We start from the raw sequence: 72,089 nt of genomic DNA, 5'->3' as shown, positions 1-72,089 counted from the left end.
CTCCACTCTGGGCTTTGTGCTGGTTAGCTGGAACTCTGGAGAACCCCGCAGACTTCCTGGCCTGGGCTCTGATACGGGTTCCAGGGGAGATGTCGGTGGCCCTCGGCTGCGCCTAGGCTCCTAGAAGGCTGGAACCAAGCCTAGCACGCGCCTGGCCACCTGGCCATGGCCGCCGTATGCAAATTACCGCCTGTCAATCATACCTCTCAACCTATCAGAGGCCCCCACGGAGGAGTTTAGCCAATCAGAGGCACCCAGGGGCGGCCCAGCCACCGGCCTGGGCCCCTTCATTTGCCTCAGCGGCCAGCAGGAGGCCCCGCCAACTCGGGTTGGGCCTCCGGTATCCCCCAGTTGGACCCAGTGCCTGGCGCTTGATGTGGGCCGCCGCCCCCGCTAGGGTGCTCTTGATCCTGCAGGGCAGAGGCGGGGGTGCAGGCCCGCTGGTGGGGCACGCGCCTGCGTGTGCTGTGTGTGCAGTGCGCTTGCACGACCCGCCTCGGGGGTGTGAACCCCAAATCCAGCCATGGCCCGGCCTCCTGTGCGGTCCTGGGGTGCTGCTGCGCCTCCTGGTTCCTCCCAGAGTGCTCCAGACGCCAATCAACCAACTGAGGTAAACCTGCCACAGGAGGGAGGCGGCCCGACCCTTGACCCCAACCCCTGTCCACCTGCGCACGGAGCCACGGTGAGCGCCCAGGGTCCGGCCTGCGGGAGGTGGGGCTGGGCTGCGGGGACCCCGGGCTCGCTGTCGATCTCTGCGGGTTTTGGGGGTCGAGGGGATCCCGGGGGGCTTGTTGTGGTTCTCTGCGGGTTTCGGGGGCGGGGCCGGGGCCGGGGCTGGGCCCTGGGGATCCCCCTGGGCCCTGGGGATCTCCCGGGTCCTGCACGGGGCTGGCATGGCAGGTAGGTGAAGCCCCTGAGGACACGTGCATGCAGAAGGGGTGGGACAGTGCGCGAGGGGGATGGCGGTGGGGGCGTGCTCAGGGGACAGCGGGCAGTGCGCATACGCGGAAGGGGGGGGAAATGGCAGCAGCAGCGCGCGGGGGGCGGGGGGAGCACGGCGGGGGCCTGCGGGGCTAAGCATGTGCGAGCCAGCACAGGCCTGCGAGCGGAGCCCTGGTTGTGGCATGGGCACCTGCAGAGCTGTCTGCACAAGCCAGGTAGGAGGAGGAGGAAGGAGAGGAGGAAGAAGAGGAGGAAGGAGGTAAAGGAGGAATGAGAGGAGGAGGAGGAGGCCGAGGCCCCGCGGCCGCCTCCGCCGCCAGTGCAGCCATGGTCCGGGTGCCCCCAACCTGTCATCCCCCGAAGCCCGGCCGCATCAGCCGAAGCCAGTGTGAGTGACTGCTGGTGCTGGCCTGCACGTGCCCATGTGCCCGCCTCCCCACCCCCCCGCCCCCCGACCCCCTCGGGTCGCCCGTCCCGGCGCTGCCCTGCGCCCCCCTTACACACACACACACACACTCGGGGTGCGGGGCTCCCCCTCCACTGCCACCCACTTGGGATCTCTCCCGGAGCACGCTCCCCTCCCCTCGCCGCCCCCTCCACACTGACCCTCTTTCTCTCTCTCTTCCTCCCCCCCCCCCAGGAAGGGGCGGCTGTGCCATGCTCCACCGCCGCCTGGGGGACACAGCTGGCTCCCTGCTGCTCCACCCCAAGCCTCCACTGCTGAGCCTCTGCGAGGAAGAGGAGGGTCAGGAAGAAGAGCCAGGCGTGGAGCCCCACTGACAGTAGGAGCCCCACCCTCGGGCCACTGGAGGGGGGAACCGGGGCCACCCACCGACCGACCCACTGGACTGCCCGCCAGCCCACTGTCCCGCCACCCCGCCACCCATGCTGGGGCCGCCCCGCCGCACCCTCGGACCCCAGGGCCGGATTTCCATGCAAGCTCCCTGGCTCCCTCCCAAGTGGATATGACAGGCAGCACCCCAGGCCTGAGCCACCCACCAATGCTGGCCGCTGCCCTGACCGGCCGGGCTACAGGTTGGGCTCTTACCCATACAGGTGAGCCCAGCGCCGGCCATGCCCCCCCACTCCTCACAGGGGGCAAGGGGCTCCCCGCACCCCTGTCCCCTTCCCGGACCACACACACACACAAAAGGGGTCTATACTATTCATTCCCTTCAAGTGATTCTTTATTCATTTATTTTTGGGTCTCTCACCCCAAAAAAAGGATCTGAAAATAATGCTTTTTTTTGGGGGGGGAAGACTTCTAACAAAGAAGGCGGCCTCTTTCCCCTCCATCATCAAACAGGTTTTATTGGGGGATCCTGGCAGGGGCAGGTGGGAGGGTGGGTAGGCGTCTGGGTGAATGATGATTTTCCAGTTAAATGCCATTTTCTTTGCCCAGAGCTCCAGCTATCTATTCTTTTTTCTTTTTTGGGGGGGTCCGGTCGTGGGGCCTGAACTCTGGGCCTGGGCACTGTCCCTCAGCTTTTTAAGCTCAAGGCTAGCGCTCTACCACTTGATCCACAGTGCCACTTCTGGCTTTTTTCTTTTTGCTTATGTGGTGCTGGGGAATCGAACCCAGGGCCTCATGCATGCAAGGCAAGCGCTCTACCACTGAGCCTCCTCCCCAGCCCATGTGCTCCAGCTATCTAGATTCCAACCCCCCCACTTCTCCCCTTCTGCCTAATGTTTCCACCCCCACCCCCACCCCCCTATCTCCTGGCTCCATCTTTCCACCCCATCCTAATGATCTTCTCCACCCTTACATTAAACATCAGGAGAGAGGATTACAGCAAGGGTCACTGTGGCCATCCCAAGGGCAGACTGCTGGTCCCTTGCTGCCTCCCATCCCTGGAGGCCAGGTCACCCAGGGGCCCAGGCTGGCTGGAGAGGCAGGATTGCCAGGTTCCACCCCCCCTAGGGGGTCACTGAGGGAGACCTTAAAATCCTGAGCTGGGCAAGGAGGGACTGTGTCTGTAATCTGCTTTTTCATTTGGATTTGTGTGTGGGGGGGGAGATTTCTTTATTTCTTTATGTTTTTCAATCATCCTCCACACCATGTGTTCTCTCTCTGAGCTGTAAATTTCTCCTGTGTCTACACATCTATTTATACCCACACATTCCTACCCCCTCCCCCTTCCCTCCCAATTTTTGGGGGGCAAACTGCTGGAGCTCCTCAGTTGCAAATGGCTCTCTTCCTGAGTTCAAAATGCAGGGTGTGTGGGAAGGGAGTCCACACGTGAGAGAGCTTTTGTGCTGAACAAAGGGATGGTACTGACCCTGCACGTACGTGCGTGTGTGGTGTGTGTGTGTGTGTGTGTGTGTGTGTCTTACCAGCCCTACCAGCCCTGAAAATCGCATGGATACTTCCATTTCCCCCACCTTCCCCTTTCATCCATTTTCACAATGTCGGTTAGGCAGCATCTTAATGTGTGTGTGTGCATGTGTGTGTGGGGGGGGGAGGAGAGCTGAAGAAAGACTTAGTGAAATGATTCTTCTATGAGCCACTTGGGCAAGCCAAGGTAACTCTTGAGGGAAAAACAAGATGGGATCACGACCCAGCTGGGGGGTGGCAACAGCTGGAGCTTCTGATCTTCCAGGGCCCACCTTCCTGCCTCACTCAACAGACAGCTGCAAACTCAGGGAATAGGTACACACCAGACTGAGCTTGGAATCAAGGTCTGGAAGGAATCTAGAGCAGAATCATCAATAATGCTTTCCGGATATCTCATCCCTTTCTTTATGTGTGTTACTTATTTTTCCATCTCTGGTCTTAAAAAAGCGAATCAGCAATGCTTTGGAACCATTGAGATGGAGAGTCAACGGAAGGCACTCGTCCCTCTGCCCTCTAGTAGATGATTATTAAAAAAAAAAAGAATTGGCCAGAAAGGGTGGATGGATGTCAGCCAGATGCCCAGTCATCTCCTCTTGTTTCAGAGTGTGAGACTCCAGTCTGTGCCCGAGGTGTCTCAGAGTGAGAGGTTTGAGTCCCACCGCATCCACACATCCTCGAGGTGCTTGCTCACTTTGGAGGTCCCTCAGCTGGCTTCTCCACCTGCTTGCTCCAGGAAGGAGGTGGGCTGGGAGAACTCTTCATCTTTCTTCAGAATAGCTCAGAGGCAGGGGTGAGGCGGGCCGTGATTGCAGGTGGAGTTGGCAGGCGAGTACCTTTGGGTCTCCCAGGGCTTGGCGTGGAGTGGGTTGGGGCGATGGCGGGGTCTCAGCCCCCCTCCGTCCCCACTCACCCCATGGGACAAAGCCAGGTTTCCGGGTGTCATGCGTGGGCCCCGGGACCCACCAGCAATGGGGAGGGAGGGGTGACAGAAGGTGGGTGCAGAGGAAGAGAAGAGAAAGGGCATGAGGAGACTGTGGAGGGAAAGGACCCAAGTGGGGGTGAGGGGTTCCGACTGGCCAAGGCCTTTGGGGGAGTGGCCACAGGTGGGCCTTTGTGGGGTGGGGGGGACCCCCAAGGTGAGGGGTCGGGGTGAGGGGGGAGCCTTTGTTCTCCTCTCCTCCTGGCTGCATGAATTGCCAGTTGGGTTGGCTTTTTGTCTCCTCCTGCCCCCTCCCCCCTGTCATGCATGACGAGGTTGCTGGTGGGAGCAAAAGTAGTTTTAATAGCAACAGCAATGAGGAGCACGCGTGGTATGCAATTAAGACAAGAAATTAATAGGAAACCAAGACTTCCCAGGAAGGGTCAGTGGTGCTATGAAGCAAGGAGTCCCAGCCCCCCTGGGGGCCGTGTTTCTGGGTTGCCAGGCTGGGGTCCCTGCATGGAGATGGTGGCCCATGGGCTCCGGCCTGCCTCCTCTTCTCACTCATTGGCCTTGGCTCTAGGAAGCCTGTGTGTCTGAAAGTCTGCCTCTGCTACTGGGTGATTTTTTTTCTTAGGGCTGATGCCGCAGGCAGAGGAGTAAGTGAGGATAAATGGCAGGATAGGGAAGGGAGGAGAAAAATCCCTCTCAAAAAATCACCCCCTCTGCACACCAGTTGCTTTTTTTGGCTGTTGTGGGGCTTGAACTCTGTGCCTGGGCGCTGTCACTGCGGGCTTGAGCTCAAGGTGAGTGCTCTACCACTTGAACCACAGCACCACTACCTCCAACCTTTTCCCAGTAATTTACTGGAGACAAGAGACTCACAGACTTTCCCACCCGGTCTGGCTTTGAACCTCTATCCTCAGATCTCAGTAGCTTGGATGACAGGTGTGAGCTGCTGGTGCCTGGCTTCTTTCTCCTCCTTCTTTTATTTAGTCTGGTTGAGAAGAGCGGCTCCTACTGGAGGCGGAGGGAACTGTAGGACCTTGCATCTAGAAAGATGGCAGCAGATTCTTCCCTGTCCTCTTGGCTTTTGGCCTCATGGCCCCCATGGGTAGGGCCTGGTGCAGGGGAGGCCGGGTAGGGAACAGCACCGGGGCTGAAATCAGCAGATGGAGGAAGTGATCTTCGGCAGGGAGAAGCAGGCTGAGTGGATCTGGCTCTCAGCATGTTTTTTACATCATAAGACATCTTTCCAGATCCTTCTCATCTCTGCTGGATTTGAGAATGGGGCGGGAGAGGACAGGGAAGATGATGATGGCATTTTATGTTTCGCTGTTCAAGAATCAACTGACAATGACATCTGTGCTCCCCTCTGTGGGCTGACGTCCCTTCAGTTGTCTGAGGCAGGGTGTGAGGAAGGGGCAGGGAGAACTGGCCGTGTGACTGTGTGTGGTTGGGCATGGTGGTTCCAAGCTAGTGTGCTTCTCTTTCCTTTTTCCGTTTTGAACTTGAACTTGGTCCCTGACCCTATTGGCTGGCACTCTATCAACGGAGACACGCCTCTGTGGCTATGTGTGGTTCACGCCTCTGTGGCTATATGTGGTTGGGCATGGTGGTTCCAAGCTAGTGTGCTTTTCTTTCCTTTTTCCGTTTTGAACTTGGTCCCTGACCCTATTGGCTGGCAATCTATCAACAGAGACACGCCTCTGTGGCTGTGTGTGGTTGGGCTTGGTGGTTCCAAGCTAGTGTGCTTCTCTTTCCTTTTTCCATTTTGAACTTGAACTTGGTCCCTGACCGTATTGGCTGGCACTCTATCAACGGAGACACGCCTCCTTCCCCCCCTGCAGTTCCTCTTTTGAACTACAAAAATAAAGGTTGACCCAAGGGGGTGGGGTGTGGATGGTCTTGGCCAGGCACGGCTCTTCTGTTTTGTTTTGTTTTTCAGCCCCATCCTCCAAGCTTTCCTGACAATTCTAGAAAGTTCTTCCTCACAGTTGACTCCCATTTTCCCTTCTCTGCCATTGGGTGTGCACAGCCCCATCCTCGTGGAGTCACTCCACCTCCCTCCCCTCCCCTCTCTGTAAATAGAGATCAAAAGGGGAGTTATGGGTCTAATGAGTTGTTCACATTTTATTAGAGTGGATCTCCTCTTTCAACCACAAGGGATTCTCCAGAGACAGGAGATTAGTGGTGGGATTGATGGCCTCTTCCAGGATGCCGGGGCTGGGCCAGCAGCAGGCAGTCCAGAGAGGGGTGGGCTTCAGGGCCTGCCCAGGCCCTGGCGGTGGCACAAAACCCATTGGGTGCCTCAGCCCCGGGGGGCAGGAATGGGAGAGTGGTGGTATGAGCTGGAAGGGCATGCTCGTGGTTGGATGTCCATGCTCCTCCCAGGTTAGTGGCCTTGTGGCCTTTCTCTGGGCCTTCTCGAAGCTACTGGCACCTGCTCAGGATTTTGGGTGTACTTGATGCCCCGAAATTCTCTTCACGCACCCTGCTGGAGAATGGGAAGTATGTGAACTTCTCCAGGGCGGGGAAACAGATTTCAATTCAGCACTTGTATTTAACATTGTTGAGTGACTAGTAGCACCTAATGAAATACACACGTGTGGACTAAGTGAATGAATGAATGAGTTAATGAAGCTGGGGGCAGGGGTTGTCTGGTCTGGTGGATTAGAGGAAACCGGAAACGTCCAGCTCTGACCTGCTAGAAAGATGTCCACTGCCGGCTTCTCATTTAAGAGATGGGGGAAAGTGAGGCCCAGGGTCTCCAGGTTGATTTGCCTCAGGGCTGGCGGCTCCTCAGTACCCATGTCCAGTGGGTCTTCTTTTAATGGGTGATTTGCTTTCTTATTTTTTCTTTGGGTCCCCCCCTTTGTAATTGATCTTATCTGATATCTTGGCATCTCTTCTCTTTCACATTGTCTTCTTTTAGTTATTAGATTTTTTTTTTTGGTGCCAGTTGTGGGGCTTGAGCGCTGCCCTTGAGTGTTTTTTAATTTTTAATTAATTAATTAATTTTGATTTTGCTCAATGCTGGCGGCTCTGCCTCTTGAGTCACACCTCCACCTCTGGCTTTTTGGTCTCACAGACCTTCCTGGCCTAGGCTGGCTTTGAATATTGACCCTCAGATCTCAGCCTACTTAGTGGCTGGTATTGCAGGTGTGAGCCACTGGTGCCCAACTTCTGTCTTTTGTAAGTGTGTGTGTGTGTGTGTGTGTGTGTGATTTGTCTATTCAACTATTCAATAAATACCTGCTACAGACAGATTTGCCAAACACGGGGTGACCACTGGGGCTGGACTCTGTTCTCTGCCTTCTAGCACTGTGGGAACAGAGTGCTTGGAGTCCATCTCAGGGCCGGTGAGATATCTCAGGAAGAGTGTGTGGGGAGAGAGGGATAGTCCATATTACAATTAATTTTTTTTTTGCTGGTTGGGGCCTGAATTCTGGGCCTGGGCACTGTCCCTCAGTTCTTCAGCTCAAGGCTAGCACTCTACTACTTGAGCCACAGTGCCACTTCCAGCTTTTTTGCTTATGTGGTGCTGAGGAATTGAACCCAGGGCCTCAGGCATGCAAGGCAAGCACTCTACCACTGAGCCTCCTTCCCAGCACACAATTGATTTTTTATTGTGATGATAAAGATGACGTGCAGAAGGGTGACAGTTACATCAGTTGGGTTGTGAGCTCATTTTTCTGTGGACCATGTCTTCCCTTCCCTCGCTCTCTCCCTCAGTTTCTCCCTCCCATCCCCACCCACAAGTGGTAGAGTTCATTCTCCACGTGGTGTCCAGTGAGGACCACAGCTGCCTTTGTTCACCCTCTTTCCCCTCATTTCTGTGCCTCCCCTTCCTTTGTTGTTGTTGGTTGTTTTCTGGTGCAGATTCTGGGGCTTGAACTCAGGACCTGGATACTGTCTTTTTGCTCAAGGCTAGTGCTCTATCATTTGAGCCACAGCCTCACTTCTGGCTTTTTGCTGGTGCCTTGGAGATAAGAGTCTCACAGAGTTTTTCTATCTAGGCTGGCTTTGACACACGATCCTCCTGTTTCAGCCTTCTGAGCAGCTCAGGTGACAGGCTGGAGCCACATGTCCCCCGCCCATATTTCAGTTTCCCCCTGAAGGATGAATTGCAGGAAAGGAGGAGAGAGTGGTTTCAGGAGGAGGAGGAAGGACACAGGGAGAAAGAGCTGGTGGGGGGCCCAGCCCTCAGTGTTCTGCACCCCCACTCAGGGAGACACGTAACGAGGGGCACACGCGTGCATTCTCTGGCCAGCGGGAAGGGGGCCGGCTCCTTGATCTAGTCCACCGGAGCTGTCCAGCTGAGGGGCTAGTGAAGGACACACGAAGCAAGCTTCCTCCCTGGCTACTGGCTTTCTTGCTGGCCAGGAGGAAGAAAGGGAAGCTGCTGGTTGACTCTCGGCCAAGAAAGAGCTGGATGGGGGCCCAGGCCTGGCTGTTCACAGCGAGGGGCTGGCCCGGGCCCCTGTGTTTCTGGAGTGGTGAAGGCCGTGCCGTGCACACACTGGCCGCTTTCACTGGGGGTGCAGAGCAGGCCGGGTGAGGAGTGTTGGGGGGGACTGGGCAGAAGGGGGGCGCCCAGGACAACCTCTGGGTGTGTCCTGATCCTGTAGCACTTCCTCCCTCACTGTGGACATGGGAAGGGGCAGAGGTAGATCCCACGCACTGCATCACCCAGCCCCTGGGGTTGTGGTTTGGACAGATGTCGCCCCCAAACCACACTGTGGTTTGCATTCGGAAAGTCAATCCACAAAAACGAACCGAGGCTTGGCTGAACATGTGCTCACTTGCTCTCCCCCCTCTAGCCCCCTTCTAGCTCTCTCTCTCTTGCTCAATGGGTGGGCCCTTCCTCCCACTAGCTGGGCACCCAGCCCTTTTCGCTTTAGCTGCATTTATTCAGGTAGGGGACCTCAGATGGTGATCTTCCCATGCATACCTTTGGCATAGCTGGGATTACAGGTGCAAGCTCTCATACCTGGCCTTCAGCCTGAAGGCCAGATGTGGTACTCTGGGGCTGGAACTGTTGGGGATGAATTTCTAGGGGCCTCTGAAGGGCAGCGCCTGGAGGCAGAGGCACAAGGCTCTGCCTTTGAGGCCAGAGCAGGAGGGGAACTGAGGAGAGGCCAAGGTGGATCTGTAGATATGAGGCCTGGCTGGGGGTGGGAGGCGGACATGGTGGGCAGAATCTTTCACTGGACTTCCAGGTGTTGTAGGGGGGTGGGAGAGAGTTGTAGGTGAGAGCTTCCTTGGCCTTGAACTAGAGCCACAGCTCTACTTCCGACCTCTCTGCTGGCTCATTGAAGATAAAAGCACTTCCCTCCTCCCATCTTCTGGGGCCCCATCAGGTCATGCGGATGTCAAAATAGAAGTTGGTGGAAGAGTAAAGAGGGGAAAGAGGAAGAATAAGGAGGAAGAATAAGGAGGAGGAGAAAAAGAAAAAGAGAAGGAGAAATGAGGAGGAGGAAGAGCAAGGAGGAGGAGGAGGAAGCCTTAAGAGACACCTTTGCTCACCTGACTGTGACTTTAATCACTGATGGTTAGCCTGGCTGGCTTCGTCGTTTTTGCACAACCACCTTTTTTGCCTTCCTCCTTTCTCTGTTTTAAAATAAATGGGAACCCAGATGTACAGAGGTAGGAAAAAGAAAAAAAAGCCAATCAAGATCAAGATTTATGGATCTGTGTTCCTGAACAAAGCCCGGTGCGTTGATTTATTTACCTATTTCTTTTCTGTTGTTTTTCTTCTGGATGCCTGTTGGTGGAGGTGGGTTGGGAAGGAGCGCTAGGTGTAATCTGGGTTTTCGGGTGTGTGTGGTAGGTTCTACAATATTCAGGGAAATCAAGTCACACCCATGGATCTGTTTTCAGCCCTCGGCTGGTGGGCTCCACCTAGGCGGAGACAGTGATCACAGACAGACTGAGTGACCATGGCTGGGAGTTCCTACCAGGCAGGCCAGGTATGCCTCTGGAGTGTCAGAATGGGAGCCTTGGTTGTGTGTGTGTGTGTGTGTGTGTGAGTGTGTGTGTGTTTCTCCTTGTTAGAAACTCCAGGAATTGTGGATGAAACTCAGGGGTCATTATTTGTTTGATTTGCACCCATCTCTGCTGGAAATGACTTGAGAACAATTCCACTTTGGCCTACCTAGGGTTCTGGGCTGCAGGTGCCCTATCATAAGGAGGGGCACGTAGAATCTACTGGAGTGAGATGGAGACTAGACTTGAAGGGAGGGAAGGCCTTGCCAGACTAGCTGTAGTCATGTAGGAGGAGGGCTGAACCAATTGCACCTGTGTTGGTCATTCGGTCTTCATCTAGCTTCATCCTTCTGTGGGGATGCTGTTTCCCCAAATTCCTCCAACTCCATTTCAAAGCTCTTCTCTCCTCCAGTTGCATCCCAAAGGGGCTGTCTGCTGCAATTCTTGATTGTTCTCCTCAGCTAGAAATAAGCTCTGAGCATGTCTGTCCTCGAACTCCTGTCCTCATCTGTGTTCCTAGCATTTTTCCTAAGTGGTTTTGGGGTCAGGTCTTATGAGGGTTTTTCACCCCTTCGTCATCCCAGGTCCTCTCTCTACTTCCATTTTCTGGAACAAACACGATCTTACTTCCTTAATCTTCCCGACCTCTTATTTATTTAGTTGGTCATGGGGCTTGAACTCAGGGCCTGGGCGCTGTCCCTGAGCCTCCTTGTGCTCGAGGCTAGCACTCTACTACTTGAGCCACTTTGCCACTTCTGGTTTTCCAGTGGTTCATTGGGAAAAGTGTCTCACAGGGACTTTCTTGCTCAGGATGGCTTCGAACGATGATCCTCTGACCTCAGCCTTCTGAGTAGCTAGGATCACAGGCATGAGCCATTGGCGCCCAGCTGTTTTCTTTTAAAATTTATTCTGTGCCTATTTACAAAGGTGCTTTGGTTTCATGAAAAAAACCCAAGAAGGTTACTTCTGAAACACACCCAATCCTTTCAAGAACCTTCTCCTGGAGTCTGTTTTGCCGGTGAATCTACATTTATTTACAGAAAGCGAGATGAGAGCAGTTAGGGGAAAACAAAAGTAGGTTTCTAGAAATAGGGAGCTTGTGATCATTAGTGTTTTTGAAAAAATAAAAAAATAAAGGGTGGGGTGAAAACTCTACAGGGCTTTGGTGTGAATCTGACTAGGATAGTCTCCCATTGGTACTTGTGACTGGTCTCTGCTGGTGGCGACTTCCGGCAGCTACGGTGCTGATGGGATAGATGTCCTTGGAGGCTCGTGGCTGGCCCTTGGCATTCTGTGTCAGGTTCACATGTGGAGGCCTCAGGAGACTGGCCTTGTGTGATTCTCGCTGCCCTTCAGAGGCACAGAGACAGGGGCTGCAGAAATTGGGGTGGCACTGATACCACCCAGGTTTCCGAGTAGGTCTCCTGAGAGTTGAGCTCCTGGTGTGTGGCCCGCTGGGGGTTGAAGGCATGGTTCACATTGTAAGTGAAGGAACTCCTTATCCGCACTGGCTTTGGGACGTCCCCCAAAGTGCCCTTTTAGAGGCTTGTCTCTTCGCACATCACACAGGCTGATTTGGTTCGAATGAATGACTAGAATTCCTGCAAAATAGCCCATTTCCGGGTCTTGATGTACTTTGTGGAGGACAAGAGGGCGGGAAATTGCCTCGCACGTGGTGATCCCGTTTCCCACAAGGCTGAGTTCTGGCCGCTGTCCTCTCCACCTTCCCCTTTCCTGCTGTACATACGTCCCCAACCCCCCCCCCCCGTGCATCTGGGAGACAGTCTACTCTCCTGCGCCTGTCTCTGCCTGCCTTCTGTGTACTCAGACTCTGTGTGTAGACCGACCGTGATTCTCCCTACTCAAGAATGGCCGGCGGGAGTGCTGCTTCAGTGATGGTTTTTTTAAATCATTGTTGTTTTCAAAGGAACTTTCCAGAAAGGATGTGAAGCCAGGTGTGGTCACTTTCTCCTATCATTCTAGCTACTCCTGAGGCAGACATTGGGAGGATGGAGGTTCTAGATCAGCTAGGGTAAAAAATTCAGGAGAATCCAGGTGCCAATTGCTCATGCCTGGAACCCCAGTTTCTCTGAAATTTGAGGATTGAGGTTCAAAACCAGCACAGGCATAAAAATCCACAAGACTCTTATTTCCAATGAACCACTAGAAAATCAGAAATGGAGCTGGGCTCAAGTGGTACAGCACTAGGCCTCTAGCAAAAGAGCTAAGGGACAGGTTTATGATCATTGTCTGCAAATCCATGGGATGGAATGGCTTCCTTGCTCACCCGTGATCATGATAGGCTGAGGTCTCCCAAGTGTGTACGTGGCAGTACAGAATTGTGTGGTGAGTTCAAGGCTGGTGCTGTACCACTTGAGCCACAGCACCACTTCTGGTTTTCTAGTGGTTCATTGGAGATCAGAGTCGCACAGACTTTCCTTCCCAGGCTGGCTTTGAGCCATGATCCTCAGATTTCAGCCTCCTGAGTCACTGGGATGACAGGTGTGAGCCACTGGTACCTGATGTATTATTATCTGGTGTATATAATACACCTGCTGTATTATGACTGTATTTTGTTTTGAGATTTCTCCGATGCAGCCAGCAGCTTTGGTGGCATCTTGGATACATTTCTTGTCTTGTCTCTCCCGATGTCTCTTAGCAGCACGTGGGTTCTTTGGCCAGTGGATGAGCTCAATACTTCCTGAGAACCTGTGGGACCCCTGGGTGTCTGTTTATTTAGAAGATGTGGCCCCTCCGTCCGCAGCCTCTCCTGCCAGCCGAGTTGGGGTGTCAGTGTCTGGCATCCAAAGAGAGCAGGATCTACTGGGTCATGCGTGTGGGGCGGTGCTATTTGGGTGTGGTGGGGGACTGGGACTGCCCTGCAAATGCAGAGCACAATCAGCCTGGGCGCCGTGTAGCACCCCCTCCCCCCCAGCCTGCCCCCATCCAGGCTGAACAAGACTCTGTTCTTTTGCTGGGAACATTTTTGAATTTCAACCTAGAGGAAAGGGCAGATGGGTCCCTGATAGTATGTCATCATCCCCTCCCCTTCCCTTCCTTTTCCTTCCTTTTCCTCTCCCCTCTTCCCCTTCCCTTCCTTTCCCTCCTTTTCCCTCCCCTTCCAGTCCCCTTCTCCCTCTCTCCTCTCTTCCCTCCCCTTCTTCTTTTCCTTCCTTGGAGACAGTGTGCCTGTATTTGCCCCAGAATATCATTCTTTATTCCTTTGCATTCATTTTGCATGATTGTCTGGGTACTAGTATTAGATGTCTATCCTTCTCTATAATTTTAACAACCAAAAGTCAATTGGTGTGTGCATGCATGTGTGTGTGTGTGTGTGTGTGTGTGTGTGTGTGTGTGTGTGAGTGTGTGTGTATGTGATAGTACTGGGGCTTGAACTCAGGACCTCCTTTGCTCATGCTCAGATTTTTCTCTCCTGGCTGACAGTCTACCACTTGAGCTATGCTTCCTGTCTCTAAAAAGTCAGTTTATTAAAGTGATACTTTAATAAATTAGTAATTAATTAAGTGGAGTAAAGGTACTCTACCATTTGAGCCATGTATCAAGTTCATTGTCGCTTTTTAAAATTTATTGTGCTGGTCCTGGGCTTTGAACTCAGGGTCTGGGCGCTTTCCCTGTGCTATTTTTGCTCAAGGCTGGCGCTCTACCACTTGAGCCACAATTCTACTGCTGGCCTTTGGTGGTTAACTGGAGATCAGAGTCTCATGGACTTTCCTGCCCAGGCTGCTTCAAACCTCGATCCTCAGCTCTCAGCTTCCTGAGTAGCTGGAATGACAGGTGTGAGCTACCAGGTGCCTCCATTTTAATGGGGGGGGAATCTATGCTGAGATCTTGGCAGAACATGTAAGTCAGGGAGACACAGATGCTCATCTGGAACGTTCTCCATGTCCTCAGACTTCCTTCCAGGAAGTTTCTCTGCTGGTTCTCCATGGTGGTGACCTTTGGGCTGGCTCTTGGTTGGAGCTCTCTCCCTAGTGTCTGACTGGTTCAGCAGTGCCACCCTCCCTTCAGGGAGGTCAGCCATGAGTCATACGCAGACGAGACCCCAGGGCCCCTCTGACTAGTGTCAGCATGTCCATAGGGAGCTGAAGTAGAGTTGGCTTTCTCGTGCCTAAATAAATGCCATACTTCCTGGGGGTATACTTCCTGGGGGTAAAACTCATGTTTTCTTGCGTCAAGTCCTGAACAGAGGATTTGGCCTGGGCTGAGTGTGTGTGTGTGTGTGTGTGTCTGTGTGTGCTGGTCCTGGGGCTTGAACTCAGAGCCTAGGTGCTTTTCTGAGCTTTTTTTATCAAGACTAGCACTCTACCACTTGAACGACAGCTCCACTTCTGACTTTTTGCTGGTTCATTGGAACTAAAGACTCTCATCAGACTTTCCTGCCCAGGCTGGCTTTGAACCACGGTCCTCAGATCTCAATCTTCTGAGTGGCTAGGATTGATAGGTGTGAGCCACTGGAGCCTGCCTCAGAACCCCACCTTTTATTTCAGTGTTCTCTCTGCTTCTCTGCCAACGTGTACATTCTCCACAGGCATGGTCTAATGCCGTGTCGTTGTTCGTAGGGATTTTGTTTAACATCACTTATGCGTTTATGTGTTTCAAGCTAGCTGGCATTAAAAGGACATTTAATGTCCACCCCTGCCTGCTTAGTGTTGGGAGAGCAGCAGGAGAAGGGGATGGAGCAGAGGTCACAGCTGGGACTTTGGATGAGAGCAAAATGTGGGTTGTGTTGGACTTTATCCCATGAGAAGATAGAAGCTGGGGTGGGGGTCCTCAAATTGGGTAAAAATCTCTGACTGGCAAAGACTCTCGTGATTTTTCAATTTTTTTTCCAATTTTTATTTTTAAGTAGGTCATGGAGCCGGGCGCTGGTGTCTCATGCCTGTAATCCTAGCTGAGGATCGCAGTTCAAAGCCAGCCCGGGCAGGAGAGACCGTGAGACTCCTATCTCCAATAAACCACCAGAAAACCGGAAGTGGTGCTGTAGCTCAAGTGGTAGAGCCCTTGCCTTGAGCTGAAGAGCTGAGGGACAGCACCCAGGCCCAGAGTTCAAGCCCCATGACTGAAAAAAATATATATTTAAGTAGGTCATGGGGCTTGAACTCAGGGCCTGGGTGCTGCCCTTGAGCTCTGATTTGCTCAAGAGTAATGCTCTACCATTTGAGCCACAGCTGTACTTCTAGCTTTTTGTGGTTCATTGGGGATAAGAGTCTCATGGACTTCCCTGCCTCGGCTGGTTTCGAGCCACAATCCTCAGATCTCAGCCTGCTGAGTAGGTAGGAATACAGGTGTGAGCTACCAGTGTGGAAAAGGAGAGTATGGGAGAGACCGTTGGGAAGACAAGGTAGGGCAGGGCCATGGGGATGGTGCCATCTGCCCAGGCCATGGACAGCTTTGCCCTGGCTATGGTGGGGGAAATATCGGCCTGTGTCTGCTCTCTCAGGTCCCCAGTCCTCAGGGAGGGGAAGGCCTGCTTGTCTAGTGGAGCCTGGCTCACAGGTTTTCTGCTGGCTGGGCCAAGCTGTCAGCTCCCTCCTACTGGGAGATAAAGAGGAGAAAAAAATAGTGCGGCCCACATTGGCATCACCCCAGGGCGAGGTTTGCATAGGGCACCGCAGCCTCTGCTTGCTCAGGTAACTGCAAAGAGCCGGCCTGCAGCCACTGCCGCCGCCTCCAGTGTAGAGAGCAGAGGACATGCAGGGACCCCCAGCTCTGCAAGGAGTGTGAAGGTGCGGGCGATCGGAAGGTTCTAGTTTCCAGATCTTTCCTTCCCGCCTGTCTTCCCTTGCCAGAGACAGTGCCAGCACTCCCCTCTCCCCTTTGTGGCTTTTTCTTACGTGTCAAAAGAAGAAGGTGTCTCTCATTTACCTAGAATTTCACTACCTAGCTAGTCCCAAGGTGTTAATGCTCCTAAGGTCATAGAAAATGATAATAAGAAATACTGGTGTTAGAGGAAGCATGGTGTGTGTGGTGTGTGTGTTTGTATGTGTGTGTGTGTGTCTGTGCGCGCACGCACGCACGCGTGTGCACACACATATGCACCAGTCTTGGGGCTTGAACTCAGGGCCTGGGCACTGTCCCTGAGCTTTTGTGCTGGTACTCTACCCCTTTGAGCAACAGGCCCCTTGACTGGATCCAAAAAACAAATAAACAAAAACCAAAGATTATCAGTGTATATTCTGGCTGTAAACAAGTGTCACATAATCCAATATTGGGCAAAATTAGATTTCTTTTATTTGGGGGGGGTTCCAATTGTGAGGCCTGAACTCTTGGCCTGGGTGCTGTCCCTCAGCTCTTCAGCTCAAGGCTAGCACTCTACCACTTGAGCCACAGTGCCACTTCTGGCTCTTTTTTCTTTTTTGCTTATGTGGTGCTGAGGAATCGAACCCAGGGCCTCAGGCATGCAAGGCAAGCATTCTACCACCGAGCCACCTTCCCAGCCCCATCCTTTGCAATTTTTTTTAATGGTTTAACATTTTTCATAGCTCGAATTCTATCTGTTGGAGATACGTCTTTGGAAAAATGTGGCTTCTTGGCAAAGATAAGTGCAGTAAACTCTAACTTTGTTCTTTCTATACTCCTGTCCTCTACCCTTTGGTCAAGCACCAGCTGCCGTTTGCCAGTCTAATCAGTGCCATCATGGCCTTTTACCCAGAAAATATTTCAGCGGTAATTGTACAGGCTCGGAAGCATTCTTATGAATATGTATGAATAAGTGTGAATATGATATGCATAATTTAAATAAGTAGGTCACACATGAGGACCCCCTGCTTTGACTCCAGTTCTTTCATTTCTGTGTGGTCTTTTGCCTCTTGCTACCTCTTCTATCGTGGCTGGTAGGGCTATGATGACTGAACTTCTCTGCCAGGTGTTTCACAGAGACAGTCCTTTTTTGAGCTGTGGTACACATACAGTCAGCTCTGTAAACTACTAAATCCTAGTGTCAACTTTGTCTGCATCATTAGTACTCTAAGAAAAAAGCGAAATTCTTTTTTTAAGTGAATATATATTCTTCATTGCTTAATTATTTCTAGGTAAATGTAAGGACTTAAAATTCTTTGACGGGCTGGGAAGGTGGCTCAGTGGTAGAGCACTTGCCTTGCAAGCATGAGGCCCTGGGTTCGATTCCTCAGCACCACATAAGCAAAAAGAAAAAAGCCGGAAGTGGTGCTGTGGCTCAAGTGGTAGAGTGCTAGCCTTGAGCTGAAGAGCGAAGGGACAGCGCCCAGGCCTAGAGTTCAGGCCCCACTACTGGACCCAAAATAAATAAACAAACAAATAAATAATATTCTTTGAAAGCTTATCACTTAAAGGTAGCAACTACTTTTATTTTGGTGAACAGTTTTCCACGTTGCTTGATATGTACCAATAGAGATCTATGTGTGCACTTTTATTAAGTCAGTGAGCTGTAAATCCTCTGTACATCACCTTTATAATAAAAATACAATTTTTTAAAGTTAATGATGCTTCCTATTTTCGTACATAATTTTTTTCTTTTTGGCTCAATAGAGATAGATTTATCATATTAATGTTAAATGACTGCATAGCAATTCACTATTTTCATATATTATAATTTACTAAATATGACTCCTATGGTGGTTTTAGATAATTGTCAGTTTTGGGTTTTTATAAACAATGTTGTATAAACATTCTGAGTACTTGGAATAACTCTGTGTAATTACTCCTTAGATTAATTACTAGAAGTAAAATTTCGAAAAATGCTTTCAAAATAGTATAGACAAGTAAAGCTTACAGTAAAGGTAGACTGAGGGGCTAGTGAATCTGGGTGATGTTGAATTTGGGGAAGGGAGGATTAAAAAATTTACTTTTCCGCAGGAAGCCTGTGGCTCACGCCTGTAATCCTAGATATTCAAGAGGCTAAGATCTGAGCATCACCGCTCAAAGCCAGCCTGAGCAGGAAAGTCCATGAGACTCTTATCTCCAATTCACTACCACAAAACCAGAATTGGTGCTGTGGCTCAAGTGGTAGAGCACTTGCCTTGAGATGAAGAGCTGAGGGACAACACCCAGGCTAGAGTTCAAGGCCCAGAGTTCAAGCCCCACTACCAACCAACCCCCCTAAAAAAATACTTTTTTTTCCCTCACCTCCTCCTTACTGATTAAATTTTACTAACTTGATATCAAATAAATTTGTAAATCCTGAATGTTAACTGACAACTTGATGAAGGGCCTGAAAGAAATAGATAACAAGGTGGTAGCCTGGCATTTGAAATATACATGAATCCACAGTGATTAATCCATTATCAGGTAATCAGTGAATCTTCTAGAAAGTGAGAGAAGCAGACCATATTTGTACTTCCTATCCCAGCCCACTTACTTACTAACTGTGTTCTCAATACTTGCTACTCATGGTTTAGAATTGTTTCCTGTTAAGTCTAGAAACTCAGGATAGCTACTTTGTGTAAAAGTGTGAAAAATACTTCTAAGTTCCCATTCTTTCATTTGCTAGCTTATCTGTTTCCAGTCTTATTTGAGAATGACAAGGGGAAATAAAGCTATTTATAAGCCAAGTGCAGTAGTACATGCCTATAAACCCACATGCTGTTATCCCAGCTACTGAGACTGTTGAAAAGTTTATGATATAGTCTCTTGTACCTGCTGTCTTGTCAGATGGCAAATGTATGTAAGCCATAGAACCAGTAATTAAATGATATATTAATTGCACTGTTCTCTAAAGTTACTTTTAGTAGCAAAATTTCTTAGATTTGAGTTAAAAAATCATATATTTTCAGTATCCCAATACTGAGTATATATGAAAGGTGGATTTTTTTGTGTGTGTTTTTGTTTTTGTTTTTATCTGTCATAAGAGCTTGAACTCAGGGCCTAAGTGCTGTTCCTAAGCTTTCATGCTGAAGGCTAGCGCTCTGTTACTTTGAGGCACAGCTCCACTTCCTGTTTTCTGGTGGTTAATGGGAGATAAGAGTCCCACAGACTTTCCTGCCCAGGCTGGCTTTGAACCATGGTCCTCAGATCTCAGCCTCTTGAGCAGCTAGGATTATAGGCACCTGGCCGAAGGTATTTTATGCTAAGAAAGTTGTTTTTGTTTTTGTTTTTGCTTTGGGTCCGATTGTGGGGCCTGAACTCTGGGTCTGGGCACTGTCCCTCAGCTCTTCAGCTCAAGGCAAGTGCTCGACCACACGAGCCACTGCACCACTTCTGACCGTTTTTTTTTTTCTGCTTATGTGGTGCTGAGGAAGCGAACCCAGGGCCTCATGTATGCAAGGCAAGCGCTCTACCACTGAGCCACCTTCCCAGCCCAAGAAAACTGTTGAATAACAGTAGGTCCATTTGATTTTACAAACAAAAGAAATTTCTGTTTTTATCATTTCTTATTTGTGATTATTAGACAGGTAAACTATTTGTGCCATATCTTTACTTTTTGTTGTTGTTGTTGGTTGTGGGGCTTCAACTCTGGGCCTGGGCTCTGTTCCTGAGCTCTTTAGCTCAAGGATAGCCCTCTACCACTTGAGCCACAGCACCACTTCTCGTTTTCTGGTGGTTTATTGGAGATAAGAGTCTCACTGAGTTTCTTGCCTCGGCTGGCTGGCTTTGAACGGTGACACTCATGTTTCAGCCTCCTGAGTAGCTAGGATTATAGGCATGAGCCATGAACCAGGGTGACTGGGATATGTTTACTTCTTAATGTTATGGAATGAGTCTTTAAAAAATATTTTTAATAGAAAGAGAAGTAACTTATTACTGTTTGTGTAATGCCTGGTTCCCCTTCCTTTTAGTGTTCTAATATCCTTCTATAATGCTGAAGATGAGTCAAACATTCTCTTACGTAAGCTGCCCACATTACCAAAAAAGTAAGTATCAGAGTGGTATTTCTTTGGACTTAATCTTGAAGGTTAATCTGCCTTAAATATTGGTACATACTTCTCTCATGAGCATCATTTTACCTTTGTCTCTCTTTTCTCTCGTTATAGCAACACCTCAAAAATATTTAGGTAAGATATACTTTCTTGTTGTTTTCAAATAAAATAATGTTTTTTTTAGTTGAAAGAACATGGTTGAAAGATGACTCAATTTATTTTTATATTGTAGTGAGGAGAATTCTGATGAAATTATTAAACGCTTGGGAGATGTTAGGTAAATCTAATTTAAATAAGTCTGATTTCTTTAAGTCACTTTTCATATTGGAGGAACATTTCCAAATTTTCAGGAGCAAATCTTTTGTTATGTTATCTCATTGTAGACACTCCGTGTCTTCAAATAATAGATGTCACCATCCTGCTGTTTTTACTGTGTGCTCGTTCTTTGTTTTATGTGTTAGCAGTAATGCAGTATACTTGTTTTTAATAAGTAAAAGGGGATAGTACTAGAATTTTTAAAATTTCAATTTTAATTATCCAAGTTCTTCATTGTGTCATATCCATAATAAAACTGTTTTGTTATTGGCTGTATGTGAATACAATTATTAGTATGTTATGTTACTATAAATGCTTAATGTTAGCTATAAGAAATATATATTGTTCTTTGGAAACAAAAGAAATGTCCTGCTGTGATTGAATATTGAGAGTTGCTGTGTTTGCTTAGTGTATCAGTTTTCCCCAAAGAGAAATTTTAGCACTCAGATTAGATGAAAGCAGTAACAATTGATATTTTGGCTAGAAAAACCACAGTCATCTAAAAGAGAGAAGAGGAACCAGCAGGAGGGAGAAAGGAAAAAGAGATGGTGAGGGAAGGTGAATATATATGTATGACAATACCATCATGAAGCCCTCCAGAAACTTAGGAAGGAATAGATAGGGAGGAAGGATAGTTAAGAAAGAGTAATATAGATTAGGAGTAAATTTGATCAAAGTATATTATATTCATGTTGTAAATATCACAGTGTAACACTTTTGTACTATAAGTTCATGCTAATTATTTTTTAAAGATAGTGTAGAAATAAAATCAACAAATATAAAAAACACCCACAATCATCTGTGTTGTTCACTGGTTCTCTGCTTGTTACATTTTTTTTATTAGAATAAATATTCTTGTCCTTGGAGGAAGCTCTGGATTTATTGAGCTTTATGCTTTTGGGATGTTCAAAATTGCTCGAGTCACAGGGTGAGTTTTTCTTTTAGGTTTCCTGTATTATTTCTCTTAAAATATAGTGGCTAGTTTACTTATGGAATAAGAGTAACATAGTAAGTTTTTTTTATTTTTTCAGTTTCAATTTGTTTTTAAATAATTAGAGGATTTTTTAAGCTAAAATAATGATATTACTATAGAGATGAGAAACTTTTGGTGGAATTACTCATGCTTTTTCCTTTAATGAAAAGATTGATCTGATCCACTTGACTGTGATTTAACTGGAGCCTAATGAATGCTATCGGAAGCCACTCTTTGTTGAGTACTGAGTCTCCTACTACTGCTAAATCAGTCTTCTCCAGAGCCTTTTTCATCTCGCTCTCACAATTCCCCAAGGTGTAGAAAATATCATAGCCTTCAGGGAATTTGTTTGTTCATCAACCTTTGATGTGCAACTGTTGATGGGATTGGGATCAGAAGTTTTAATGTTTATAGGTCTTTGTGACTAGGAGGAGCCCTTTACCTGCTTTATCTACCTTTACCTGCTTCATGAGTATAGCTGAAACCAGAAGTGTGTGTCACAGCTTTCTAAAGTTGTGTATAAATTGTTGCTTCCAGTATTACAAAGTGCACCCTAGCAGTGATACCACATGTATGAGGGTGTGTGATTATTTTGCAGATTGCTGGCACTTGTCTTGCATTGTGTCTATTAAGTGATTTGAAATCATTATCAGTGGTCGCAGAGGTTTCCACTGGTGATGCTTCAGAGGTTTCATACTTTCAGCTTCATAATTGTAGAGATTAAGAATATGTTTCAGAATATGTTTCAGTTTTTCAGTTGTTTTTTAGGGGTGGTTGGACAGGACGTACTAGCATGCTGTCCACCACTGAGCTGGGTCCCCACCTCTGTGGGTTTGTATCTATATCTCACTGTATTCTAATGGGCAGCAAAATAAAACATCTACGTGGAGTTTCTAAATTGTACATATTGAATGCAGTACTATTATTTTCCACATAAAAACAATGTTTTGATGATCTACAAATTGGTTCCTATAACAGAATTACTTGGTTTTGAGCATTTTCTTGGGACTCAGTTATTAGTAATAATAAGATTCATCATTTATTATATGCCAAGCCCTTAGTGCCTTAAACACAACATATGGATAGGCACTGTTATTATACCTGAAGAAAGTATTGGGCACATACAAAAGCTCATAATTGGAAAGTGATACTAGGCAGTCTGCCTTCAGGTTCTGTGCCTTTTTTCTCCTTCTAATGAGAGGAAGGCTTGCTCAGTAATCCAGACTGGCCTAGAACTTCAGGTTCTCCTGCTTTAGCCTCTCAAGTGTTGGGATTACAGGTGTGCACCATTAGGCTCTAAACATGCTTTTTGTGTAAAACATTTAAGTATTGGTGAGGGCTCTTTTATTGTGTGTAGCATACATAATAAGATTAGGAAACTGTTTGGGCTCCTGTTATTTAGATTGTACCTTTGCTTTGCCAAGAAAACTTCCCCAGTGTTTCCTCTGAAAATCCTATATGTTTATCCTAAGTATGTGTGAATTTTCAAACAAAGTAGAACAAAAGGATAGAAGATGTGAGGACTGCTTAGTGTCTTCAATAGCACGCTGTTCAGTGTTCCAGAGCACCCTAGACATAGAATTCACAAAAATGGTAGTACACATTTGTGTCTTAAGGCTGAGCAACTGTGATCACCAGGCTGTATTTGTGCTATAATAGAGCAGCTCTTTTTTTTCTGTGAAATTTGTAAAAGTTTTTTTTTTGTCCTGGGGCTTGAACTCAGGGCTTGGGCACTGTCCCTGAGCTTCTTTTGCTCAAGGCTGATATTCTACTACTTAAGCTACAGTGCCATTTTTGGCTTTTTCTGTTTATGTGGTACTGAGGAGTCAAATCTAGGGCTTCATGCATGCTAAGCAAGCACTCTACAACTAAGCAACATTCCCAGCTAGTAATAGATTTTTTTTTAATGACAACTTCTGTGCGATACAAGTTTTTACCAGTAGTATTTTAATGCCTTTTGATGCCTTCCCTTGGTTCTGATGTCTCCAACTTGGTTATGTTTCAAAGGGGACAGAATTATGATTTGGTCTTCCTGATACTTAGTTACATCTTTGCTCCTCTACATCTTTGCTCCTCTTTAAGTTAGAGGATGCACACGTGTGTGCATGCACATGTGTGTGTATGTGTGTGTGTGTGTGTGTGTCTTTAAAAAAGTAAATACATCTGATTATGACTCAATTTATTCTTGTTTTTCAGCTTGAAACCAATCTGCTTTACTCCTTCTTACCTGAAGTAATTCGGATGGCCAGGAAGTTTATTCACATTTCAGCTCTGTTGCAGGTATTTATTCATCACTTGCTTTCTAGTAGTATCTACTGTAACCTTTGTAATTTTATTTTTTAAAACTGACGTCAGTTGGATGTCTATTCTGCTAATCTTACAATATTTATTAAAGCCAGAAAAAGTAATTTAATTAATCTACTCATCCAATCCTATCACCTCCAAACGAAAGGGAAAAAATAGTCAATCTTTTAAATGTTCCTGTTAATGTTACTTATACTTTATTGCAAATAAAATAGTCTTTTTATGATTTTAGGTTTTGATCATAAGAAAGATACCCCAAATTAGTAGATAATTTTGTAGGTTAGCAGTTTGGACTAAACTCAGCCAGAAAGTTGTGGTGATCTGTACCTGGTATGGCTCATATCACCCAGCCTGATCATGCAAGCTGATATGTGTCCCTGGCTGAAATGGCTTTGCCTCTGCCCTGCATCCCTCATCTTCTAGCCAGATAGTCCTGGGCTGTTTCTAGGGTAGTGGCAGCAAAGGTTTCAAGAGTACACATTGAGGGCTGGGAATGTGTCTCAGTGGTAGAATGCTTGCCTCACATGCATGAAACCCTGGGTTCGATTCCTCAGTACCATGTACACAAAAAAGGCTAGAACTGGAGCAGTGGCTTAAGTGGCAGAGTGATAGCCTTGAACAAAAGAAGCTCAGGGACAGTGCCCAGGCCAAGTTCAAGCTCAGGACTGGCAAAAAATTAAATAAATAAGAGTATAAGTTGAACTGTGGTTGGTGGCACACTTCTATAATCCAGCAATTGGGAGGCTCAGGCAAGAGTATTATAATATCAACTTGAGTTATATAGCAAGCTTGGGCTATATAACAAGATCCTGTCTCCCTCTCCCTCCCCTCAAAAAAAAGTACAAGTCAAGATGTATAAACAACTTGAAGGCCTTGGCCTCAGCAGTGTTTTTTTCTGCTATGTTCAGTTAGAGAAAGTTATAGGGCAGCCAGGTGCAAGGTGAGGAGAATAAGTCAGGATAGAAGAACTGTAAAGAATTCAGGCCAGTTTTTTCATTATTGTTCTACCACAGCCATTAATTTACTTGATGGCAAACGTAACTAGGGGTCCTCTGACAGTTTAATAGTTGAACAAATTAACATTTTGACAGTGTAATAAAACACAGCTTAAATAATAAAATGTACCCCCACTTTCACTATATTTGATGTCAGTATAACATGTGGAGGATATGGGGACAAACAAGTCGTTTAAGGATTCAGGTGGACCTGTTGCAACAATGAGAAGTATAAAATGTCATGTCAAAACCAGCTTTACAATGTCGGTGTTGCGAGGGAGGGGGGTATGATTGGGTGGGGGGAGGGGGGAGGCTGGGAAGGGAGGTGAAGGGTAAACAACGGAGGAGGCTGCAATGCTTGGTAAGAAATATATGCATTATCCTGCCCATGTAATTGTAACCCCTCTGTACAGTATGTTCTCAAATAAAATAAAATTAAATTAAATTAAAAAAATAATAAAATGTAAAAGATGTTTGTTTTACTAGGTACAGAAATGTTCTTTTGAAATGAAGGAAGGGGTAACACTGTGCAAAAAAGAAATGTACTCATTACCTTTCTTATGTAACTGTAACCCCTCTGTATATTACCTTTACAATAAAATTTAAGTATAAAAAACGTTCCTTTTTAAAGTTCTAAGAATCATTGATTCTGTGGTAAAAATAGTTGTTACCAAACAGTTAGACCCTGGTGGCTTACACCTGTAATCCTAGCTACTTAAGAGGCTCAGATCTTAGGATCATGGTTCAAGGCCAGCCCAGGCAGTAAAGTCTATGAGACTTTTAGCTACATTTAACCACCAGAAAATAGGAGGTAGCACTGTGGTTCAAGGTGGTAAGGAGCTAGCCTTGAGCAAAAGAGCTCAGGGACAGTCCCCAGACCACAAGTTCAAGCCCCACAATTGGAAAAAAAAAGAAGTTACCAAAGGTTAGCTATGGTCTTCTCTTTTCCTTTGGCTTAACTAAGTTAATTAGGGTGGTTGAAAGTAAGTTCTGGATTTTTTGTGACCTTAAATAGCACATATTAGGTAGAATGTGGGTTTAAAATATTTTCTTCTTTTTTGCTAATAGTATATAAATTTGTCACTGACATGTATGTGTGAAGTATGGGAAGAAATACTGATGCAGATGGATTCTTGTCTCACTAAGTTTGTGCAGGTAATGTAACTGACATTTCCTGTGGAAAGAGTTTAAAAGTCTATTTGCTTCATATGCTATATGAGAAAGGTCAGTTTAATGTATGAAATGTTAAGACCATAATTTCTTCAGACAGCTTGGCCTAACGACTATTTTCACAGAAAATATTTGCAAAAAGGAGTCTATATTAGGTTTTGTTACTATAACAAAGTACCTGAACTTGGGTAATGTATACAGAAAAGAGGTTTATGTAACTTCCAGTTTTGTAGACTAGAAGTCCCAGATTGTGTGGCTCTGTTATTTTCTTCCTCTGGGAGATGGCATCTTAGCAGAGGGATCACTTTGTGACCCAGGAACCAGAAAGTGGAGAAGGGTGGTCTTGCTCTTTTAGAATAACTCACTCTGCAGGATCTAACCAGGTTCCTATGAGAACTACATTTTCTTCACATAGCAGCACCCTCAGTGACCTAACCACCTCCCAGTATGCCTTACCTCTTAAAGATTCCACTACCTCAGCAACATCATAATACATGAACCGTTGGGGACAAACCATATCAGATCCATAGCTGACTCTTCCACCATTGGAACAACTTAATGCAGTGGGTGGGCTTTGGGAATGAGGAAGCTATTGAAACAGCTGACTGGTTGTCTCCAGTCACTGAACCTCAGATATTTCCTGTATATAAGGGCTTGAGAGAAGACAGAGGAAAGAACAGTGAGTAGATGTACTTTATAAGCTGCAAAACATGTATCACATATTTCTTTTTATTTTATCTAGGAAAAGAACACAACCACATCAGTACAGGATGAATTTATGCACTTGCTGTTGTGGGGGAAGGCAAGGTAATAAACTCTTCCTTTTCCTCCCTTCTCCCCCGATTGGTTGTAGGGCTTGAACTCAGGGCCTATGTGCTGTCCTTAAGATCTTTTCGCTCTACCACCTTGAGCCACATCCCTGCTTCCAGTTTTTTGAGTGGTTAACTGGAAATAATACTCTCACAGGGACTTATCTGTTTGGGCTGTCTTTTTTTCTGTCCTGGAGCCTGAACTCTGGGCCTAGGCTCCGTCCCTGAGCTCTTCAGCTCAAGGCTAGCACTCTACCACTTGAGCCACAGCGACACTTCAGGCCTTTTCTGCTTATGTAATGCTGAGGAATCCAACCCAGGGCCTCATGCATGCAAGGCAAGCACTCTACCACTGAGCCCAGCCCTGTCTGGGCTGTCTTTGAATCACAATCCTTAGATATCAACCTCCTGAGTAGCTAGGATTATAGGCATGGGCCACTGATGCCCTGTTTCACCTCTCTTTCCCCTTTTTAAATAAATTTATTTTAAAAGGAAATAAATTTATTTTAAAAGGGAATAAAAATGAATAATTCATTTGTCCAAATGAAATAGAAAATTCTGGTATAAAAAGAGTGATAAATATATTTCTTTCCTTTTGCTTAGTGTTAACTGTTCCCTCTTTCCCTCTCATCCCTTCCTCCCTTGAGTTCTTTAGTTCATTTTCATCAATGTCCAGTGTAGCTGATGGGTTCCTCTGTTGTATTTTTTCACCTGTTTCCCTCTGATTCCATGCCCTCCTCCTAGCTTCCCTTAGATGTGTGCACATATATACCCTATATGAGGTCAAGAACATGGAGTCATTTAGAAATTATATGGCAGATTAAGTAGATGTCCTTTGTTTCTTGAGTCCTGTTTACTTTGTCGTATTTCCTTGGGTCTTGGCACACTCAAGTGTAAAGATTATTTCTGCTTCATGAAATAATTTTTCACTATATTTTCACCAAGCAAGTCTCCCATCTGGATCCCCCCACTATACTATAAGGTATATTTTGAAATAGGGCATATATTCCTTTTTTTGTTCACAGAGAAAATTGAGTATGTTGTATATTTTATTTTGTAAAACATAGTGTATTTTTCATTCAACACCCTAGAATTTTGTTCTGAGTCTCATTTTACCAGGATGAAACTGAATTAGTTATATGGATGGCCAAAAGATAGTACATGGCAGAGCCACAATTCCTTTTAGTGTTCCAGGTCTCATGTTGTTCCTATCCATAGCTGCTTGAGTGACAGTTTTACAAGCGGATGCTGAATGTTCAGTTTAAATTTGTATACAGCCCGTTATGTAATGCCTTCTGCACTGGTCTTTCTATTCTTTGTTCCACAAATGTCTGGTCTTTTTACTCTTCTTTTTCCTTTTCTTGCAATGCTCTGGGTCAAAACCAGGGTCTTGTATATGCTGGGCAAGCATTCTACTTGTGAGCTATATCCCCATCCCTGTAGAATGTGTATTCCTCAGTAAATCCAATAGAATACCTCTCACAGATACTCCTGGTCCCTTCTTTTTGATCAGTCCCCATATTTTTTCACCAGTCCCCATATTAACTCATATTACACTTATACCCTTGTCCTATGCATTCCCCTCAAGGCATTTATGGCCATTGGGAAGATTACACTGTATGATTGTGTGGTTGAGACCTGTCTCCCCTGTTATGCTGTAATTTCTGTGGTCACAAGGACCTGATTCTTGTCAGCTTTCTGTCCCTAGCATCTAGCACAATGTCTGACACAAAGTTGGATCTCAAAAACTATTTGTTTAGTATTGGGTAGATATGGGTGAACAAGATTGCCTACTGGCTGTCTTTAAAGTACCAAGATTGGGGCTAAGGGGTAGCTTAGTGGTTGAGCACTTGCTAGCTTATGCAAGGCCCTAGCTTCATCCCTAGCATTGCCCCTCCCCCCAGATAGTGCCAGGACTGTGAAACACAATTTGTTCATATAAAATTTAATCGTATTGTCATGTATATTCATTTCAGTAGGTGATAGCCAGATGATTGTGCTTATGTTTACAGAACTAGAGATACAATTTTTTTAATGGCAAGAAAATTAAATAGTTACCTTAAATTTTTATTTCTGAAAACTTGGAACTGTCTACCACTGCCTACCACCCTGACTAAGTAATGATACTATGTCTCCTGTGACTAAGTAATGATACTATGTCTCCTGTTGTGCTAGTGGCTCAGAGTCTTTATTGTATCATTTGAGTGAACTGAAAGGAATGGCTTCATGGAAGCAAAAATACAAACCCCTTGGACTGGATGCTATGGGAATTGAAGGTAGTGATTTAATTTCTCAACAGAATATATTAGATATAGTTTACTTATTTAACAAGGACTATTTCTTTATATTTTTATTTCCTTTTAGATGCTATTGATTGTGAATATTTACATTTGAAATTAATAAGAACCTTACACACATACCTGTAATCCCAGTGCTTGGTATGCTAAGGCAAAATGATTGTAAGTTTATTTAATCATACAAAGAGTTTCAAGTCTATGAAATTTAACTTTGATTCAGTTTTTAATCTATTTATATTTGGCTAGTATGTCCAGTACAGCAAGATACAGATTAGGAATACATTTTACTTTCTCTTTCTGTTGAGCTGTTTTTCTTTTCTTTTCTTTTCTTTCTTTTTTTTTTTTTGGTGCCAGTCTCAGAACTTAAACTCAAGTCCTGAGTGCTGTCCCTGAGCTTTTTTCTCAAGGCTAGCATTCTACCATTTGCTCCATTTCTGGCTTTTGGTGATTAGTTGGCGTTTATGAATCTCCTGGATTTTCCTGTCTGGGCTGTCTTTGAACTGCAGGGCTCAGATCTCAGCCACCTGAGTATCTAGGATGAGGCGTGAACCGCCAGCACCAAGCTTCTCAGACTCTCTTGTCATTCCTGGCTGTTGGCTCTTTGAGCTTTCTGCACTTGGCTTCTCCTGGAGAACTTTGTCACTCACCAGTATTCAGTACTTCTGAAACTAGTTTTAAGTTGTTCTTTACTCTTTATTTTTCTAAGTTTATAATATATATGTTTCCTCCTGTTCACTGTCATTATAATTGGGCTCTAGAAAGTGAAAGCTCCAGCACTTGCTCAGAAGACAAAGTGAGAGGAGAAATGACATTGCTTTTCCTGTGTTTTGGAATATTTTTGGAATTTACATTTGCTGAGAGCAAATATTATATACTAAGTTTTCTAGGATTACCTCTCACGATGAATAGAAAGTATTTAACTTCTTGATCCTCTTAAGTAGAAAAAATGTCACTACGAAGGGTTACAGATGGAGGAACAGAGCAGTGGGGGAGGGCTTTAGTGTGGTCTGGTTGTGTTAGGTAGGGGTGAAGGTATTAGTTAGGTAGAACACAGAAAACTTTGTTTTTCACTGGTGCTGCAAGAGAATGTTAGTTACCTTACTTGATAACATAGGAGTGCTGCAATCTTTGATTTCCTAGTAGGGTGATGGATACTGATCCACCTCTCAGTGATATTATGAAACATAAAAAAAATACTTGTACTGCTGCGAATATAGCTCACTGGCACACTGTTGTCTAGTATGCACAGGCTCCTGGTTCAGGTCTTAGGACCTCAAGGAAAATAAGTACAGGTATTATTTGCTTACTGTAATTATCACATAGAAGTAAACTTAAAGAGTTTATAAAAATTGAACTCAACTCTGTATTCAGAAAGTTCACCAAATTGAAAATGAGTTTGATTTATAATACTTAACGTTTTTTCATTTGTGTCAAATCCAAGAGAATTCAATTTTTGAGACCTCATTTATTTGTTGGACTAAAAAATCAGTTTCATAAAATGATGTCCAGTGGTATCAGACATTGTGACATAACATAAGTTTATAGTAGTAACTTCCTCTTGGAGTCAGTTTTTTTTTTTACTGATTAGTAATTTTTTAACAAAAAATGTGGGAAAATTTTTTCCTCACTTACTTGCAGAGTTAGGAAAAGAATTCATATGTCACAGAATGCTGGGAAAGATTCAGTTTTTTGGAAACACAGTTACAACCAGATAGTATCATTTATTTGCTTAATTTTTTGAAATAATCGAGATGTGTTTTGTTTTTGATTGCCTTAATTTTAGGAATGTAATAATGTTTGGCTTGTAAAATCTGCTCTTCTAAGGGCTTAAATCCTGACAAGACAAAGAAGAACAGTAAGGTTTATTTTACTCTGTGACAGTTGAACAGTACTACATGAACTGCACATGACTTTTTTTTCTGATTTGTTTATCTTTTTAGAGTTATAGACATTATTATAATGAATTTCAAGGCATTTTTCCAGTGGCTTTATGTGGGTAAGTTAACTTTAACATTGTTGTTTTAACACTTTTGAAAACTGTGGAAATACATCTTAGATTTGAATTAGTCTGTTAAAATTTCAAATACTTATAAAATAGTATAATGAGCCTCCTTGTTTCCTTCTTTCACCCAGCTTCAACTGTTGTCCATCTATGGCAGTCCTATTTCACCTACTCCATGCTTACCCCCATAGAAGTATTAAAGCTAATTTGTAACACCTGTGCCCCTTACACTCACTAGTACAGTGATCCCTTACCATTCTTGGGAGTTAAGTTCCAGACAACCCCGTGATAGGTGAAAATCCCATGCTCTATTGTGGTTCATTTATTGCTCTGGAAAGTAACTACCTGATAGGTGAGGGATCACTATTTCTGGTTTGTTTCGTTTTGGTTTTTAAACCTGGGATGCAATGAAGCTACAATACAGCGAGGGACAACTGTATTTCCTTGGGTTAAAATTCAGTGTTTGAGCCCTTGCTATATATTGGGCACGGGTATAAGATTTTCAAAAAGCCCTTCAGTAGCTTGTGTTACATTTTACACTCTGTTCTTCAGTCTCTGGAGCTATGTGGTCCATGGTGGTAACCACTAACTAGCCTGTGGCTGTTGAATTGATTGAAATCATCTAAAATTACACATTTAGTTATGTAGTCAGGCTAGCCTCTTTGAATTTCCTAGGACTCACAGATGATCACTGACAGCACAGAACTGGGACCTTGCTCTTACGTTTTCATGGGCAGTGGTGCCCTTCCTAAGTGGTACACAGACTACTTTAGGACTTTCTTTGTAATGCCACTACGTCTTTGCCATTGGGTAGGCAGTTTAATTAACAAATACCTGTTGACTTCACATGAGATGGTTTGATCACCACTCTGAGGTACTTGCATTTTTTTAGGCCCATTTATACTGCTATTTTTGTCAAGTGTATTCTTTAAATAATGAAACAAACATTTCTCTCCAACATATGCAACATTTAGTTTTATGTCTCATATTTGTTAAAATTTAGAGTGAAACACAAGATAAATTCCTTTTGATATGCTAATACCACAAAGTGTCCAGATGTTCAGTTCTAATATTACAAAAGCAGACTTTATGCATATCACTCTACTATAGTTACTTTTGTTTAAAACCTGAATGTGATCTTAAGTTACTTGAATTCTTGGTTGGATATTTTTGTTTGTTTCCTTTTTTCAACTGTATGATTGATAGTTGGAATAGGGAACTGGAGTTTTTTCAGGCTAGCTTGTTGCAGATCTGAGTTTTAATTAGAATAAATTGCAATATTAAAAGTAGCACTTTAGAAATCCTTTCTCTGATGGGATTAGTGGTTTAGTTTTACTTATAATTATTGCGTGCTCTAACTAAGCATCAGCAGTAGAAGAGCAGTGAGTAACTGTTCAGTTCTTATCTCCAGAATGTGACACTGTTGTCACCCTGGCTTTGTCACTGACACAAGGTTATAACTTTGTTGTCTTTTTTTTTGTAAAATGTAATTTCCATGAAGGCATTTTTACTGCTCTGTCCCCAGCAGCATAATCAATAAGGTTTTGTTTGGGGTGAGGACCAACAATCCTGAATATATTTCAGATCCTGATTAAGTCAGATTTTAGTTCATCTTTAATTGTTCAAAGAGAAAGTTTTTTGTAGTAAAAAGAAACTGTTCAAATGGAAAATTTAGTTCAGTAAACCTCATTTGGTCTTTGAGGTATATCTGTAATAAAAATTACATTTCAAGATAATTTTTAACTTTGTATTTCCAGCCATGTTGAGAATGACCAAAGACCATGTGCTTCCTGAGCTGAATAAGGTATGCACAGAAGTACGTATGGCCAGCCCTGTGTGTCAGCAGGTTCCATCTCAGTAGATTCAACCAACCACCAAGGAAAAATATTCTGAAAATAATGCATCTCTTCCAAACATATGTACTTGTTTTTCTCTTTACTATTCCTTACACAATACAACAATAGTTATTTACATCGTATTAGGTGTTGCAAGCACTCTAAATGGGATTTAAAGTGTACAGGAGGATGTGTTTTCTTATATAAAGATCTTGAGCACCTGTGGATTGTGTTATCTGTGGGGGTCTTAGAACCAATCTCTCAGATAACAGGGGACACCTGTGTAATTTCCTTACCTATTGTCCTGATTGAGCTCAGCCTTGCTCATGGTTTTGGTACTCTTATAGAGTTAGATAACAGGACGTTGGGCTTGTTATCTAAAGAAATTTGAGTGTTTGCATAATATTTTCATCTCATGGAATACCGTTACGGATATTTGAATTTACAATTTTCATGTTTGAATGAGGTTTTATAATTCTTACAACATAGCATCCTTATACTCTTTAACTGCCTTAAGTCTTTTTATTATTGTGAAAATATTGTACAGAGGGGGTTACAATTACATGGGCAAGATAATGAGTACACTTCTTATCAAGCATTGTAGCCTCCTCCTTTGTTTCCCCTTCCCATCCCATCCTCCCCCTTCCCCCATCCCCGCTCCCCCACTTAACCCTCCTCCCCCCCCACCAAAGTTGTAAAGTTCGTTTTCGACATATGACTTGTACATCTCATTTTTTTTAGTCCAGTCGTGGGGCCTGAACTCTGGGCCTGGGCGCTGTCCCTCAGCTCTTCAGCTCACGGCTAGCGCTCTACCATTTGAGCCACAGTGCCACTTCCAGCTTTTTTTTGCTTATGTGGTGCTGAGGAATCGAACCCAGGGCCTCATGCATGCAAGGCAAGCGCTCTACCACTGAGCCACCTTCCCAGCCCTTGTACATCTCATTGTTACAATGGGTCCACCTGTATCCCTACTTAAATGATTTGTTTTTTTCCCTTCCCCTCCACAAATTATAACAACATCAAATACAGTGATAGCAGGGGTTATTCCGTGGGGGGGCATACAAATGAACAAAAAATAATCTTATAAATGTGATAGGAACAATCGCATGAAAGAAAAAAAAACATTTGAATACATATCTTAGGGTTCATTTCCCTAACATCAACTTATCTGACCTTTTTGGCTTGACTCAGACATATACTAAGTATTGAAAACAAGGGAAACCATGGGACCTATGTTTCTTTGGGCCTGGCTTACTTCACTTAATATAATTTTTTCCAAGACTTTCCATTTCCTAACAAATGGGGCAATGCCATTCTTTCTAATTGAGGCATAGAATTCCATTGTGTATATATACCACATTTTCTTGATCCACTCCATCTACTAAGGGGCATCTGGGTTGGTTCTATATCTTATGTCTTAAGTCTTAAACACATTTTTATTTTCCTTGAAATATAAGTACTTAAATGTTGTACCAAAGTTGAAGCCTGGAAATGAGCAGTTTCTTTCTGTGAGGATGTGGAAAGAAGCATTCCCTGAAAGCAAGCTTAGAGAACAGCCAGCCTCCTCCTTGCTCCCCACAGCCCACTCACCTGCACCCAGGCCCAAACTGTGGATTCAGGCAAATTATTGGAAAGCTTACTTTTTACCTTGATTTGTTTTCTTTTTGCCCCTTTTTGTTAATAGATGACTCAGAAAGATATCACATTTGTTACTGAATTTCTTACTGAAAATTTCAATGAGGAAAGAAATAGCTATTTTTACAATTAAGTCACTTTGAAAATAATCAGAGCAAAGATGGTTCATGGTTAAAAAGTAATTAGCAATTACTTTTATAAAAAGACTAATTTTAAAAAGACTAAACATAAAGTCTATAAGTAGACTTCTGTCTGTATGTATCTTACAATCTGCAAAAAACTAAATGCAATGGATAGCTGTTTTATAAAATACATATTGAGTTTGTTAATTTTAAGATTATTTTCTTATTATTTTGAGCTTTTAGAAATAAACTATGTTCGTTCTTTCTAGGCTCCAGACTTTTAAAATCGAAAAAGAAAATACTTTAATGTTGAAAAAGTTGGTCAGGTATGGGCTTTCTATTGAACTTGGTTTGATTTTTAAGAATGAATTTTAAGACTTTGTACTGTTAATTCATATTATTTAAAGTTTATGGAAAATAATATAATGCCAGTATAACTGGCATTGTTGTGTATTTTCTCAGCTGTCTTTGATGTCCAGCTTAATAGAAGACAGCTAATTTTAATGTCTACCTATGTGTTTATTCTGTTTTAATATGCTAATTTGCTTAATGTATATAAGGAAAATCTAACTTCAAGCAGGTGTGTGTCCTTGGAAAGGAGAAAGTACTGAACTAGTTTTGTCCTTTAACTTAGGATATTCTTTCATATTATACAAAATCATTCCAAGTGTTGGTCTCTTGGAAGTTTTTAATGTGGAATCTAAAATTGGGTTAGTAGACACTTCATACTCAGTTTCATTAAAAATCTCTCCATCTTCCTTGCACTTTGAAAGGCACTTTTACTCATGCTTGTTTTCATAGCATCATAACTTGGTCTTTTTAGAAATATTGGTTCTGTGGCTTTTACGGATCTTTTTAAGTACTGACGCCTTCCATTATACATTATAAATATGTGACTTCAGTCTAATCAGTCTTTAGTTACTGTGAAGCTGTCAGGCACTCAGTAATAGATGCAGGTGCCAACATTTTGCGTTTTGCTTAAAAGTTGCTTTTTTTTTGAGACAGGGTTTTGTTCTATAGGTCTTAAACTTGTGATATTCCTGCCTCATCCTCTTCTTTTTTTTTAATTTAATTTTATTTTATTTGTGAACAAACTGTACAGAGGGGTTACAATTGCATGGGCAGGATAATGCGTACATTTCTTACCAAGCATTGCAGCCTCCTCCTTTGTTTACCCTTCCCATCCCTTCCAAGCCTCCCCCCCCCCCATCCCAATCCTTCTCCTTCCCCCCTCCCCCCCCTTCCCCCCCTCCCGCACCGACGTTGTAAAGCTCGTTTTGGACATGACAACTTGTACTTCTCATTGTTGCATCAGATTCACCTGTATCCTTAAACAACTGGTTTTTCCCCATCTCCTCCACAAGTTATACTGACATCAAATATAGTTAAAGCAGGGGTTATACAGTGGGGGAGGGACATACCAAGCAACAAAGAGATAATCTTATAAATGCATTAGAAACACATGTATGGAAGAAAAAACATTAAAGTACATATCTAAGGGTTCATTTTCCTGACATCACATTATCTGACCTTTTCCGCTTGACTCGTACATATACTAGATATTGCAAATAAGGGAAACCATGGGACCTATGTTTCTTTGGGCCTGGCTTACTTCACTTAATATAATTTTTTCCAAGTTTTTCCATTTCCTAACAAATGGGGCAATGTCATTCTTTCTGATGGAGGCATAGAATTCCATTGTGTATATATACCACATTTTCTTGATCCATTCATCTACTGAGGGGCATCTGGGTTGGTTCCATATCTTAGCTATGGTAAATAATGCTGCAATAAACATAGTTGTGGTGGTAGCTTTAGTGTGGTCTTGTTTGTAAGCATTTGGGTAAATGCCCAAAAGTGGGATTGTTGGGTCATAGGGGAGTTCTATGTGAAGTCTTTTGAGGAACCTCCATACTGCTTTCCAAAGTGGTTGGACAAGTTTACATTCCCACCAACAATGAAGTAAGGTTCCAATCTTGACAATCAGGGGTCAGAACAGATAATGAATAATCCAGAGGAGAGTTCACAAATAGCTCTATAAACACTGGTGGCAACCATGATAAATGAGAAGTTTGACAACTTCCAAAGGACTCTGTATGAGCGTGAAAGGGAGAAAGAGGAGGCATCCCAAAAGCTTATACAGGAATATCATAAGCGTGAGGAAGCTTCTCAAAAACTGATACAGGATTTGCGTGAACAACTTGAGAATACTCAAAGAGAAAGGGAAGAATGGCGTGAGCAGGCTGAGAACACTCAAAGAAAACTGCAGGAATCCCACGAAGAGAAGGCAGCTAATCAAAGAGAAATACAGGAATTGAGAGACCAGGTAGAGAATACACAAAGATCGCTAAAGGCATTCATGGAATCCATTAATAAAGAGCTGAAGGAAGCCAGGGAGACCACAAAGGGAATGCTGAATGAAACCCAACAGAAAGAATGGGAATCCAAAGAAACCATAACCAATCAACTAAGTGATTTGAGAACAAATACGGAACACCAAATAAAGGAAGTAAAGAAATTCATACAAGACCTAAAACATAGCTTCAACAAAGAACTTGAAGCCATCAAAGCTGACCAACTAGAAGGAAAAGAGATAAAAAACAAAGTAGAGAGTCTTGACAGCAGGTTAGATCATGCAGAAGATCGAATCTCAGGGATTGAAGACAGCCTAGATATTATAGACAAAGAACATACAACCATCCAAGACAAGTCCAAGAAATATGATAGATCTATCCAACACCTGGAAGACACCATCAGAAGGGCTAATCTAAGGATAATGGGTGTAGAGGAGCACCTAGAAACAGAAGTTAATGGTCTAGGAAATTTGTTTAACAGGATCCTAGCAGAGAACTTCCCAAACATACAAAAAGATAGGCCTATTCAGATACAAGAAGCTTTTAGAACCCCAAATAGACCAGACCAGAATAGGACCTCCCACCGACACAGTATAATCCACACAGGATCAACACAGACCAAGGAAAAGATGCTTAAAGCTGTCAAGGAGAAAAGGGTAATCACCTATAAAGGGAAACCAATCAGAATCACCTCAGATTTCTCAGCAGAGACAATCAAACAAGAAGAGCCTGGAATGAAGTATGGCATGCCCTAAAAACAAACAACTATCAACCAAGAATACTGTACCCAGCTAAACTCTCCTTCATAACTGAAGGCCAAATAAAAACCTTCCATAGCAAAGAAAAATTGAAACAATACATCTCCACCAAACCAGCCCTACAAAAGATTCTTAAAGATGTCCTACACATAGAAAACCAACAAGACCGCAATAAAGGCCAAGAAACTGCACCCAAACTAAGAATCCAAGAACCATAGGAAGAACCCAGTTTTTGCAGCCCCCAAGAAGGTGGATAACATGGCAGGAACTCCCAAATACCTCTCAGTCCTATCTCTTAACGTTAATGGACTGAACTCTCCAATTAAGCGACATAGACTGTCTAGTTGGATTAAAAAACAAGACCCTTCTATCTGCTGCCTGCAGGAGTCACATCTTGCCCGTAAAAACAAACACATTTTCAAAGTTAAAGGCTGGAACAAAATCTTCCAAGCAAATGGCCCCCATAAACAGGCGGGAGTTGCAATCCTAATATCAGATAAAATAGACTTCAAATTAAAATTGGTGAGAAGAGATAAAGAAGGTCGCTACATACTAATTAAAGGATCTCTCTTTCAGGAGGATATTACAATTCTAAATATCTATTCGCCAAACAATGGAGCACCCAAATTTATCAAAGAAACACTACTTTCCCTCAAATCCCATATAGATCCAAAGACATTAATTGTTGGGGATTTTAACACACCACTCTCCCCACGAGATAGATCAACTCGGCAAAAACTCAACAGAGAAACCGCAGATCTAAACAGCTACATAGATCAACTAGACTTAACAGACATCTACCGAACATTTCACCCAGTAGCATCAGAATACACGTTTTTCTCAGCAGCACATGGAACATTTTCTAAAATAGACCACATTTTAGGCCACAAAGCAAACTTGTCTAAATTCAGAAACATTGAAGTTATACCTTGCATCCTCTCTGACCACAAGGGAATAAAATTAGAACTCAACACCAAAAGCCACCAAAGAAAGTCCGGCATCACATGGAGGCTGAACAACACACTGCTGAATCATGAGTGGGTCATGGAAGAGATTAGAAAGGAAATCCAAATGTTCATGCTATTCAACAAAAATGAACACACAAATTACCAGCTCCTCTGGGACACAGCAAAGGCAGTACTCAGAGGCAAGTTTATAGCTCTGAGCTCCTACATCAACAAATTGGAGAGATCTGAAACTAACAATTTAATGACACATCTAAATTCCTTGAAAAAGAACAGCAAAATAAACCCCAATCCAATAGATGGAAAGAAATAATCAAAATTAAATCAGAATTAAATGAATTAGAATCCAAAAAACTATAGAAAGAATCAACAAAACAAAGAGTTGGTTTTTCGAAAAACTTAACAAAATTGACAGACCCTTAGCAAATCTTATCAGAAAAAGAAGAGAACACACCCAAATTAATAAACTCAGAGATGAGAATGGAAACATCACCACGGAAACAACCAAGATTCAGAACATTATAAGGGAATACTTCTCAAAACTTTATGCTAATAAGTTTGAGAACTTGACAGAAATGGACCTTTTTCTAGCAAATATTGACATGCCAAAACTAAACCAAGATGAGTTAAACTATCTTAACAGGCCCATATCAAGCATTGAAATAGAAACAGCAATAAGAGACCTCCCAGCTAAGAAAAGTCCAGGACCAGATGGTTTCACAGCGGAATTTTACAAGGCCATCCTGCCTCTTCCTCTTCTAAGTGCTGGAATTACAGGCCTTTAGAACCAAGTTTAGCTGAAATGTTATTTGCAATAAATATTTTAGGTTGTTTTGTTCAAAGTCACTTTATTTTCAAGAAAATACCTGCCAAAAGTAAGAGTTTGAGGGGGTAGAGGGATGGATGAGTATGCATGTTCAAAGGGGTAACATTGACCAAGACATATTTGTCCATAAGCTGAACCATGGCAACTCCTTGTGCATCTATTCAATAAAATAAATAAAAATTTTAAAATAAAAAAATACCTCGCAAACATCTAAGCATGAAGAATCAGTTTGTCCCCTAGTCTTTTGTTTCCAAGTAAAAATGGAATGTCATTTTTAAAAAATTTATTTATTTATTATTGTGAAAATACTGTACAGAGGGGCTACAATTACATGGGTGAGATAATGAGTACATTTCTTATCAAGCATTGTAGCCTCCTCCTTAGTTTCCCCTTCCGATCCCTTCCCATCCTCCCCCCTGGAATGTCATTTTTTACAAAATGTCTGCCTTTACAACTGAAACAAGAAAATTTCAGTCTTTCTTCAAGACAACTTTGCATGCTTTGATGTGTTGTAAAATCACCCCCGTGTGCCTCCCAACTCTGACTCAAAAAACGTTAAAAGATATGCCATCAAGACTTGAGAATTAACAATTTAATAGTTCTATCAGGATAAATGAAACTGAATATGTGACAAAGAACACAAGAATTTGGTCCACTAGTTGAGGGGTGCAGGTACTGGCTGTTCTTTCTTCCACACCTTCAGTGCAAATGTTGACACCGTGAAAGAGCAAGTGACACCTTGGCACTAAAGCTGGCATTAACCTTGTAGTCAATGGAAGCATGCTTAACACTCTCAGGAATGGGGCTACACTGTGAGAACTGCCGTTGTGGAGCATACCGTCAGATGGTACTTGTAAAACTAAAATATAGCCCTGATAGGTAAGGTTAAAATATATCTTGAAAACAAACCACAAAATGTAAACTCTGGTTTCTACATTTACTGTACTCTGACCATTTAAGTCATTTTCATGTTGTCTAGAATTTGTCACCTCATTTAGAAAAATAATGTACCTTCAGAGAACCTGGCAGTACAACAAGATAACTTACTAACTAGAATAATGTTAAATACAGATTAGAGCCTGAATCATTGCTTAACTGAAAAAAATTTAACTATTTTTAGTATTTGAAAGATGAAGATGATGGCCTTGTGTCACCCCCTAACACAGAAGGAAACCAGTGGTATGACTTCCTCCAAAACAGCAGCCATCTTAAAGGTACTTTATGAACCAAGCAGATGTTGGCCATGTTTATACATATTTGAGATTAAAGAGTAACCTCAACATTTGTCTAATTTCTTCAGGCTTACTTGGCATGTCCATTTTATTTGATTAGAGAACAGCATTTTAACAAGTAGAGTATGATAGATAGAAAACACCCTGAAATTAACTGTGCTGTGGTACATTAACTATGCTGACACGAAAATTATTTTTTCCCTCCTGACACCAGCCAGTTATGATACCAGCTGAAGGTCCTGCAATGCAATTCATTGCAGTTATGACACTGAGCACCCACAATGAGCATAGCCTCCAGGGGGAGGAAGGCTCAGTCCGCTAGACTCCTCACATCACATCAGTCCCAAGAGCTAGGTTCCCTTACCCACACCTCTGTGGGACTTGACTATGGGACATATGTCCCAACTTTCTCCCTTAAGTTGGCATAGCTTCCAGAATGGTGTACAATGCTCCGGAACACATTCAGCTTTCCTTTCCAGACTGTTAGTAATAAAAATTTAACTAGGGCATAGCCCAGTGGAAAACATCATTCAGGGTTTGATATGGAGGAAGAGGCCACAGCTTTTAGATCCTCCCAGCAGTCAACATGTTCACCAACCAGGGAGCCATCCAAACCTCCCCAGTGTCTTTTTTTAATTATTAAGAAGGTTTGTAAAGAAGGGTTATGGTGGGCTGGGAAGTTGGCTCAGTGGTAGAGGGCTTGCCTTGCATGCATCAAGCCCTGGGTTTCATTCCTCAGGCCCACATAAACAGAAAAAGCTGGAAGTGGCTCTGTGGCTCAAGTGGTAGGGTGCTAGCCTTGTGCTGAAGAGCTGAGGGACAGCTCCCAGGCACAGAGTTCAGGCCCCAGGACCAGAAAAAAAGAAAAAGAAAAGAAAGGTTATGGTTACGTAAGGCAGGTAAAGATTACATTTCTTTTTTTGACAATGTCACCCTTTCCCTTACTCTCTCCCAGTTTGTCTTAGGTTTTTGATGGAGGCTTCATTATAATGATTAAGTCACTGGGGTAGAATTCAACCCCAAGCCCCTATTCCTTTCCTGCAGTCTGGCAGATGGAGCTGAAAGTTATAAGCTTCTGGTTAAGGCATAGTCTTTCCACCCCACCCAACCCCTGAGGCTTTGCAGGAACCTGCCAGAGTGACCACATTAAAATTGGCCATCACATTTGCTACTCAGGAAATCTGGGTTTCAGGAGCTGAGTTTTGGGAACTGGGGACAAAGGCAACATGTTTTTCTGTAATTACCTAGTATGTCACCTCTTGAACCTTAAAGTGCTGAAATGATGATTTTTTTACCTAACACAGCTGGGAAGGGAAGTGCTGAGTATGGGAGAGACAGTCTCAGAGCCATTTGAGCTGGTGGGCCTGAGTCACAGCTTGATTCACAGCTCTTTTCATCCCAGGCAGTTCCAGAGGCCCAGTAGGCCTCTTTTTTTTTCCTTTTAAGTTGGAGAATACGATGAGTTCTTATGGATATTGTAATACTGTATAAAAAACCATTTTAAAATAAAAAGCATACTGAATACAACAGCAAAAAAAGAAACAAAGCTAGCAGTGGCAGAGTAGTCTGGACTGCTGCTGCTATCACATTGTGGCAGAGTTGAGAAGAAAGAACAGGTTTCAATACATAGCTTATGGTTTCCAATGCCTTCTATTTTTCTAATAGCCAATAGCGTTTTACTGTTGGGCTTTGGTGTAGGACTAAGCATGAGAAGACCAAACGAATGTAGTTGTATTAAGTGGAATGGATTGAAGGGAGATTCTGGTCATTTTTTTTAACAAGGTATGTTGAAAGTGTAATGAGAATTCCACCATGAAAAACTATGGACTGCCTCTGACACTGGATTATTTTCTCCTAATCATTGGTTTGCTATAGTTTTGGTTTGTTTCTGTTTTTGTCTGAAACCAGAAAGCCCTTTGCTGTTTCCTTATTATGCTCGAAAATCATTGCATTTTGTGAAAAGGCAAATGGAAACCATTATTGATCAGTGTTTGCAAATGACAGCAGTATGTTGGGAAGAAATGCATGTCTTTGTGTGGGAACAAGAGTATAGTATGTCTCATCTATGTAAATGAACATATATGTTAGGATAAATTGTAAAAATGCTGATATTCAACTGGTTTTGATTGTCAAAATTGGCAGTTTCTTATGGCTTGGTTATATCCATAGTTAATTCCTTATATAAATTTATTTTACTTTATGTATTTTTAAAATTATTATAAGGTAGGCACTTATGGCTCATGCCTGTAATCCTAGCTTCTCAGGAGACTGAGATCTGAGGATCGAGTTCAAAGCCAGCTAGGGCAGGAAAGGCCATGAGACTTATCTCCAATAAACCACTTAGAAAACCAGAAGTGGCACTGTGGCTCAAGTGGTAGAGCGCTAGTCTTGAGCTGAAGAGTTGAGGGACAGAGTGCCCAGTCTTGAGCTGAAGAGCTGAGGGACAGAGTGCCCCGGCCCAGAGGTCAAGCCCCACCACCGACAAAAAAAATTATTGTAAAGGTGGTGTACAGAGAGGTTACAGTTACATAGGTCAGGTACTGAATACTGTACATTTCTTTTTTAACAATGTAACCCCCTCCCTCATTTTCTGCTCACATAAATTTAAAAATTATCGTCTTAGTACAGTATCTTTAGTGTTTTATTTGTCCCCCCAGATCAATCTCATTACAGTCTTAGTCCCAGAGCTGGTGTGTCTTGACAGTGACTGATGTCATGAGACCAGAGGGAAGGAGTGGTCCTTTAGCACAGGCCAAGCAGGCTCCTCACCACTAGCTGCTCCCCTTCTCTCTAATGATGTTTTCAAATCTTGCTTTACTGTAGGATGAAATTGGAAATCAATGAATCAAGCCATCTGTATTCCGTTATATAGAGATGCTAGAAGGTAATCTTCTTTACCTGTTAGGTAGTATAATTTAGCAGCCAGTTTGAATTTTCTCATTTTTTTTTTTGCTTTTGTTTTAGTGAGGACTCTGCGTGCAGATTGTTCAAATTTCCTTTTCTGTAAGTGTGTGCCTCCTCGTCTTGTGTAAACAGTAGTTTTTGTTCTAAACTTAAATAGCTAAATACATTACTTTTATTTCCTTAGGTGGAATAATAAAAGTTCAAATCTACAGTACCTTCTTTTTACTATTTTAGAAGATTCACTGTATAAAATGTGTATCTTAAGATTGAGACATACTATTTCCTAGTGAGTATTCCTTTGAAGTTTGAACCGAAGAGATGAGAGCTTAATATTTGTAATAATAATAAGCCATTCAGCTTCCCTCCAGCATTTCGGATTTCAGCTAAGCTGCCTCATGACTTTAGGTTTGCATTCAGTATTCTCAGTTCTCACATCTGGGAGATGGTAATGCTGAGTTGAGAAGCTATTTGATCCCTTATTGTTCTAGAGTTTTAACTTTTATATTAGTATATAGCCTCGTATATATGTTTTTTTAAAATAGGTTTAGGAAAATGACAGCAGACCTGGGTTATATCTAAGAACACTTAGCGATTCAAAACTGTGTAAGTAAGTACTTTATAGAAAGCCTTTTTTAAATTTTAGGTTAATTAGCTTTCATCAAATAAGAGATCTTGCCCACAGAGAATTTTTGAGATTCCAAAGTAAACATTCTGAAAATCAAATGATATTCAGGGTTCCATTAGCATTTTAAATCGTTTTAAGTCTCACTATGAAGGTACTATTTTATTTGTGTGTGCCAGTCTGGGGCATGGATTTAGGCTCTGGGCATTGTCCCTCAGCTTTTGTGCTCAAGGCTATTGTTTTCCCACTTGAACCACAATTCCACTTTTGACTTTTTGGTGGTTAATTGAAGATAGGAGTCTCCTGGATCCCTGCCCAGGCTAGCTTCAAATGATGATCCTCAGATCTCAGCGCTGAGTAGCTGGGATTACTGGCATGAGCCACCAGCACATGGCTAAATGGATTTTTTTCATTGTCAAGAGGGGTTACAGTTAATAAGTAAGATAATAGGTACATTTCTTGTCTAACTTGTTATCCCCTGCCTCATTTTTCTCCTTTCCCTCCCCTCCCTAATCCTCCCACTTGCCAAATTGTACAGATCATTTCCAACATATTGACTTGTGAATATGGCTATTGTATTGGATCCCCCTTGTCCTTTGTCTCACGATTCTGTTCTCCTTTCCCTTCCCTAATTCAGATAAATGTATGTACAATACCGGGGTACCATAATCAAATACAGTGACAATAGGGGATAAACCACAGGGGAAGAACACACCAAAGAAACAAAAAGTACATAGTACATTAAAAACAACAGGGCTGGGAAGGTGGCTCAGTGGTAGAGTGCTTGCCTTTCATGCCTGAGGCCCTGGGTTCGATTCCTCAGCACCACATAAGCAAAAAGAAAAAATCCAGAAGTGGTGTTGTGGCTCAAGTGGTAGAGCACTAGCCTTGAGCTGAAGAGGTGAGGGGCAGCGCCCAAGCCCAGCGTTCAGGCCCCACGAACGGACTCAAAAAACAAAACAAAACAAAAACAACAATAACAAAGAAAAACCTCATGTTTCCATGTCTTGGAGTTCATTTTGCTTAGCATCATCTTATATGGTCATATGTACAGAGCTCTTGAGCTATTTTTCTCATCTGTTAAAATTATCCTAGATGTATACTAATTATTGAAAATAAGGGAAACAATGGGACCTATTTTGGGGGGGTGTCTGGCTTCACTTGATAGGATTTTTCCCAGTCTTTCCATTTCCTTACAAATGGGGCACTGTCATTCTTTCTGATGGAAGAATAGAATTCCATATATGTATATATATATATATATATGTGTGTGTGTGTGTGTGTGTGTGTGTGTGTGTGTATGTATGTATATATATGTTTATCACATTGTCTTTTTTGTTGGTCATGGGACTTGAACTCTGTGCCTGGGCACTGTCCCTCAGCTCTTCAGCTCCAGGCAAGTACTCTACCACTTGAGCCACAGTGCCACTTCCAGTTTTCTGGTGGTTTATTGAGGATAAGAGTCTCACAGACTTTCCTGTCTGGACTGGCTTTGAACTGCATTCCTCAGATCTCAACCTCCTGAGTAGCTTGGGTTACACGCGTGAGCCACTGGCACCCAGCTTTACCACATTTTCTTGATCCATTGAGCTACTGAAGGGCATCTGGGTTGGTTCCATATGTTAGCTATGGTGAATAATGCGGCAATAAACCTAGTTGTGCTGGTAGCTTTAGTATGGCCTTGTTTGTGGTCATTTGAGTAAATGCCAAGCATGTGATTTCTGGGTCATAGGGGAGCTCTATGTGCCTTTTGAGAACCTCCACTAAAGGGAATTTTTGAATTCAAGATGTTAGTTGTCCTTAGTTATGGCCTTTAGCTGCTTAGTGATTAAGATTTTAAACCAAGCTGGTTTGCCTGACTAAGTGTTTATATTATTGTATTCTGGAGTGTTTATATTATAGTATTCTGGAGTGGAAGTGGTAGTGTTGGTCTGGGATTTGGGAAGTAGATATGTGTGCTAACATTGCCAATCATGTTTGTTCAGGCATTTAGATTTATTGGCTATGTAGTTGTTCCATAGGCTCTCATTCCCCTCTCTCCTTTCTTTCTTCAAGATCTGTAAGTAATGGACTAATTGCTGTGAAATTTGTGAGCTTCACCTATGCTACAACTGAAAAAGTCAGAAGAAGATAATGCCCAAGCCTGATTTGGGACAGAAGCATATGGGATGTATGTGTAGTCAGTGCTATGTCAGATGTGCTGTCAACAAAGGGGCTCTGTCATTTATAGGGGGGCAGATTTTCTTTTACTTTGATTATTGTTGGCTCTGTTCACTCAGTTATATATAAGGTATAACTCATGAAATTTTAACAGGCTTAAGGCCTAGCCATTTATGTCCAGAGTTTTCTAGAATAGTGATAAAATGTCACAGATCATTTTGTTTGATCTCATGATTACTTATTTTTTTATAAAAAGTTATATTTGTGAAAATTGATATAAAAGTATAAACTGATAAGATGTTTTGTCATTGCAGGGAATATCACCTACGGTTTTAAATTATTTTGTTTTTGCTTAGTGTCAGCATAATGTTATGTGTTTGTGATCATTTCTGATATAACAAAACACATCTCACTTCCAGCAACTACAGCTCTTTAGATGCCCAGTTTTATGATGATGAAACTGTAACAGTCATTCTTAAAGACACCATGGGATGTGAAGGAAGAGACAGACTCTTGGTCCAGTTGCCATTGTTGTTTGTGTATAACAGTGAAGATGCTGCAAAGTACCAATTCACTAGAACTTATGCCACAAGGTAACTAACTACCTTAGTGGTAGAGGGTCTGCGTGGTAAAAGTTAGCTTTATATTTTTAAAGGTAGGATCTCAAAAAGAGCTGGAAGTGTGGCTCAAGTGATAGAGTACCAGGTGCTGAATTCAAAACCCAGAACCACCAAAAATTTAAAAAAGAAGTGTCCCATTGTGTATCTCAGGTTGCCTCGCCTTGAAATAACCAGGCTTGTCTCAAATTCATGAAGTTCTTGCCTTGGTCTCCAAGGTGTTGAGTTGTCAGTCATATGCTACCAGGCTTAGCTTATATTTAGCTATATTTACCATATGCCAAGAATTCCAGTTTCTTAGATATGCTAGGCAATGGCTTTTTAGTTACTGGTCTACCCATACAGACAGCTGAGCAGAAAACCTCCTGTTTTGTTTTTTTCTTTGTCCATCATGGGATTTGAACTCTGGGCCTGAGTGCTGTCCCTCAGTTCTTCAGCTCAAGCCTAGCACACTGTCACTTGAGCCACAGTGCCACTTTGGGTTTTGTGGTGGTTTATTGGAGAGAAGAGTTTCACAGTCTTTCCTGCATGGACTGGCTTTGAACCATGATCCTCCTGAGTAGCTAGGATTACAGGAATGAGCCACCAGTGCCTGCCTGGCTTGCTACTTTGTATTTTTAAAATCCTAACTTCATACAACACACTGAAACCCACCAAACACTGTTAGGAAAAGTGAGGAGGAGACTAATTGCTATTAAATTTAGGAGGATCATCTACCCCAGAACTGAAAAAAATCAGAAGGTAAGTCTTCCTTCATGCTACAAAGTCTTCCCAAATGTTACAAATTTCCTAATGTTAAAATTGTATGTTACCTCAAAAATTTAAAAACGGAAAAAAATGTGCCGACTTTAATCATTGTCTTGTCCCTTTCTTAAATATTAAACTAGGATTTTTTGCTAGAATAAGATGAGGAATTATTTGGAATGGAGAAGAGGACTTCATTTGAGTTATGTTTTAAAGGATAGCATTAACTTTAGTTTTTTGTCACTAATAATTGTAAACTTGCCTTTAGTGTTTTCCAGAATTGGGATCCCAGTTCCACTGCAGAGTCTAAAGTCAGTTCTAGGAGATAGTTTTAGTTGCTTGAGGATTTAAAGTAATGAGATTCCTTCTCTAATTTAAAAACATGAGCATCTGATCTCCTTGAAAGGGAATTGAGGACTGGGTGCATAGCTCAGTTTTGCAAGGCTTGAATTTAATCTCTAGTACTGTATCCTCCCTCCCCATCACCCAAAAAACAAAGGGCACCAAGACCTTACTACCTGGTTGATTTGATGAAGGGTCTCAAATCAACCAGGTACCATTGGCTGTATCTTAGCTACTTGGGAGGCTGAGATCTAAGGATGGTGGTTCAAAGCCAGCCCAGGGGAAAAGTCCATGAGATAAAAATATTTCCAATGAACCACCAGAAAACCAGAAGTGGAGCTGTGGCTCAAGCAGTAGAGTGCTAGCTGTGAGCTGAAGAGCTGATGGACAGCACCTAGTCCCAGAGTTCAAGCCCCATGACCGACAAAATAAACAAACAACAACAACAAAAGTATACTCTTTCCCTAAAAAAACAGTAAAAAATGAGTAAGCCCCCAAATATAAAATCGTCAATAGCAATCACAGTGTGGACAAATCTCAGAAATGGCTGCTAAAACAAATTTTTAAAATACTGTGTACAATTTTCAAAGCCATGGTCAACAGTAGATCCAATAAGATTTTTTTTTTTGGTCCGGTCATGGTGCCTGCACTCTGGGCCTGTGCGCTGTCCCTCAGCTCTTCAGCTCAAGGCTAATGGTCTACCACTTGAGCCACAGTGCCACTTCCGGCTTTTTTCTTTTTGCTTATGTGGTGCTGAGGAATCAAACCCAGGGCGTCAGGCATGCAAGGGAAGTGCTCTACCACTGAGCCACCTTCCCAGCCCCCAATAGGATTTTAAATTTCAAAAATTGCTAACACCCTAGAGAAAGAACACCTAAATGCAATATGGAAATGTCTTTAAGTACATAAACAACCAACTTTGGTGCACACACACACACACACACACAGAGAGAGAACTTAAAAAACACATGATCTGCTTACCCATTAAAGAAATTAAGAGGATTACAAAATCCTTTGTTCTCATCAGCAAAGAAAGGCCAGGGCAGGCAACAGAATTGTTCTAACAATATCCCAAAAAGAAGGAATAAATAACAATAAAGGAATGATATCCAGCTAATTTTTATTGTGAGAATTAGACAAACTCTGTTTAGAGAAAATCTGAGTAAATTAAGGCAATAAAATATGTATTCACTCAAATATATGTGTATGTATGTGTGCGTACACACTATGTGTATATATATATATGTATATGGTCACATATACATTTATATGTATAGGATTAATGGTTAATTTCTAGTTCATGAGATATGGAGTCTGTTGGGTTTGTCTGTCTAGGCTGGCTTTGAACCATGATCCTCAGATCTGACCCTTCTAAGTAGCTAGGATTACAGGCATGAGCTACCAGTCCCCGGCTCAAGCATTGGCTGGGATCAGGTATTATTTATCCCAAAGAAAAGTATGGCTTAGCAATAGAAAAATCATAAGATCTCCACAAACCCCTTATGAAGTTATATTTTCATCTCTTAAGTAAAGAAACAACACCCTTAGATGACCACCAGGATGGCAAGTTCCCCCAACCCAGTCCCCTGTCTTTTTCAAAGTGAACAAGTTGGCCCAGTGCTAGTGGCTCACACCTGTCATCCTAGCTACTTGGGAGGCTGAGACCTGAGGACCATGGTTCAAGTCCAGCCCCTGGGGAAGGAAAGTCCCTGAGACTCTTATCTCCAATGAATCACCAGGAAACCAGAAGTGAAGCTGTGGCTCAAAGTGGTAGAGTGCTAGCCTTGAGTGGAAAAAGCTCAGGGATCAGCACCCAGGCTCTGAGTTCAAGCCCCATGATAGACAAAAAAAAATTGATTGAGGGCCTACCCCTATGGAAGAGACACCTAGAGGCCACGCCAAGGATGGTAAGATGCATATTTCACAGGCTCCATTCTATGGCTGGAGCAAAAGCATTCTCTGTGTTTCCAGCATCTCAGCTTAGAGTGGCTGTGGGCAAACATTGTCAGATGCCGTCTGTGCTCAGCTCAGAAGTGAGGAGCCTGCACCGCTTAGGTCTTCACTCCGGACATTGCTGCTGCTGCTGCGTTGGGTCAGCCTTCTTTCTAGATTTCTCCTTTTCAATGTGGGCTGGTACTACCTAGGACTTTATCTCAGGGTTTCACACTCTCATGTTGACTTGGAGCCACAGAACCAATTCCAGTTTTTCTGGTGGTTCGTTAGAGATGAGCCTCACAGACCTTCCTGTCCCAGGCTGGCCTTGAATGGCAGTACTCTGATCTCAGTCTCCTTACAAGCCTGAGCCACCAGCACCCTGGCTCTACAATTCTTTTTTCTAGAAACTGTCTTTTCCCTGACCCTTGCCCAAGAAATCCTGGTGATGTTGTCCCCCAAAATGCCCTTTTCTCTGCTCTTACTACCTATGCAGATAACTCAAGGTGGGAGAGATATTCATCCTTACAGATGAAGCCCCTATAGCAGAATAACTCAAAGAGATGCAGTGGTAAGCCCTATTGACATCATCCTGACTCCTGGATCCAGCCATGCCTGAAACTAACTTTGTGATCCCTAAGTAGGAAAGCCGTTAACTTCTGTCTTGGTTTTGTTTCTGTTGGCTTTAGTTAGCTTTCATCCATTTGCATGAGAAAAATCTTTGATGATTCAGTTTGCTGTTTCACAAATTCTGAGAAGGGATTTGCTTGTGTAAGCTCCAAGGATCAGAAACCCAAGGCCCACTGAAGTTGAAGAATGAATCTACAGCTTCATCAGGATTTAAATAATAGGAACAATAGATGGTCATCTGACCCCTATGAGCTCTTGTTTCTTGGACTCATGCCATTTTCTCCCTCTCCTGTTCTTTCAGCAACTTCAGCACGACTATGTTCACCTCAGAACATTTGAATATGCTTATCCACTTCTTTAACATAGCTAGCACAGTCTAGCTTCTAGGTTCCAGGTTCATATTTGCAGAATCCTTTCCTGACCATACCATATCAATTCCTATTTAACTTTTTCCTGTCAGTTTCCTGATTGGAATACAGGCTCCAGAGAGCAGAGATTAAATTTGTCCTGATTGCCATTGTCTCCACCCTCCCCCCCCACTCTCTCCATGCATGGCACCAAGCCTGTTATCCATTTGGATACTTGGCCCACTCATGACCAAGCAGGCATTCCTCTGCAATTTCTCCCTGAGAAAAGCAAGAGAAATCAGTGTCTACTCATTACCTCCCTTGGCACAGTCGAACTACCCATCACTTGAGCCACAGCCCCACTTCTGTCTTTTTGCTGGTTCATTGGAGATATGAGTCTCACAGGCTTTACTACCAAGGCTGACTTTGAACTGTGACCCTCAGATCTCAACCTCCTGAGTAGCTGTGATTACAGGTGTGAGCTACCAGTACCCAACTTGTTCAGATTTTTGTTTTTCTTTTTTACATGATGGAACCACACCCACCATCCTGATCTTGGCCCATTCACGAGTTTTGCCTTTGCAGAGTGAAAACAAGAATGCTATCCATAACATGTCACAAAGAACTCTGCTCCTGACTCAACGCGTCACCACTGGGAAACAAGTGATGATATTTTTGTTGGAAATGATGGCATACACGCCTGAAATCAAAGGTTTTCTCACTCACACACTGCAACCAAAGAAAATCTGCCAGAGGAAGTAAAATAGATGAATGAGCTATTCATGCTCATATCTCATCGTGCCTGAGATCTGACTCTCTCCCCCTCCCCCTTTCTCTCTCTCTGTTTCTCTCCTTTTCAATTTTTTTGTCAGTCACTTTTCCTTTTCTTTTGGCTCTCAGTCACTTGCAGTTGCATTTCCTGTATGAGTAATCCAAAAATGTGTTGATTAATGCTGATCTGTTTCTTCTAACTTAGTTCCGTGGACATAAGCAGAAGTAATCTTTGATGGCACCCATGATTCCTCTTCCTTGTTTCTCTCAAGGAATTGACACTTTGGGAATTTAAGGTTTCTTTACAGAAGCAAGATGGTTTGATATCTGATCGAGGCAGCCATTCAATCCACTCCATTGACTCCCATCTCTTCCATGTCTGTCCTTCACAGTCCCTGGATTATCTCACTTGGTCACCCATACTCCCTGCAGGGACTCATGCTTTGTCCTAGCCAAGCTCCAGGTTAAGAAAGAAAAGACTCTTTTCTAAGACCACACAACTAATGTGTTGCCCAAGCCAGACATCAAGGAGATAGCCTTAATCTTCTTTCCTTTGCCCTCTCCATCTTTATCTTGTGTTGTTTGTTTGTCTGTGCTGGACCTAGACACTGTCCATGTGCTTTTTTGCTCTAGGCAAGCACTGTGCCACTTTGAGCCACAGTGTCAGTACAGGGTTTGTTTTGGTGGCTAAATGAACGTTAAGAATCTCACAGATTTTTCTGGCCAGGCTGGCTTCGAATCACCATCCTCAGCTCTCAATCTCCTGTCTAGCTAGGATTACAGGCATAAGCCACCAGTGCCCAGCTTTCTGGGTCCCCATTTCCATCTCATCATTCTAGGTGGGCCACCATCATTTGTTCATTAGGCCACAATGACAGCTTTAAACTGCTGAACTCTCTATGAACTCTGATCACCTTCAAGCAAATTACCCTGTAGAACAATCTCCCTGTGCCATAACAAAAGAAAGGAAGGAAGAAATTATGGCATTTGAAGGAAAATAGAATGGGAGATCATCACGTGGAGAGAAATAAGGAAAGATTTCAAAAAAGAAAAAATACAAATACTATGTGTACTTGTTCATTTGTAAAGCCTAGATCTAATATGATGATTGAACATGAATGTAAAATGGATGAACAAGAGGGAAAGAGGGAAAGGGAAAGATACTGAAGGATAAAGATTGAATTAGCTTTTCATATACATATACATAAATATATACATATATGTGTATATATGCATAAGCATACACACATACACATACACAAACACCTGAAGACAGCATAATAAAGCTCATCAAACACTTTGGGGAAAACAGTAATATGAAGACAGGGGAGAAAAGGCAATCAAGCAGTGACCTTGTTAAAATGGAATCAAGTATGGAATTACTGTAATGAATTCCTCTTGTATTATTCTTGTAAAATAAGGTTAATATTTTTAATCCTTCACTGGCTTCCCACCTATATCTGCAATAAAGTCTACCCTTTCTGGCTTGGCCCTAAAGGCCTCTGACAAGAAGACCCTGCTTCCTTATTCCACCACTCTTTCTACCTCTGCTCTGTGAACCCCATGTAGTTGAGTTTTCCTCCTGTTTTCAAACATGACGAGCCAAATCCTGCCTCAGAGCCACTCCATACACTGTGAAACTCTCTCCCTGGTCCTCATTAGAATGGTCACTTTTTGGATTGGGGACTAAACTGCCACTCCTAAAAAAGAAATGACCTGTACCTCAACCCAAGCTCATCTCATTCCATAATCCTAACTGTTTTTGCTCTCATTATCCTCATCTCAGCTTTCAGACGTTTTCATTACTTACTGGCTTTTAGTAGCTAACCATATTAGAATATAATTTCCCTGAAAGCTGAAACACGGGTTGTTCTATTCCCCCAAGAGAGATGCTCATCAAGTGGCAGGGAGCCAAGATTCTGGAAGAATCTGTGGGTGAATAAGTGAGTGGATGGATGAATAATGGATGGATGAGTGCATGGGTAAGAAGGTGGATAAATGGATGCATGATTAGATGAGTGGATGGATGGATAGAGGATGGAAAGATGATGGATGAGTGAATGGATGGATAGGTAGGTGGATAGATGGATGGTGAATAGATAAATGATAGATGAGTGGATGGACGTAAAAATGGATGGATCGAGAATGGATGGATACCTGATTAAATGAATAGATGAATGGATGAATGGACAAGTGGATAGATGAGTGGATGGTGGGAATGGATGGATAGATGAATGATGATGGATGAGTGGATAAAAGTAAGTATGATGGATGGATAGAAGGATGGATAGATAGATGAGAGATGAATGGATGATTAGATAGGTGAATGAATGAAAGAGTTGGTGGGTGTGTGGATGGATAGATGATGAAGTTAGTAGATGCATGATTGGATGGCTATGAGATTGTGTGCTTCTAATTTAGACTATATAGAACTTCAGAATAAATAGCCCCAAAGAGAAGATTGTGTCCCTTCACCTTGCCTGTTTTGCTCTGTAAAACTGAGATTACAGTGGTGTACTATGGAGCTGACTTGGAAAATTAGTGTGGAAACATCCAGAGAAAAAAAATACTCCCTAACACATGTCAAATATTACAATATGTTACATGTACGTCCAGGGACCCCTCATCCTGGTGCAATCCTCTACAAACTCTGACTGAAATACAAACAAGAAGGAATTTCTAACCTTTAGTTTTTAATAACAAAAAACCCACTGAGAAAAGATGATGACTATTACAGCAATCCCAATAGAAGATATTTTACCTTCCATTGCTCACTTGTAGCTATTTCAATAAAAGAGGCCTGGTTGCACGGTAATTTTCATTTGTTTGGGATGAGGAACAATGTGACCTTTTTGACAATGTACTGTAAAATATGCCACATTTTTTAAACAAACAGATATAATCAAAATGAAATATAAGATTTCAGGGGAAAGCTAGGATTATAAAAGGGCCTGTGGTCCTTTTCACACTGCCCAGAACCCTTCAGACCCTGGCGTGTAAATATTAATGAAGTAATGACAAAGCATAATCAAATAATTGTTCTGTGGTTCTTTTAACATCTATCCTACACTAGAATAGAAGCTGTGTGGGGGCAGGAAGTATGTCTGTTTAAATGACTTCAGTGCCTAGAAGACAGAGCAAGTACCCAAATATTTGCTGAGTGAACACAATAATCATGTATAATAGCTGAGGGCCAGGGCTCATACCTGTTAGTATCTATTCTCGTAGCTACTCAGGAGGCTGAGATCTGAGGATTGCGGTTCAAAGCCAGCTCGGGCAGGAACATTAATGAGTTTCCTCTCTCCAATGAACCACTAAAAAGCCAGAAGTGGAAGTATGGCATAAATGTTGGTAGCACCAAACTTGATAGGGAAAAGCTAAGCAAAAATGTAAAGGGTTTGAGTTTAAGCCCCAGTACTGATGTGTTCATTCAAGCACATGAATGTGCACACACACAGACACACACACACACACACACACACACACACACACACCACCACCACCACCACCACCACCACACAAATTATGTATAATATGTCTTTCTGGTTATTTATAGAAAGAAAAAATGTTTTGTAAATAATTGTAACAATAATAATAAATTCAAAATTAATATTGAAATCATCTCTGTAGTAGAACATCTAACTCCATCCACAGACTAAAGCTTCTAGAAGTGAACGTAAGGACTTTACACTCTAGTTCACCCAGCACCTAACAATGAAGGCTAGGTACTTCCATTAGAGAAAAGGCTCAAGAAGTACAGCACTAGCTTTGAGCAAAAAGAGATCAGGACAGTGCCCAGGTCCTGAGTTCAAACCACAAAAAAATAACCCAAAGAAGCTGGTCGCCAGTGGCTCATACCTATAATCTGAGCTACCCACGAGGCTGAGATCTGAGGATCCTAGTTCAAAGCCAGCCCAGGCAGGAAAGTCTTATCTCCAATAAACTGCCAGAAGTGTCTGGAAGTGGAGCTGTGACTTAAGTGGTAGAGTACTAGCTTTGAGCACAAAAGCTCAGGGACAGTGCCCAAAAACTGAGTTCAAGCCAGGACTGGCACAAAAAAAATTAAAAATTACAATGCTCTTAATAAAAATCAGCACATATACATATTCAGGTATATGTGAATACATATATATCATACATATGCATACACATGAGAAGATCTAAGACACTTTTAAATTCAATCTTTAGAATGGATTAAATCATAACTCTTGGTGGCATTGGTAGTGGTTTATTTCTTTGTTGGGAAACTATTAATACACAATTGAGAAAATGCTGATCTATTCCTCATGTAAATGGCTCATATATTTCATCCTAACTACAAAGAAAAATACATGAGATTAGTATCTCCAATGAAGTGGAGGTGTTAAGAGTGTCAGCCTTGAGCAGAAACAAGCAGTCTGGCAGCATATATATATATATATATATATATATATATATATATATATATATATATATAGAGAGAGATATAGAGAGAGAGAGAGAGAGAGAGAGAGAGAGAGAGAGAGAGATACATAGATTGATGGATGAATGGATTGGTACATGGATGGATGGATGGACAGGCAGGCAGACAGATATATATATATATATATATATATATATATATATAAAATACATATATAATATATACTATATATCATTATTTTAAATGCCATGCAAGACAATGTGTATTCTTGTTCCGCATTACCTGCCTCTTACAAGAACTACACTGTGCTGGATTACAGGCGTGAGACACCAGCACCATACTTCCTGAGTTCTCATAAGGCAGATTATTATGATGTGTCCCTCCATCACAGATGAGAAACTGAAGTGGGGCAGCTGAGAAACATGCTCACTGTCACACATGTGGCAAAATGGCAGCAGGGGACTTGAACAAGGTTGCTCAACTCAAGGTCAGACTGTAAACTCCCTTGCCTCATGGTGAGGAGCGAGCCTTTCTGAGTCCCATTCATAACCTGAAGCTCAGCGCTAATGCATGGCTCTGAGCATTCCTTACCTCACTAAAGCTTCCAGCCAAACCTGAAAATAGGCAGGTAGCAGAAAGGAAATGGAAATAGAGCTGAGGCTCAAGTGGTAGAGCTTTAGACTTGAGCTAAAAGGCTTAGGGACAGCACTGAAGACCTGAATTCAAGACCCAGGACAGGCACAAAAGAAAAGAGTAGAGAGGAGGAGAAGTTAAGTGGGGAGTGAAGGGGAGAGAAGAGGATGGGAGAGGAAAGTAAACTTCTCCAAACCTAACTTGGAACCAGTAACTGTTGTTCCTCAAAGTTAAGAGGTGAGTTGCTGAGTGATAAGAGTGCTTGCCTTGAATGCAAGGTACCCTGATTTGGTCCCCGGTAATAGAGGAGAGGAGGGATTATGAAAGATCAAAGATTCAAAGAATGTGGAAGAAAAATTGGGGGGACACATATCTCAAATGAAGATTTGCTATACTAAAGCATAGTAGTCAAAACAGTGCAATATTACAGCAGAAGAAACAGAATAAGGACACAGGGTAGAGAACTGAGAAAAAAGCCTATGTAGACTCCTGAGATATGTCATTAGATTAGAGAATAAACAACCACTGGGCTACCAAGCTATCTATATGAATAAGATACAAAATAGACCTTGACTTAAAGGGTTTGCAAAGAGGCAAAGGTAGAAAGCAACATTTGGAAGCTTTAGAATAGTGTATTTTAAAAAGGAAGAGTTCCCCAAGGAAATAAATATATATGTAAGAAAATACCAATAAATGTATCTATATTACACCAACACCTTTTGTTCAGTACGTGACATCAAGAAAAAATAAAAATGTGTTTCTTAATGTTGAAAAGTTTGTATGTTTAAAAGTATGTATTCAACAGAAGAGTATTTCAGTCAAGAAGATGATTGATAGGATACATGAAATTGAATAAAATATCTGAGCATGCAATACACAAAAAAGGCAGATGTGACAGGGCAAGAAACAAAGGAGGAGGCTACAATGCTTGATAAGAAATGTACTCATTATCTTGCTGTGTAATTGCAACCCCTCTGTACAGTATTTTCACAAGAAAAAAGAAAAAAAAGAAATATGAAAATTACTCAATCAGAAACAATAAAGAGATACCACATTTGTCAGACTAGGGCAAAGTTAAAAATATACTGGACAATACCAAATGACTGGAGAAGGGATTATAAGAATATATATGGACATGGAAGCAAACTGTATCCATATGCCAACTTCATATGGAAGAGTGAAAGTTATCAACACCATTAACTCGAGTTTATGAAGATTTCATATATAATATGCAGTATATCGCATATTTCATATGTATTGTCATCATTATTTCTGATGATTTTTAATACATTAGAAATTTTTGCTAGGAAGAAATAAGGTGTAAGAAGCCTTAAGGACTCTCATTTGTGAAATAACCTCAAGTTCACTACTTCCTAATGTTTTCTCTTTTTGTTTGAGGAAGGTAACCCAGGTTGACTTCAAGCTTACAATCTTCCTACCTCAGGCTCAAGTGTTGGGATTGTCGGCATGACCTGTCTCTTACTTTGTTTTCATTCGAGGACTGAAGTCACTGAAGTGAAAAAAAAACCAGCTCTCCAAAGAAGTCCTCACCACTGAGCCTGAGCAAGGCAGGGGTGTATCTTATGAAATCAGTGCATCTGGGAAGGCACGGGCACCCAGGCAGATATGAACCAGGAAACTGAAGGTCGAAATGGTGGTAAATTGGATAGCACTGGCCACTGGGCCAACACAAATCAAGAAGACAAAGTTCCTCCACATGAACAAGAGGAGGCCCTCAGGCACAAACTCACTATAGCAGATGAAAGGCTAGTTAGGGAGGATGGCAGCATCCCCAGCTCCAGAACAATAATCCTGCGCTACACAGGCATTAGAAGGATATGGACATGGGACAGTCTCCAAGCCCTGGCATTCCTTCTCCTGGGTCCAATATAGCCCATGACCAGTACTATCTGGCACCACGTAAGAGCCCTCTTGTGAACATGTGTATAGAAACACAAAACTCTTGTCTTGAACTAGCACCTGGTCCTATTTAGACAAGGAAGCAGGGAGCTTCCAAAATGGAGAAAAACAGTCCATTGGCACTATAGCAGATGACGCACTGGCTGAGAATGGTGGAAGCATGCCCAGCTTTGGGCCCATAGCCCCAGGCAACACAAGACACAGTCTGGAAGGAAGATTTGAAAGACTCTGTCTCTGGCCTTTCTTCTCTCGTGGCTATGCAATACAACATGAAAAGATGAGACTGTGTACCTCAAACTTGTGCACATGCAAACAAAACCACATACCCACACAACCCACCCAGCAATCGGTTCTCACGAAGGGGCAAGTGGATGCACTTACCTTGAAAATTGGTCATCTCGGATGGCACTGGCACATTGGGCCTACCAAAGGCCCAGAATAGCAAGATGATAGACCATGGGGTGAAGAACAGGCCACTGGGTGTGACTCCCTGTGAAAGGTGAAGAACTGGATGAAGAGGGTGGCATCATCCTCAATTCAGGGTTCATAATTCCAGTCTACATGCCATAGTTGAAAATTGTGGTAGACACACTACAATCTTCATTGTGACATATCTTGTGAACTCTAAAGCCCTCCTTTAGTCTAATGTGGCACCATATCCATGCACTTCTGTGTATACATGCCCACATCAGTTCACCCACAATTCGGTTCCCATGGTGTGGTGGGAGGGAAAATATTACATTGAAATTGTGGTATCTTGAATGACACCGGCCTCTGGGCCCAGAGACCAGAAAGACAGAGTTTCTGAGGTGAATGAAGGAGGCCCTCAGGCATGAGCTCACTGTAGCAGGTAAAGAACTAGTTAGGGAGAGTGGTAGCATACCCAGCTCCAGGCCAATAATCCTGGGCTACACAGGCATTACCCAAGTATGGATGTGGGGCAGTCTCCAAGCCCTGGCCTTCCTTCTCCTGTTCCAATATAGCCTACAACCAGGCCTATCTGGCACCGCATACTTAACCTTCCTATGAACATGTGCACACACAGGCATAGCCAGGCTATTTGGAACCACACAGGTGCCTTCATGGGAATTTGTGTATATATAACCCTTGCCTTGCAAGTCAGTTCCAACAGGGCCAGGCAGGAGGGAATAGCTTCCCTTGAATTGGTAACATCTGTGAATGGTACCTGCACCATACCATCACAGATCACAAAGGTGGAAGTTTTGCAAGATGAAGAAAAATAGTATACCGGGCATGACCTCCCTGTGGAAGGTGAAGCACTGCATGGGGCAGGCAATAGTATCCTCAGCTCAGGGCCCATAATCCCAGTATATAGGCCATAGTTGAAAAGGGCGGTGAATATACTCCAAGCTCCAACATGCCATCTCTTGTGCCCTCTAGAGCCCACCATTAGTCCAACTGGTACCACATAGGTGCAATCATGTATACATATGCCAGCAATACCACACCCATGTATGGGATTCCACAGGATGGCTGAAAGGGGGGCAATCTTTACCTGAAAATGGGTGTATCTCAGATGACACCAGCCCCTGGGATGACACACGTCATGAATGAAGAGTTACTTTAAGAGAAGAACAGGTCCTGGACATGAAGTCACTGTAGCAGGTGAAGGACAAATTAGGAAAGTGACAACATCCCCAGCTCCAGGCACACAACCCCAGGCTACATAGGCTTTAGAGAGGTATAGACACAGGGCAGTCTCCATGCCCTGGTATTCCTTGTCCTGGCACAATATGCCCATAACCAGGCCTATCCGGCATCATGTATGTGACCCCTGTGAAAGTGTGTACTGGTACATGGGCCTACCAGCAAGGCAGTAGTCCACAAGGTGAAGAACAGGTCAGCTGGCATGACTTCCCTTTAGCAGAAGCAGCACTATTTAGAAAGGGCAGCAACATCCCAAGTTCCAGGCCTATAACCAGACTCCACAGGGCTGTGAAGGGATGTCTTACAGTCTCCAACCCTCATCTTTCTTCTCTTGGGTCCAATAAAACACATAATCAATCTAATTTAGAAACACATTAAGTGTTTTTGTGGGAATATGTGTATACACATGCACAATCCCTGATCCACAATTCAGTTTCTACAGGGCAATGGAGGGAGGGGAACCACTTATCTTGAAGTGGAAGCTTCCCAGGGCTACACTGATATTAGCTAGCTAAGCTGTGGCCTCCCTTCTTCTGGGTTCAATATAGTGCACAACCTGGCCACTCTGGCACCACATTTGTACCCTCCTGTGAGTGTGTGTACACACATACACAACCCATCTCACAACTGGTTTCCCACAGTTCCAACAGGGAGTGGAACTACTTATTGAGAAACAAGGACATATGTAGATGTACCTGCACCTGGGCTAACTTGGACCAGGAAGCAAGAGGTCCCAAAGTGAAGAAAAGCAGGCTGCCTTGTGTGACCTCTCTGCAACAGGTTGAGCACTGGTTAGGGAGTACAGCTGCATGCTGAGTTCCAGCCCCTTAACCCCAAGCAACACAGGCCATATGCTGCAAGGGAGACTCCCTAAGCCTTCCTTCTCTTGGGCCGGCATCAGCACCTGTGTGGGGCCACAGGTTCATGTGTTCCTCAAAGATGTGTACACATATACAGTTACCATAAAGGAGGAGTGGTCCTACTTGTCTGGAAACTAGGGCATCTGGAATGTCATTATCACTTGGGCCTACAGGTTAGTTCATGAGGCAAAGAACAAGGCACAGGGCATGTTCTCCCTATAGCAGGAGGAGTACTGGTTGGCAGAATCCCCACTTTCAATCCCACACCCTGGGTTATACAGGGCACAGCTAAATATTGATGCAAGGCAGCCCCTATGTCAAGGAAGCCCCAAACCTTCCTTCTATTGGGTCCTATAATATCGCACACAACCAGTCCAATCTGACACCATGTACATACTGTGAATGTATGTACACACATACACAACCCTTCACTGGTGATTTGGTTTCCACAGAGTAGCAGAAGAGGTCTAACTTATCATGAAATGGGGTGGGGGCATGTGGGATGGCACCCGCTGTGGCCTGACACAGACCAGGAATTCAGAGTTCCTTAAGATTAGCAAGAAGCCTTCAGGCATGAACTCCCTGTAGCAGGTGAAGCACTGGTTAGGGAAGGTGGTGGCAGCACCTCCTGCTCCAGACCAATAATCCCGGGATACACAGGCATTAGCTGGGCAGATATGTGGGCCGACTGAGGCACCATGTATGTACATTACTTTGAATGTCTGCAAAACCTCTCACACATGATTCTTTTTTCAAAGGGGATGGGTGGGAGTCAACTTACCTCAAATTACAGATATCCAGAATGGCACCTGCCACTGGACCCACAACACCACGAAGAGGTTATAGAGCTGAAGTTGAAGCAGCCCTTCGGTATTACTGCCTTGTTAAGAGATGAAACACTGATTGAGGAGGGTGGCAGCATCTGCAGTCCAGGCCCATAACCCTGGGCTACACAAGTCATAGCCTGGGAGGCATGAAAAACCATCCCTAACCTTCCTTCTTTGGCTCACAAAAGCACATGAAGAGGCAAACCTGACCACACGTAATGCATGCCGCACACTAATGTTACATTCAACCACACTGCAATCAGTCCCCACAATGTGAGGAACAGGTCACTTGATACTTGGGCATCTGGGATGTACTAGAACCTTTGTCTATAGGATGGAACCCGCAAAACAATAGTCTGCAAGGTGAAGAACTGGCCACCTGGCATGACCTCCCATTAGCAGGAAAGGCACTGGTTGGGGAAGGCAGCAGCACTCAAAGCCCACAACCCCGAACTACATAGGCCATAGCTGGGACAGTCTCGAAGCTCTGGCCTTCCTTCTAGTGGGTCCAATATAGCCCATTGCCAGGCTAATCAGGTACCACTTATGTGCATTCTGTGATCACCTATACATATGCATGCATACAACCCCTCACCTATGATTTGGTTTCCTCAGGGTTAAGATAGAAGGACACCCACTTACCTCAAAATGGGGGCATCCATGGATGGTACCCACAGTTGGGCCCACCCAGACCAGGAAGATGGATGACTGTGAGGTGAGGAAATACAGGCCACCATGCACGACATCCCTGTAGCAGGTGAAACACTAGATGTGAATGGCAGCAGCATCCTCAGCAAGCCCACAATCCAAGGCTACACAGAACATACCTTGGGAGGCATGAAAGACTCCATCCCCAGCCTTCATTTCCTTGGGCCCTCAATAGCACAAGAAGAGGCAAATTCAGCCATACATAGGTGCCTTCCTCAACCTTGTATATGCACACACACAATGCCACATCTGTGATTGATTCCCTTGAATGGTTAAAAAGGCCCATTTACCTGGAATCTTGGGCATTTGGGATGGCAGTGTCACCCTGGCCCTACATGGAGATACCAAACAAAGGTAATTCACAAGGGGAAGAACAGGCCACCAGGCAACTCTCTCTAACAGGAGAAGCATTGGTTGGGGGAGGGCAGAGGCATCCCCAGTTCCAGGCTCATAACCCCAAGCTCCATAGGTTATAGCTGGGAGAAAAGATGAGCAGAGAGAGGAGGCAGACTCCAAGAACAGGCCTGCCTCTTCTACAGTGCACCTCCAGCCCAATATGCCATCATGTTTGTGCATTTGTGTGAACGTGTAAACACAAATTCACACAACTCTTTGCCCATCATCCATTTCTAAGGAGGGGTAACATGGCCCATTATCTCAAAACAAGGGCATCTGGGATGGCACTGGCACCTGAGAAGATGTGGACTAAGAAGATGGAATTCTACCAGCTGAAGATGACGAGGCCCTCAGACAAGTTCTCTTTGTTTCAATTGGTTGGGGAAGGTGGCTGCATTTAAACTGCCAGTCCCCAAACCCCAAGCTCCACAGGTCAAAGCCCAGAGGAAGGTAGGGCAGACTCCATACTGGCCTTACTTCTCTTGTATCCACTATAACACATCAACACAGTGGGATGGGTTGTGGGGCCTGGCAGAGGATGTGGGGGCCTGGAAAGAGGGGCGAGGCCCACTTAAAACAGGGCTGATCTGGGATGGCTCTATGGGAGTCAGTGGAGAAAATGGAAAAGACAGAAATGAAAGGTATGGGACTCACTTACCTCGAATTGGTGTTATCTGTGTTTGGATCCTGCATCTCGGCCCACACTGAGCAGGAAGGTGAAGGACTACATGGTGAACCAGAAGATCCGTTGGGCTCTATGTAGTTTTGGCACATACAGCACCAAATGAGAAGGTAAAGCCCACAGCTCCAGGCCCACAACCACCAGAAGATAACTGGGAAACCAAGGGACCCCCAGCTCCAGTAACTGTGTACATGGGTCCAGGCCTATTTCATCAGAAATGTGGGTTCATGACCATGCACCTCCCCTCACCAATGCATGCTGGGATGGCCTGAGGTTGGGGGACAGGGTCAATGTAAGTAGTAGGGGAGGCACGGGGTTGAGGTGGGTGAATCACTGGAGTGGGGAAGCATGCGGAGGGGGAGCACAGGGTGGGGGATGGGAAGACAGGATGAGGGTGTGACAGCATGGGATGGGGTGGGGAAAGCACAGGGTAGGGTAGGGATGGGCAGGGTGGTAGTGTGGGGACAGGGCTGAGGTGGTGGCTAGTGGGGTTGCTGTGGGGCCTAGTGGGTTGGGATTAGGGGGCCATAAAGTATGTTTGGGCCAACTTAACTTGAGAAAGGATTGCCTAGACATGGCTCCCACACAGTGGCAGAGGACAGAATGGAGAAGAGGGAAACGAAGGGAGGTAAGGAAGGGTCCTCACTTACATTGAATCTTGGTTGTCCAAGGATGGCTACTGCAACTGGACCCACAAATGATATCTTCCTGTGGTGAAGCTGAAGAGGCCCTCAGGAACCAACACCATGCAACATGGGCTTCACCTGTTGGGGAAAGCAGCTATATCCATAGCTTCACCAGTGGATATAGGGAAATGGAGAACCCCAGATCATATAGACCATAGCCAGGAGGGAAGCAGGTGGGCCAGGAGCCCCTACCTTCCTTCTCTGCTGACTGCTACAACTAATATGTCCTTTGCACACACATATATGTCCTCACTCATATATCTTACCACAATAGAAGGGGTGGGGCTGGGTTGGGGTTGAAGGTCAGGCTGGGAAGGGGCATGGGAAGTGTGGCCCACTTACCTTGGAACCTGGTTATCTAGAGTTGATTCCCACAGGTGGGTCCATACATGCTTAAACCAACACATGGGGAGGGGCACAGGGAATGCTATGGCCATGGGACAGAGGTGGACATGGGCCGTACGGTCAGGAGAATTAGATGCAGGTGGGCCAGATGGCACTGGGAAGGTGGGCTGGAAGAGAGTATGGGGGCAAGGGAAGATGAGTTGGGCCACTTCACTCAAAATAGATTTTGCCTAGAGATGGCTCCCACACAGTGGCAGAGAAGAGAATAGAGAAGAGGTAAAGGAAGGGAGGTAAGGAAGGGTCCTCACTTACATTGAATCTGGGTTGTCCAAGGATGGCTACTGCAACTGGACCCACAAATGATATCTTCCTGTGGTGAAGCTGAAGAGGCCCTCAGGAACCAACACCATGCAACATGGGCTGCAGCTGTTCGGGGAGGTGGCTATATCCATAGCTCCACCAGTGGATATAGGGAAATGAAGAACCCGGGATCACAGAAATCATAGCCAGGAGGGAAGTGAGTGGACTATGAGCCCCTACCTTCATTCTCTGCTGACTGCTACAACTAATATGTCCTCTTGTACACATGTATATCCCCTCACCCACATATCTTCCCACAATAGAAGGGGTAGGGCCAGGTTGGGGTTGAGGGTCAGGCTGGGAAGGGATATGGGAATTGTGGCCCACTTACCTTGGAACCTGGTTATCTAGAGTTGACTCCCACAGGTGGGTCCACACATGCTTAAACCAACACATGGGGAGGGGCACAGGGAATGCTATGGCCATGGGACAGAGGTGGACATGGGCTGTAAGGTCAGGAGAGGATGCCAGGCAGACTCGGAGCCCCCTGCTTCCTTCTTGGGTGGTCGCTGTGGTCGTGGGCATCCAGGCTCATCCAGGTCTGCATGCTTGTGTGTGCGCAGCGTGCATGCTCAAGCGCATTGCAGGTGCCTACTCACTGTGAGTGTGCAAGGTCACATCCCTCCCTCACACTTCCCAACTGGGCTTCTTAATCTCAATCTCTGGAGAGGCTGGAGGACCCATAACCACTGGAACCCAGACCTGCAGTAAGACTTTCCCAGTTTCTACTGGAAAGCATCCAATGGAGGGTCATGCATGGCACCCTGCTGGGTTGGAGCACTATCTATAAAATAGTTTTATACCCCATTTTCCAGTGAGGTTTATTCTCTTTTTTGCCACTCCTGGGGCTTGAACTCATGGACTGGGCACTGTCCCTGAGCCTCTCTGTGCTCAAGGACAACACTCTACCACCTGAGCGATAGGGTCACTTCCAGCTTTTTGCTGTTTATGTGGTTCTGAGGAATGGAACCCAGGATTTCATGCATGTGCTAGGAAAGCACTGTACCACTAAACCACATTGCAGCCCTTACCCTCCAGCCTCTCAGGAGATTAAGAAGCCCAGCCCAGAAGTGTGAGGGGGGGCATGCCGCATGTGCATGATGAGAGGTAAGCATGTGCAATGCGCATACCCGCTGATGAGGGACACATATGCGCACATGCGCACATACTCGCACGCAGACCCGGATGAGCCTGAACTCGTGAAAGCACAGGACACCCAAAAAGGAAGCAGGATGCTCGGAGTCTGCCCTGCATCTTCTCTCAGCTCAGGCCTGAGGCTGCTGGGTTCCAATGCTTCCCCCGACAGTCTCAGGCCCCAGGCCGCGTTCACTGCCATCCTCCCCCAACTGGTGCTGCACCTGCCTCTGGGATGGAAACCCATGGTTGTCTCCGGCCTAGCTGTGCGGATCTCCATCCTCCTAGTCCGTGTGGACATGTGAGCACACATGGTGTGATGCCCTCCCTGGCTCGGGATGGTTCGAGGTAATTGGGCCACTTCAACCCCCACCCCAGCCGCTGACAGGAAGCACGCGGGAAATGACCAGAAGCTGGGTGAGGGGTCACGCACGCGCATTTACAGACCTGGATGCATGGTGGCCTAGACACCCGCAGAGAATGAAGGTGAGGGCCTCAAAGGCCTGGCTGCCTTCCCTCCCTGGTATGGCCCCAGGGTGTTCAGTTCCACCGCGGTGGGGTTGGGGGTAAGGTGTGGTGAAGTGGCCCACTTACCTTGAACCAGCCCTAGTCCAGGAGGGCATCAAAGGCATGCGGGGCAACACATCCACACGGACTATGACGAAGGAGATCTATGCAGCCAAGGCAAAGAGATCCCTGGGTTTCCTAGAGCAGCGGCAGGCTCAGCACCAGTTGGGGGAGGAAGGCAGCGAAAAAGCCTGGGTCCTGAAACTGTCGATGTATGCAGTGGAACCAAGCAACCTCAGGCGGAGCCCGGGAGAGGATGCAGGGCAGACTCTGAGCTTCCCGCTTCCTTCTTAGGTGGGCTCTGTGGTCGTGGGTCCATGCTCATCCGGGTCTGCATGCATGTGCGTGCGTGCATGAGTGTCCCACACCAGCATGCATGCTCATGTGCATTGCATGCGCCTACTCTCAACTTGTGTGCATGCCCTCCTTCACACTTCCAGGCTGGGCTTCTTTAACTCTTGAGAGGCTGGAGGCCAGACCTGAGGTGAGACTTTCCCAGTTTGTACTGGAAAACATCCAGTGGAGGATGTAGCATGGCACCCTGCTTAGTTGGAGCACTCTCTATAAAATAGATTTTGGACTCCGTTTTCTAGTGAACTTTGTTCTTTATTTTGCCAGTCCTGGAGTTGAACTGAGGGTCTGGGCACTGTCATTGAGCCTTGCTGTGCTCAAGGCCAGTGCTCTACCATTTGAGCCACTTCCAGCTTTTTGCTGTTTATCTGGTACTGAGGAATCAGACCCAGGGTTTCATGCATATACTAGACAAGCACTGTACCACTAAGGGACATTCACATCCCTTTTTTTAATCCTCCAGCTTCTCAGGAGATTTAGAAGCCCAGCCCGGAAGTGTGAGGGAAGGGTGTATGCGCATGTGCACAGGGGAAGAATGTGCACATGCAATGCATATAATCATGCACGCTGGTGAGAGACATGCATGCACTGACGCGTACACATGCACGTCCACCTGGATGAGCCGGCATGGGTATGACCACAGTGGCCACCCAAAAAAGAAGCGGGAATTCGGGAATCTGCCCTGCATTGTCTCCCGGGTCCAGCCCGAGGCTGCTTGAATCCATTGCATCCACCAGCAGTCTCAGGACCCAGGCCGTGTTCTTTGCTGTCCTCTCCCAACTGGTGCTGAACCTGTTGCTGTAATGGGAAACCTAGGGTGTCTTCAGCCTGACTGCATGCATCTCCATTCTGGTAGTCTGCGTGGGTGTGTGACTGCTGCATGTGTGTGATGCCCTCCCGGCTCGGGCTAATTCAAGGTAAGTGGGCCACTTCACACACATGCATGCATCTGTGCTTATGTGGATTTTCTCACTCACAGGTCATTACACCTCCTTGCTTGCAGCCCCATTGTTCTCTTAGCCAGGCCTACAAACAACATCCTCCCCTGTACCCCTGCCATTTTCCACTGAACACGGGGCTACCTGTCAGCATCATTTCTAAAGCCCTGTCCTGCTCCACTGTAAACCTAGCCCCTGGCAAACCCAGTACTTCCTACCCCCTCCCAAATGTCTCAAAGCCCTACCCAGATTGGCCTCCACCCTCAAAGCCCTGCCCTACTTCACCACAGAGGCTGTGGCAATGCAAAATCCTTCCTGGAGAACTCGGGAGGGGTTCACAGGAAACCCCATACCACCTCATCCACAAAGTTACCTAGTAACTGTTTTATTCCAAATGTGATTTAAAATTGGTATTCAATTCATACTACTCAACACGATAAAACAGTTTTACAAAAAGGAAATATCCAAGTGTGATATCTATGAGATGCCTTAGTCTAGTTTGGGGTTATGGTGGTACCAAACAGATACATATTGTGTGAAGGTGTTATCTTATATTGTAAAGCATTCTTTGCAAGTATCAGTAATGTTTCATAAGTGATCATTTTATTTCTAGAAAATTTATGCACATTTGTGACCATTAACTTTAAGAATATTAGTTATTTTGGTTGATGAAAGAATATTAGTGTGCAAAAATCTGACTTTCAACTCATCTGTCTAATGAATAATTTCAGAGTTCCTTTCCATACTATGTACTAGATTTTTAATAACAGAAGTTCTCTAAGTACCAGAATGAACTTTCCATTTCCTCCTTCCACTAAGGTGCCCTTTGGAAAAAAATGAATTGAGATTATACAAGTAAAATATTAGAAATAAAAAGATAATTATAGAATTACATAGTTATATAATTGTAACAGGTGGAGAACCCACCCAATGTGCTTCTCACTAACAAAAGGAACTTAATATTTAACTGCAGACTTTCTGAAGGCTAGAAGACAAAAATATAAGAAGGGAATCAGGAACTTTGTATATGTGATATATAACTGGAGACTGTAAGAAATACAATGAATCAGGTAAAATTATCTTTGGTCAAAATGTCTGTTTCATTGTAAATATTACTTTTGTTAACCTCTGACTGAATGTTTGTTTCAGCAGTGATATGCCTAGGGAACTGTGTGGTTAGGCAATTTCATCATTGCAAGATCATCAGGATGATAGACTCCCACACACTTTACCATACCTGTAATAACACTAGATATGCAATCCTGTTGGTCCAACACTGTAAGCCAGACTTGTGTTTTACCAAAGCTCTGTATATGTATACTATTGTTTTATTTAAATTTTATTTTTGTTTATTTAGATGTCTTCTGGTCCAGGAGGAGGCAGCAGTAACAGTTCATGGGTGGTGAACACATGTATGTATCCTTGGCTGAAATCTGCTCTTGTTTTTATCTAGGCTGCCACTAGAAATAAATGATGACAATTATATCTAACATGGTATAGTGTCACTATTAACATCTAACACATGCTGTTTTTTATATTTCTTTTTACCACTCTATCTTTCTCCCTCCTTCCCTCCTTCCTTCTGTCCGTCTTTCTTTTCTTCCTATCCTCCCTCCCTCCCTCCTTCCTTCCTTCCTTTCTTTCTTTCTTTCTTTCTTTCTTTCTTTCTTTCTTTCTTTCTTTCTTTCTTTCTTTCATTCTTTCTTATTTTCTTTCTCTCTCTTTCTTTTTTCTTTCTTCCTTTCTCTCTTCCTTTCTCTTTTAATTTTAATTTAATCTTAATTTAGATATTTTGTTTGATAGATTTTTATTTACTGACTTGGACCATATGTTATCAGTATTGTTGATGGCCAAACAGAGACTAGGCTAAGCTCATTCTTACCTTGGTCTGCCAAGTTGCTGGAATCACGAATGCATTCCAACCTGCCTGGCTTTAGGGAAATATGGAAATCGTATTACCTCCCTTCCCAGACTGATTCTGAACTACGATCCTCTCAAATTCTACCTCTTCAGTTAATGATGTGAACTTCAATAGCCTGCCCTCAGTATAGATGATCCAAATAAATGATTAAAGGCAATAATAGTCTCTTTTTTGCCAGTCTTAGGGCTTGAACTCTGGTTCTATTTAGTGTCCTTAGGCTGCTTTGGCTTGACACTTGATCCACAGTGACCCTTCAGGTTTATTCTGTGATTAATTTTGGAGATAAGAGTCACACAGACTTTCCTGTCCAGGCTGGCTTTGAACCATGATCCTGGGGGCTCTGCCCCCCAAGTAACTAGGATTACAGGTGTAAACCACAATTGCATGCCTGCAATTTGAGTTTAATCACTGGCATAAATATTAAAATAGGTTTTTTATATTAAAATATAGGGTAAGATATTTTAGAAAGTAATTTTGTTTCACATTAGAAACTCATCTTTACCAGAATTAAGGGATTATTTTTCTGTTTGTTATCTTGTATGTTATTTGGGAAATTAAACTTCATGTCTTCCAAGTGGGATAAAGGACGTTGAATGGCCTTATGTGTGAGCTCATATCTATGATCACTGTCAGAAATCAGAGATCAAGAATATCACACTTTGAACATAATCTGGAGAAAACTTTACAAGTCCCAATCTGCACAAATAAGTGAAGCATGGTGACTCATGCCATTAATCTCAGCACAAGAGGCATAGGTGGGAGTAACATGGTCCATGCATTGTACACACAACAAAGAGATTGAAAGATAACCTAAAAGCAGAAAAGGCAAGAAGTACAAAAAGACTAGCGTTATAAACAATAAATACATGTAAAATTAAATTAAAATGATGTAGTATCATCCTTTCTAATGGATGAGTAAAATTCCATTGTGTGTATATACCACCTTATCCTGGTTTATTTTTCAACTGAGTGAAAATGTCTAAATATCATTTCTTGTATTTGGTGTGATCCATCTCTCAATGTAGCATTTAAATTCGCATAACTTTTGTCTTTTTGTGTTTCCATGTGTTTTATATTTTGCTTTTGATTTGTATTCTTTATACCATTGCTGGCATTTGCATTAAGGGACTTGCACTCTCCTTTGACATTTTGCACTCAAAGCTGGCATTCTACTACTTTGAGCCATAATTCCATTTCTGGATTATTTCTGGTTATTGGAGATGAAAGTCTTATGAGCTTTCTGCCGGCCTCGCTTCACACATCAATTCTCAGATATCCACATTTGAAATATCTAGGACTATACACAAGTGTCAGCCTCACCAGGGAGATTCTCTGTATTTTATGTTATTCCTGTCAGTATGACAACAACTTGTTATCTTACTGATACTAGGTAAATGATAGCAACCTGTTATCATTTACCTAGTATGTACCTAGTATTATATGCAATCTATTCTGTAACAAAAAATGCATTTATTCACTCCTTGGCCTGATGGCTTACATTTTTATATAGGTCAATATATAAATCATTAGTTCAATATGATACACAAATCTGCTTTAGAGGGCAAGAGTGAACATTTGCTTGTATTTAGATGACAGTTTCTAATATATACATATATATTGTTTTACCATATATATTTCAAATATATGTAATTATGTATTTGGTGTAACATTACTTATATACTTGTGTATATTATATGATTAGTATATGTAATATATATAATGTATTTATAATATAAATTTATACTATATAATATATAAATACATATTATAATAAAATATAAATATAATATAACCTAATGGAATATATAATGAAAATAAATGATTATCAATTGAATGGAAAAATTAATAATAAATATGCTTATAGAAATGTCATATTTACATACTTATATATACAGTGCTATTTAGATGACAGTTCATAATATTTTATTTCTCTATAAATTTAATTAATTAATTTTTGCTAGCTTTGGGGTTTGAACCTGGGGTAAAGCTGCT

General features: G+C 43.5%; 1 pseudogene; it reads left to right on the top strand.

Moving 5' to 3' along the window:
• Window positions 1–15,520: 15,520 nt before the first annotated feature.
• Window positions 15,521–53,642, top strand: LOC106002756 (annotated as a pseudogene).
• Window positions 53,643–72,089: the final 18,447 nt, after the last annotated feature.

The sequence above is a fragment of the Dipodomys ordii genome, unplaced genomic scaffold, assembly GCF_000151885.1.
Source record: "Dipodomys ordii isolate 6190 unplaced genomic scaffold, Dord_2.0 Scaffold1000000616, whole genome shotgun sequence".
Classification (NCBI taxonomy): domain Eukaryota; kingdom Metazoa; phylum Chordata; class Mammalia; order Rodentia; family Heteromyidae; genus Dipodomys; species Dipodomys ordii.
This window is presented reverse-complemented; position numbering and strand designations above follow the sequence as displayed.